This window comes from Hordeum vulgare, chromosome 1H, assembly GCF_904849725.1.
Source record: "Hordeum vulgare subsp. vulgare chromosome 1H, MorexV3_pseudomolecules_assembly, whole genome shotgun sequence".
Lineage (NCBI taxonomy): Eukaryota > Viridiplantae > Streptophyta > Magnoliopsida > Poales > Poaceae > Hordeum > Hordeum vulgare.
This window is the reverse complement of record NC_058518.1, coordinates 320134712-320206800: the sequence shown is the minus strand read 5'-3', so window position 1 is coordinate 320206800 and position 72089 is coordinate 320134712. Positions and strand designations below refer to the sequence as shown.

The window sequence follows — 72089 nt, the reverse complement described above, 5'->3', positions numbered from 1 at the left end:
GAAACTACACCGGTCAACTCAGATGACGAATCATCCATGGGCGATTCAGATTCAATCCGGTCTCTTCATGGGGATTATCTTGGGGGCTTGTCACTGGCCATGGACCCTGAAGTCCTTGACCGAACCCGCCACCAGATCGCCATCTACATGGTAGGAGCGACTCAGCCCACACAAAACCCTACTGGAGGCGATGGAACCGGCGAGACGTCTAGGAGCCCAGCCGTAGTCCTGGTGGACTTGGCAGCGGAGATCACAAGGCTAATGGCAACTCCCCTCACACCAGAAACCAGGAGGAGATAAACACCAAACTGGCAAAACTCAGAGAGGCAGTGGCAAAGGCTCATCGGGACGCTGAGATAGAGTCCGCCAGGATCGAGACTCGGCAAGCTCAAATTACGGCCGAAAGGATGCGTTTAAACACCGACAACTGGCGGCTCGAGAGACAACAGCGCGCGTCCGACGCCGTGCATCAGCGGAGACACCAGGGTCGCCTACCCCATGATCTCAATCCGACCCGCCTGTTCGATACTCCACGAACCCCCGGGGCAGGAGCCGCCCCGGAGGGAGGATCGGGCCGCCCGCCTAACCCGCCGGCTCAGCTAGTGGAAGATCACATTCCCCGATTCCGGACGCCTCAAGGTCAATTTTCCAACCCGGTGGATAACGTGCTTGCCGCGACTCGCCATCTAGAATATCTTCCGATTCACGGCAACACCCCAGCCGAGATAGAAGCAAGGAACGCCATCGAGATGTTGAAGACGGCGGTGGTCCAAAACGCCCAGTTCTCACACAACCTCGAGAGGTTTCATTCCACCCCTCAGGCAAGTTATACCAGGAGCAGGCCAGAGGACCAGCCCGCTGTAAACAGCGGGCCGCGACACGTCCCACATGACAACCCGCCTGAACGGAACCCGCCGGGCCGGGATCTCCCGAACATCCAAGACGCCCCGGCCCCCCTCGTCGGGGGCGGAGGGCGAGTTGGGGTACCATGCTTGTCCCCGGCCCTTCGGAACAAAAAGTTGCCCAAAGACTTCAAGGGACCAAGGAAAGTGCCTAATTATACACCGGACCTCGAGACGGCGTCGTGGATCGAGAGTTATGAAATCGCCATGGACATGCTCGACGTAAACTAGGCGGTTTGCGCCAGATACTTCACGATGATGCTCGAGGGGTCAGCACGCACTTGGTTAAAAAACTTGCCTCCCAATTTCATCCAGTCTTGGGACGAGTTAAAAGAGCGTTTCATCAAAAACTTCCGAGGAACTTGCAAACGTCCGATGACGATCGTCGATCTACAACACTGTGTTCAGTGCCCAGATGAGTCGGCCCACCATTGGTCACGGCGGGTTGCAGAAGTTATTCATTCGTCAGATGGTATTACGGTGGCTCAAGCTGTGCTCATTCTCGAGCACAATTGCCATTACGAACCCTTGGTGCAAAAATTGGGGCGACTCAAATGAAAGGTCCAAGACATGGGCGAACTGATGGACACCCTCACTAGATATGCTGAGGCCGATGATACCAAAGATCCTGGCGAGGATGGTAAGGCCAATTCGCCTAAGAAGGGCGAGTCATCCAAAAATCACACCCGGTTCCAGGGGCGTAACCGTCACAATCAAGGGACCAATGGCAAGCGGAGACCGCAGGAGGAGCCCTCGGACTTAGTCACCAACACCAATGCCAACAACGGTAAAAAGAAGAATCGGGGGTTCAGCGGGAAGAGGCCGCGTAACTATGAAGAGCTACTCAAAGGCGCTTGCCCGCACCACGCCACGGCAGACGGCCCGGCGACTCACTCTTGGGAAAACTGCGTCGTGATGCGAGAGTTTCGGGCGGAGGCGATCAAGAAGAGTCAAAACGATGACCCGGAGCAGCGCCAGGAGCAATTTGCCGCGCCCAACAAAAGACAGAACCCCTTCGGTGGCTTTCTCGAACAGGGGGCTCAGGGAGGTCCGTAGCCAGGCGGCGGCCAGTACCCGGTGCACCACCAGCGGCGGTACAACCCGCCAGGAGCTTTCCAGCAGCCACCCCCACAGGGGGCTCCATAGGGTCAGGACGATATTGGGGGCTTCCGCAGCAACCCCAAACAGTTAAGTAATGGGCAGTATCACGTTTTCACCACTAATGCTTGCAGGCGTGATAAGAAGGTGAGTCACCGGGCATACAGTGTATCTAAACCGGCGATTCCCAGATACCTCCATTGGTCTGAACAGAACATAACGTGGAGCAGGGAGGATCACCCGCCGAGAGTGGATAACCCGGGCGATCTGGCGTTGGTCGTGGCTCCCCAAGTTGGGGGTTACACCCTATCAAAAGTGCTAATGGATGGGGGCAGCAGCATCAATATCCTATACTTCGACACCTTCCAAAGGATGAATCTATTGGAAAAAGACCTGATTCCTTCAACCACGGTTTTCCACGGAATTGTCCCAGGCAAGTCGGCTTATCCCATAGGCCGGGTCAGGCTCACAGTGGCGTTTGGAACTGCACAGAATTATAGGTCGGAGTCTCTACTCTTCGAGGTGGTCAAATTAAAAAGCCCCTACCATGCGCTGTTTGGGCGACCGGCTTACGCCCGCTTCATGGCTCGCCCGTGCTACGTCTACCTCAAACTCAAAATGCCTGGTCCCAAAGGACCCATCATGGTTGATGGAGATAGAAGGATCGCAAAGGAATGTGAAGAAGGGGACGCGGCTTATGCGGAAGTCGCGTGTGCTGCGGAAGAGCTCAAACACCATCGGGCCAATGTTGACCCAGCGGATATGTCACCCCTGAAGAAGCCAACTATAGACTCTGTGTCGCCCCTCAAGTTCGAACCAACGGATGATACTAAGACAATCAATTTCGTGCCTAGCGATTCATCCAAGCAGTTCACCATCGGGATGGGTCTGGACCCCAAATAGGAAAGCGCGCTCATCGAATTCATCCGTGAGAAGCGGGACATCTTTGCATGGAAACCTTCTGACATGCATGGTGTGCCGAGAGAATGACCTGAGCACCATCTTAATGTTGACACAAAGTGCAAACCCGTCCAGCAGTACCTTCGCAGATTTAACGAGGAGCGACGCAAGGCGATTGGGGAAGAAGTCTCCCGTCTTTGAGCCGCCGGGTTCATCGTGGAAGTTTTTCACCCCAAATGGCTGGCTAACCCGGTCTTGGTACTCAAGAAGAATGGTACTTTTCGTATGTGTATTGACTACACGAACCTTAACATAGCTTGTCCAAAAGATCCCTTCGCTCTTCCCCGCATCGACCAAATCATCGACTCGGTGGCGGGATGCGAATGATTGTGCTTTCTGGACGCCTATTCAGGATATCACCAAATCAAGATGGCCGTGGAGGATCTAGAGAAAACGGCCTTCATAACCCCCTTCGGGGCCTTTTGTTATGTGTCCATGCCCTTTGGACTCAAGAGTGCGGGGGCGACTTATCAGCGCTGCATCCAGAATTGTCTTCGTAACCAAATTGGTTGCAACGTCCATGCTTATGTTGACGATATTGTGATCAAGACCCGCCAGGGGGAAACGCTACTGGAGGACCTCAAGGAAACGTTTGATAATTTACGGGTATATTAGATGAAGCTAAATCCCACCAAGTGTGTTTTTGGTGTGCCTGCAGGGAAATTGCTGGGTTTCCTGGTATCGGAGCGCGGAATTGAAGCTAATCCGGACAAGATCGAAGCGGTTACATCCCTTGGAAAGCCGGCGAACGTTAATCAAGTTCAACGACAGGCGGGTCGCATTGCGGCCCTAAGTCGTTTTGTGAGTCGCCTGGGGGAGAATGCGATCCCTCTTTATCAGTTATTGAGAAAATCCGATCGATTTGTTTGGACAAATGAGGCAGACGAGGCGCTCGAAGCCCTGAAACGTCAATTGGTTAACCCGCCAGTCCTGGCCGCCCCGACTGAAAAAGAGCCCATGCTTCTGTATATCGCGGCGAATTCCAAAGCAGTAAGTGTGGCAGTGGTCGTTGAGAGAAAGGAGGAAGGGAAGGAATACCCAGTGCAACGCCCGGTATATTTTATCAGCGAGGTGCTAACTCTTTCCAAGCAGCGGTACCCGCACTGGCAGAAATTGGTATATGGGGTGTTTATGGCGAGCCAAAAACTTAAGCATTATTTCCAAGAACACCCTATCACAGTGGTTAGCTCTGCCCCCCTTGAGGACATCATCCAGAATTGAGAGGCAACAGAGCGAATCGCCAAGTGGGCGATAGAACTTGGGTCCCATCACATACATTATACTCCCCGCACAGCCATCAAGTCCCAGGCATTAGTTGATTTCGTCAATGACTGGACGGAGTTACAGGCTCCACAAGACCGGCCTGATCTCACTTACTGGACTATTTATTTTGATGGGTCTAGGCAGCTGGAAGGCTCGGGGGATGGTGTGGTGTTGGTATCCCCTCAAGGAGATAAGTTATGTTACGTTCTCCGACTCATGTTTCCGTGCACCAACAATGCAGCGGAATACGAAGCTTTACTTCATGGCTTGCGACTCGCCAAGGACATGAATCTAACACGGGTCAGATGTTTTGGCGACTCTGCTTTGGTGGCACGGCAAGTCTCGGGTACCTGGGATTCTCGGGACCCTACGATGGCGGCCTAAAGGCGGGCTGTGTCTGATGTGGCGGGTCATTTTCATGGCTATCAGGTGGACCATATTGATCGGCGCCTCAACGAGGCGGCTGACGCCCTCTCACGACTTGGCTGCCAGAGAAAGCCGGTTCCTCCTAATGTTTTTCTGGATATCTTACATAAACCATCCGTGATTTTACCATCAGAGGAGGAATTGGCGATACCAGATCCCGAGTCTCAGCTCGTGGCAGCTCTCCATGTCACTCCGGATTGGGTTCTCCCTTATCTGGCTTATCTCGCTCGGGGCGAATTACCGGCCGACGAAGTTTTGGCTCACCAAATCGTTTGGCTCAGCAAATCCGTGGTCATCATCAATGGCGAATTATATAAACGGAGCGCCTCTGGAGTTTTTCAACGATGTGTTTCCTCCGAAGAAGGATGCATAATCTTAAATGGCATTCATTCCGGAGACTGTGGGCATCACGCTGGGTCACGTTCTTTGGTATCAAAGGCTTTCCGTCATGGTTTCTTTTGGCTGACGGCTCATGCAGATGCAGAAGATATAGTTTGTCGGTGTGAAGGGTGCCAGCGTTATGGGAGGCAGGCTCATGTGCCGGCTCAAGAATTAAGAATGATTCCCATTACTTGGCCTTTTGCAGTCTGGGGGCTGGACATGATTGGCCCCTTTAAAATGTCCTCTAACAAGAAGACCCACCTGTTGGTGGTGGTTGATAAGTTCACCAACTGGGTTGAGGCGGAACCTGTTGGAGCTTGCGATGCGGAAACAGCGGTCAATTTTTTGAAGAAGCTGATTTTCCGGTTTGGATATCCGCATAGTATCATTACTGATAATGGTACTAACTTGTCCCAAGGGGCGATGCAGGAGTTTTGTCGTCGAGAACATATCCAACTTGATGTTTCTGTAGTCGCTCACCCACAATCTAATGGGCAGGCAGAGCGGGCGAATCAGGAGGTTTTGCGAGGGATTAAGCCCCGACTTATGGTTCCCCTAGAAAAAACCCTAGGGTGTTGGGTTGAAGAATTACCTTCCGTGTTGTGGAGTATTCGGACCACCCCGAACCGATCCACGGGTTTCACCCCTTTCTTTTTGGTCTATGGAGCTGAGGCTGTTCTCCCTACTGACATAAGGCATGACTCTCTTAGAGTCGCCGCATATGTGGAACAAGACAATGACCTGGCGCGTGAAAACTCTTTGGACGCCTTAGAGGAGGCGCGTGAGCTGGCTACGGCCCGTTCGGCTATCTACCAGCAGGATCTGCGGCGTTATCATAGTCGTCGGCTTAAGAGTCGGACCTTTCAGGAAGGCGACTTGGTTCTTCGGTTGATATAAGATCGAGCAGGCATGCACAAGCTGTCACCACCTTGGGAAGGGACGTTCGTCGTCAGCAAGAACCTCCGCAATGGCTCTTATTATTTGGTGGATCTCCGGCCTAATCGGCCAACCACGGAGGCTGAGTCAACTCGCCCCTGGAATATTGCGCATCTACGGCCTTATTACACTTGAGCTCTCAAGCTCTACACTTTGTAAGTTTTTCAGTTTTATTATGAAGTAATAAAGTTACAAATACTCCCTGGCTTGGGGGCTTCTTCATTAAAAAGCAATTGTGTCATCCTGTTGCGACTTTATGAGCCGACAGAATCATGCATTTAGGGTGTGCGCACGAGCTTTCTGACTCGCCACATCCTGTCGCGACCTTATGAGCCAACGAAACCTGTGTGTGCTCGAGCTTGCTGACTCGCCTCATCCTGTTGCGACCTTATGAGCCGACGAAACCTGCATTTAGGGTGTGTGCTCGAGCTTTCTGACTTGCCTTATCCTGTCGCGACCTTATGAGCCGACAAAACCTGCATTTAGGGTGTGTGCTCGAGCTTTCTGACTCGCCTCATCCTGTCGCGACCTTATGAGCCGACAAAACCTGCATTTAGGGTGTGTGCACGAGCTTTCTCACTCGCCTCATCCTGTCGCGATCTTATGAGCCGACAAAACCTGCATTTAGGGTGTGTGCTCGAGCTTTCTGACTCGCCTCATCCTGTCGTGACCTTATAAGCCGACAAAACCTGCATTTAGGGTGTGTGCTCGAGCTTTCTGACTCGCCTCATCCTGTCACGACCTTATGAGCCGACAAAACCTGCATTTAGGGTGTGTGCACGAGCTTTCTGACTTGCCTCATCCTGTCGCGACCTTATGAGCCGACAAAACCTGCATGTAGGGTGTGTGCTCGAGCTTTCTGACTCGCCTCATCCTGTCGCGACCTTATGAGCCGAGCAAACCTGCATTTAGGGTGTGTGCACGAGCTTTCTGACTCGCCTCATCCTGTCGTGACCTTATGAGCCGACAAAACCTGCATTTAGGGTGTGTGCTCGAGCTTTCTGACTCGCCTCATCCTGTCGCGACCTTATGAGCAGACGAAACCTGCATTTAGGGTGTGTGCACGAGTTTTCTGACTCGCCTCATCCTGTCGCGACCTTATGAGCCGATGAAACCTGCATTTAGGGTGTGTGCTCGAGCTTTCTGACTTGCCTCATCCTGTCGCGACCTTATAAGCCGACGAAACCTGCATTTATGGGTGCGGGCTCGAGTTTTCTGACTCACCTCATCATGTCGCGACCTTATGAGCCGACGAAATTGCTGCTTTTATTTAAAGGCATAGCCTTGAGGGTTTTATACCTTTCTTTCTGATCCCTCTGGGAAATATTTGTTATCACTTATTTGGTTTCATATATGCTGTTCTCAAAGCCCAAATCAGGTTAATGATCAGAACTACTTCATCCATGGCGAGTTAAGCATGTTGAAGGAGTCTCAAATATTTCAAAATCGCCTTACGGGCGACATAAAGATTCTTGCAAAGGGTATCACCAGTCAAAGCTGCGAAGTCATCTACATCAGTCAGGATTGATGCCAGGTCTGCTTCCAAGTCAAAAGGGTTCTTGGGTCGCCGAGGAGTTAGACTAGTCGTCACAAAGGCTGGCGGGTTGACCTTCTTGTTTTTGCTATCATAAGCCGCAGATACTTTGATAAATTAAGACTTGCTGTAAGTTGGGTTGCTGCCAGCCGAGAGTCCTTGACGACACGTTGATAGTCCTCTTCAACGAATTCTGAGCCATCGTCTTTAAGCTGACGAAAGCCTGCTGCTACCTCTTCCGGGTTGATCTCTGGAGCATACGCCAAGCAGCGACTCAGGGCAGTCAGAACACCCTTTCGGGCGGCTGACCGAGTTAGCTCGCCAATTTGAGGGTGAAGTGTGGATAAGCAACCAAGCACCTTCTTTATAGAAGTGATAGGCTCTTTGGCACCCATCACAGCTTTAACGGTCAACACACTGCCGGTGTACAGTTGCTCTGTCAGCGTGTAAATCGCCTTCAGCATCAGCACGTAGTCTTCTTGAAGGTTGGCGGCTCTCGGACCTGAGCAAGGAGTCATGATGATCAGCGACTTACGATAAGAATTATTTATAAAAAGAGAGAGAAGAGGAGATCAAAAGTTTGAGTAAGCTTACCGAAGACGGCTTGCGTCATATTGGAAATATGACGTTTCAAGCAGGACAATTCCTGTTGCACAGTGGCCAGCCTGGCCTCAGCCTTTTCTGCTCTTTTTATGGTGGCATCTTGGTCAGCTTGAGCTTTTATTAACCCGGCTTTGAGTTTTTCCAGCTAGGCCAAGGCCAATTGATATTTTTCCTCCGACTTAGCTCGGTTGTCTTGCTGACCAGATAAGTTTTTCTTTAAATCGTCAAGCGCCGATTCAGTCTGAGCAAGAGTTTCCTGTTGAAAGTACAAAACAAGGGCAAGTCTGAGAACTATTGCAAGCAATATCCCTGACACTTGGGGGCTAATGTATAATTTTTTCTTTCTAGATGAAATTATACAATATCAAGACCCGGCTCATCTTTTTACTGATCACCCCGCCCTTGGGGGTTAGTGGTCGCAAAGTTTTTTCTTTTTTTTTCAAAGACCCGGCTCATCTTTTTACTGATGACCCGGCCCTTGGGGGTTACTGGTCACAAAGTTTTTTCTAAATTTTTTTTCAAAGACCTGGCTCATCTTTTTACTGATGACCCGGCCCTTGGGGGTTACTGGTCGCAAAGTTTTTTCTAAATTTTCTCAAGACCCGGCTCATCTTTTTATTGATGACCCGGCCCTTGGGGGTTAATGGGAGTAATACAATATAACAAATTTACCTCATGTTTGTTTTTTAACATCCGCCGCAGGCTTTTTTCCATCTCATAGCTTGCCTTGAGGCGACTTGAAAAACGAGAGCAAAGTTCCTTGAACTCCAGGTTTTCATACTCAGAAAGCTTGGCCTTGGAGCGTCCCGATTCAGGAATGGCTTGAGAGGAGGATGCCACATGCTTTGACAAAACCGTTGCCGTTGGCTTAGAGAAGCCAGTACCAGTAATAACCACAACATTTGGGTCTTCTGTTGTCATCAATGGACTTGGCGGCTTAGGGGTATCCATTGCTCCCTTCGTCGACTCAGGAAGATCCATTGGATTTTCAGGCTCGCCTTGATCCGGGTTGTCCTGAATCGGTGCTGATTCTTTGATGGGTTCTGAAGTTGGGACAGGAGTTGACCCGTTGGTTTTCCTTTTCTTGGCCTGTGCCCTAAAAAGAAGGGAGAAGCGCATTAAGGAACTTAAAGGTTCATTGCTCTCAGGATTCAAAGCAAGATTATCAAAAGACTTACCCTGGAACTCGAATCATTGGTGGAAGTGTTGACATCACTGAGTCGCCAGATGTAGGAGGAGAGTTCTGCAAGAATTATACGTCAACAGTATAGGCGGGTTACAGGCGTGATTCAAGGAGAACATGAAGAATTGTCATTCACAAAATACCTCATTTGGTTTCCTCTTGTTCGTTGCTGGTAAGCCGGACACCAGATCACCGGAATGACTTCGCGTCTTCCGATTTGAAGTATGCTGTGCTTTCTTCAGTAGGAAATTTGGGTCCAAACAAGCATTTGGGTGTGAGAAGGGAACTTTCCCACAAACTCGCCTGGCCGGCTTAGGAGGAGAAGGAGATGAATCGGAGGAAACAGAAATTACCTCAACAGAGTCCTCCTGGCTTTCGTTGTCTTCGTTCTATTACAAGAAAAGGGAGAGACATAAATACAAAGATTAACAGTAGTGGATGGCGAGTGAAAATAAGACGAATTTTTACCTCCGAAAGTGCATCGCTCACTTGAGATTCATCGACTTCAGATGGCTCAGCCGCAGCAGCCTTGCCCTTACCCTTGGTTTTCTTTGAGGGCGGCTTACCATTTTTCATGGCTAGCCTTTTGGGTTTCCTGGACCAGAACTTATCGCCTTTCTGAAATAGCATATGTTACAAAAACACAATACAAATGAAGCATAAGGAGTAAAAACCAAAGGCGGGTTAGATTTGTTCACCTTGGGCGTCAGGTTAATTTTGCAGAAAGGTTTGAGGCCGATTTGGCCGCATTTTCCCGCAGGCTCGCCAGTCAGTTTCTTGATAATGGTAACAATGTCCTTTTCTGTTAATGCCGTATGGAAATAACATTGCGGATGATCTAGGGTGCCATCAAATTCGCACATCAGACCGTCCCGGCGATTCAGAGGGAGGATACGCCATTCGACCCAGCAGCGGATTAGGTCAACCCCAGTAAGGCCATTATTCGTCAAGGACCTTAATTCGAACAATATTGGGATGAATTCCGGTTCCTCTTCCTGGGTGAGGTTGTTTGGAAGCTTGAAGTTTGTTGGAAGGCGAGTTGGCCTGTAGCCCAGAAGTTTGTTTTCGCCTGCAGGAGAAGTCTCTTGACAGTAGAACCAAGACTCGCCCCAACCTTTGGGATGGCTGGGCATGGCGAGTGAGGGAAACGGGCTATCCCTGCGGCGTTGGACATTGACACCGCCGAGTTCCAGGCTAGGACCGTTGTGGAATTCCGTTTGGCGATTCAGATGGAAAAATGGCCAGAATAAAGGAACAGAGGGCTCAATCCGCAGATAAGCTTCACAGAAAACTTGGAACTGGCATAAGTTGCTTATGGAATTGGGTCCCAAATCCTGGAGGCGGACGTTCATGAAAGCCATGGCGTCTCTAAGAAACATCGATCCAAGCGGCTTAAAACCTCGCTCCAGGTGTTCAACAAAAACGACTATTTCCCCTTCTTTGGGGTTAGGAAGATCTTCTCCAAATCCGGTGCGCCACCCGGTAACATTATGGGGGTCCAGGTTGCCCGTTCTCACATAATCAGCTAGTATGGTATCGTCAACCTTGGTAGGAAGCCAGTCACTTTTGAAGACGGCGCCCATGCTACAAGGAAATAAGGTGTGAACTTATGTGCCTCGAACATCTACTGTAAGGGGTGAAATAAGTTCATTTAAATCTCCAAGTACTTTGTCCGCGAACTAAGGGAAGGACTTGGCCCGCCATATCAAAAGGTCGAGTTGGTTTACTATGGCGACTTACGGAGTGTGGCTATTCACAAGGGCTGCGCTCTAGAGATGATGGAGACGTTCGTTCGAAATATCAAAGTGTGAAGACGACAAACAACATTCCGCAAACAGTAGGTAAATGATGGATCTATGATGCAGATAAAAAACCCTGAGGAAAATGACTGGATACAGCAATTTATTACCAGGGCAAGATGGCGCCCCTCGCTTGATGGAACACTATTCTAAAAGATCCACAAGTAAAGACGGATAAATAAAGGTATTCAAAGAATTGGCTATCTCATCAATGTTCATGCTAATCGGTTCAGGGTAGGCGATGTCTGCTCGCAAGGAGTATCAAGAACATGGTAGTGGCTGGAGCTCCGAGCAGGGGTTCGTTCTTTTCCTAAAAATGGGCGGAGGCCTAACCTGATGCTTTCGAACGAAAGAGGCCGACGGCGACGAAGGTTGTTGGAGAAACACGGAGGTTCCGTCAAGCGACGAGGTCTTCGGCGGCGGCGGAGTTCGTGACGAACGGTGAGATGGTCGACGACGATGCGGTGATCAACGGCGGCGGACAGATCGGCCGCGGCGCGAAGCTGGACGATGGCGAAGGCCTGGGAGCGGCACCAAAGCTTCTCGCGTGATGGCGGAAAGCATGGTCGGCGGCGAAGTCCTCGGGAGGCGATGAGATTTTCTCACTGCAGTGATGGGGAGGAGATTGACGAGACTGGTAGGTGGGAAGCACCAGTCCTGTCCCCCCCATCTATTTATCAGAGTCGGCGCTAGAATCGAGGCGCCGTAAGCGGGAACCGTCGGGGAATAAAAAGATTCACTATAAATGTGCGCCGAAGACTTCGGGATAACGAAGCGCTAAGATCCGTTGGGGTTGTGCCAATCTTCGCGAAAATCGAGGGATAAGAAGAGGCCAACAAGAAATGGTTTGGCGACTTAAAGAATTTTCGGTACCCGATGGCGCGTTACAATTTCTGACATATGAAGGAAAATGGGGAATGAATCGCCTTCAACTGAGCGGATGTATTGGCATGAAAAGGAAGTTCAAGTCAATTTGGGGCCTAATGTTGGGGATATTACCTGTGAATGACCCGCCCTAGTTGGGCCGGGTTATTCATTAGGCGATTCACCCAAGCAATTATTTGGGCTTTGTCCTGGCCGGATCAAGGTCATATGACGGTTTATGATTCATGGAAGGACTCCAAGCTTCGGAAGATGGCGATTTAGAGACCACGGGGGTCATGATTTGTAGGAAGGAAAGTGTCCTTGTAAACCCTAGGGGTTCCGACCTATATATAAAGGCGAGTCCCAGGGGACGAGGGGCAGGTTAGAAATCATCGAGTGCTAGGTTTGGCGAGTTACGCCCTCCTTGTAATCGAAACCATATCAATACACACCAAAGCAGGACGTAGGCTGTTACCTCCTCACGAGGGGCCGAACCTGGGTAAATCGTCGTGTCTCTCCCGCTTAACCCCTTTGAGTCGCCACCAAGGTGCGATGGCTCCAGTATTAAGTCCTTTCACGAGGACATCTGCCGTGACAAAACCACGACATGCATTTCAATTTGGAGAACACAGGTATGAAATGTATGCTAAAGGAAGCAAAATAAAATAAATTAGAACAAGGATGATCATACGAAAATAGCCAAATCCTAATCAGATACAACTAACCTTTGTATACTTGCCCAGTGATGCTGCTGCAACTGGCTCTGGACTGATATCAGCAAATAGATCAGACATTCGAGAGCCCAGTTCAGACTCGATGGTCGTGATTGCATTATGAGTAGGAAATGGTGGTATTTGATCCGAATGAGATTGTTGTCAGCAAACACAGTGAAATGAAATCATCAATAGATAAAATAAAGAAGAATAAAATATAGTACACCATACAACAAGTTCTTAGCTTTCATATTCCGAATTTAGTGCTGTTAATTACAGAAAATGTCATTGGGCTGTTGTCATTTTAGGATCAAAACTTTTCAGTGGCCATATATTGATGCCTTGTTTCCAGAACTTTATCTCCATCTCTAATCTCTGACCTTGTAATTCCAGTGCAAAAAGATTATATTCTTAAACGCTTGGTTGTCAATCAAGTGAAACTATGTAATGCACGATGAGATGATACGTGCAGGTTTGAGAGCTCTTGACAATATGCAATGGGCAATATATCAGGGCGCGTGATCAATGCCTATCCAAGCTGCATGTTGTGGAAGGATAAGAAAAGGATTACATTATGAACCTTGGACATTATAAACCAACCCAGACCATTGCATGAAAGAAAGTTGGTTCTGATGGCATGAAGTACAGAATCATACAGACATATGAGTATGAGAAGACCACCTTGCTGATCATGGTGCTGCCAAAGACCCGGAGCTGCCACTTGAGAATGCTATGCTCATCTCCCGTGTCCTACACGCGTCGCTGGGGCACCATCTCCATAATTCACACCAAGAACCAAAGGTACTACACGTGTGCTGCACCGTGTACTGCCATCGTGCTCTAAAGTGACAGTCGCCGCCTCCTACATCAACTTCAGTCTCTATTTATGGAATTTAAGCAGACAATTAATGTGCATCGTGATATTTCTAATTCATCGCATAAATTAATTTGGGTTTAATCTCCCAAACTAAAATAATGATTAGTTGTATGGAACAACATTCAGATAGAAACATTATATCTCAAACAAAACCAATGTTTAATCAGGGATGGCATTCTCCTTTGTCCTTTGGATGTTCAGAATATCTATTACTCCTTATATTAGATAACAAAAAAGAACAAAAAGAGAAATAATCAACAGCAATGGTGAAGAGCAGGATTAGGAGCATAGGGATGTTTAGAAGCAGTTACCCTCGGGGAAGGTAGTACACGAGCATCGACCAATGCAAGTAGGTTCATGACTTTCATGCCAAATTCTTTTGAATAGTCATCATTGCCATAATTATTCCTATTAAGAATTTGAGAAAGATAAAAAGATGGGGTCAGTCATATATCCTCAAATCAAATGAATACAAAAATGTTGATATAAGAGCAATACAAAACAAATAACTGTACACTTATGCTCTGCTACAAATATGTAGTACACAGTAATGGGAATTAAGGGCTCAAGTTCACCTCTAGAACACTGCTCTCTCCCGTTGAGCTGGTCTTTCACATGCCATCTTTAGTATGTTTGAAACTTGGCATTCATTCAACTTCTGAGAATATCTTTGTCCTGCGGTTATGCTGCAAACCTGAAGAACTCATCTGTACACAATAATAATTTAACTACCAAAACAAAAGACAAACTTAACAAGTTACAAAATAAGATCAGTCATAAGCACCTCCATAGGCAAATATATCGGTCTGCTATCACTACCAGCTTCAAGGCAAGGCCAATTGATATATTTCAGAGAGTAATTGTATTGCTTCTTAAAGTACTGGACAACTGATACGCCCACACCATCTTGATCAAACCTGCAAAATCAAATAATCACTCGGCTACATACACGATAAACAAACACAACTAATTTATTATTTGACATTTTCATAAGTATACATGACAAATGTAAAGAAAGTGCATCAAGGAAACATGGCATAAAAGTGAGCATATACATTAATTCCGTCAGAGGAGCAGAGGATATGCTAGTGATCTTATAGCGTATGGTTTTATCCTTCCGATGAGTGGCATCAACCCGGACACCTGTAAGGGCTTTCTTCAACTATAATGCAAAAAATAAAAAATAATGCAACAATTAGTTTCGCAGGGAGAAAAATAATAGAATAGTTAAAGAGAACAATATACTGTCATCTTTCATACCTTAATACGATCCCGATCAATCAAGGGCCTTGAAGCATCACGGATATTCAGATATTCGAAAGCAAAATCCATCACTTCTTGGGCCTTATAAAATGCCGTTGTAGAAATATCTGAGAACATAAAATCGAATGACAAAAGAACTGAACATAATTTGATCAATATGTGCTTTCCCACTAAAAATAATTTGAACCGCAAAGGGATATGTTTAAAATAATCTAAGTACATATTGGTAGCTAGATTGTTTATATACAACACAGAGTGAAGTTTTTTGACCATGTATTGAAACCAGGAGGTCTTTAATTTCTTTACAGAGTCGTATGTCTTACTCCCACTGAAACCCCTATCAATCACCATGTCCATCTCTCCAAACCTAGGTGCCACCTGGAATACAAGAAGATAAAGTATGATGATGATGTCTCTCATGCTTCAACTTCACATTCTCGACAACTGCCTAAACAAGCAGCATAAGGATAACCGGGTTAACTAAAATAGTGGAAGCGATATATTCCAGTAGGGCTCTCTCCTACTATTCTTTGCTTGATGCAATAAATGCAAGGTAATTAGATATAGAACTCGCCTCGATTTCTAAGTCTAGTTGCAAAATTCTTCAAAATGAAGCTGTCTACAATCACCGAGTCTTTCGACATGAGTGCTTGCGATTCTTCCTATATGATATGATATGCAATCACGGCATCAAGCCATAGCTATAATTCACGAATCACCATACAGAACAGGAATAACCAGCCAAGTTTAACATGGCACGAGCGATGCCAAATAGCAGAGCAAGTCAAAAAAGTTCCAGTGTCACAACGATTGCGTGTATAATTTGGGGAGATTATCCGTACTAATCATAAAGATATTTAGCAAAACTGAAAAAACATCGAATGGAAATGACATACCCATGATGGCACATCGCAACACGATTTATAAACTACTGATCTAATCTAACTATGAACTATGACATGCTCAAAGCCTGAAGAATTTCCTCCTACAACACAAATTGTACTGATAATTCTTCATGACTGCAAATCAAAAACACACTTGGTATGAAAAATCTAAGAAAGACAGTACTACCTTTGAATCGAAATAAGATACATATGATTGCACTTTGCATCACGATTTAAACCAGTAATACAATCTAACTATGAATTGTGATGTGCCCAAACCTTGAAGCATTTACTCATCACAACCCCACTGATTAATAAGTCTGCATGAGCAAATAGGAACACATTTATGTGATACGAATCACTGAGGAAAGAAAGCACTACCTTTTGATCCGCCTGAGCTTCTCCAGACTGACCTCGGCCTCAGTATCGCCGAGCTGGATCCTCTTCCGGAGCACCTCGTTCCCCCAGCGGAGCCTGTCCATGGTCATGACCCCGCACCAGAGGATCCCCTTGGCGACGTTCTCGGTGCCGGACACGATGGCCCTGGCGACGGCGCTGCCGTACTCCTCGACGTTGGGTGCGACGGCGGTCCAGTACGCGGCGGCCTCGACCTCGCGGCGCACCCCGTCGGCCAGCCCCTCGCTGCCAGCGACGGAGTGGGCGGAGAACCTGGTGTAGGCACCGAGCAGGGCGTCGAGGCGCGGGTCAGGGACGGAGAGCGTGAGGCCGTAGTGGAGGGGGTCGGGGGCTGGGTCATCGGGGGAGGAGGGGACGGTGAAGGAGAAGGAGAAGTGGAGGGGGTCGAGCTTGACGGCCGCGACGTCGCGGGCCAGCGGCCACTGGACGGTGCCGAGGGCCCCGATGGCGGCCAGGGAGGTGTTTTCGGCACGGATTCGGTGGAGGGAGAGGTCGCCGGCGGCCAGCGGGTGGCTGCGCTGGGGGACTTGTAGCAGCACGTCCTCCAACGGCGCCGGCATGTCGGGGGTGGCCGGGGACCGCGGGATCTCGACCGGCGAGAGCAGCGTTGGCGATGAGGAACTGCTCGGCGTGGACAGGACGGATCTGGGGCGAGAGGTGGGGGAGACTGGGAGAGGGACGTATGACGTGGGAGGAGGAGGTCGACGAACTTTGTTTTCTTTCTTAGCGTTTCTTTACGTGGGCATGGGAAGAGGAGGTCGAAAGAAGGAAAGGTGGGATCGTACGATTGTTGGGAGGTCGAACCATCGCGGAGGTTGAACCATCACGACGACACATCCTGCTTTAATAGTAGAGATATGGGTGTTGGATTCGTTGAAATCACATGGTGATGTGAACTAGATTATTGACTCTAGTGCAAGTGGGAGACTATTGGAAATATGCCCTAGAGGCAATAATAAATTAGTTATTATTATATTTCTTTGTTCATGATAATTGTTTATTATCCTTGCTATAATTGTATTGATTGGAAACACAATACTTGTGTGGATACATAGACAAAACACTGTCCCTAGTAATCCTCTAGTTGACTAGCTCGTTGATCAAAGATGGTCAAGGTTTCCTGACCATAGGAAAGTGTTGTCACTTGATAACGGGATCACATCATTAGGAGAATCATGTGATGGACTAGACCCAAACCAATGAACGTAACATGTTGATCGTGACATTTTGTTGCTACTGTTTTTCTGCGTGTCAAGTATTTATTCCTATGACCATGAGATCATATAACTCACTGGCACCGGAGGAATGCCTTGTGTGTATCAAACGTCACAACGTAACTGGGTGACTATAAAGATGCTCTATAGGTATCTCCGAAGGTGTCTGTTGAGTTAGTATGGATCAAGACTGGGATTTATCATTCCATGTGACGGAGAGGTATCTCGGGGCCCACTCGGTAATACAACATCACACACAAGCCTTGCAAGCAATGTGACTTAGTGTATGTCATGGGATCTTGTATTACGGAACGAGTAAAGAGACTTGCCGGTAACGAGATTGAAATAAGTATGCGGATACCGACGATCAAATCTCGGGCAAGTAACATACCGAAGGACAAAGGGAATGACATACGGGATTATATGAATCCTTGGCACCGAGGTTCAACCGATAATATCTTCGGAGAATATGTAGGATCCAATATGGGCATCCAGGTCCCGCTATTGGATATTGAACGAGGAGTCTCTCGGGTCATCTCTACATAGTTCTCGAACCCGCAGGGTCTGCACTCTTAAGGTTCGACGATGTCTTATGCGTAGTTGAGTTATAGGTGTTGTTAACCGAAAGTTGTTCGGAGTCCCATATGAGATCTAGGACGTCACGAGGAGCTCCGGAATGGTCCGGAGGTAAAGATTGATATATAGGAAGTCCTGTTTTGGTCACCAGAAAAGTTTCGGGCTCATCGGTAGTGTACCGGGAGTGCCGGGAGGGGTGCCGGGGACCATCGGGAGGGGTGTCACGGCCCAAGGGGTCTCATGGGCTATGGGAAGAGATAAACCAGCCCCTAGTGGGATGGAATAAGTTCCTACTAAGGCCCATAAGGTTTGAGAAGGAAAAAACACAAGGTGGAAAGAGTTTCCAAGTGGGAAGGTGGAATCCTACTCCAAGTAGGATTGGAGTAGGACTCCTCCACCTCCAATTTCGGCCAAACCTTGACGGTTTGAAGCTGCCTCCTCCCCTCCCTCCCTCCTATATATACTAGAGGTATTGAGGCTTTTCGAGAGAAAAACTTTGCCATGTGCTGCTCGACCCTATACCACGTAGTTTTCCTCTAGATCGTATTTCTGTGGAGCTTAGGCGAAGCCCTGCCGGAGTAGATCATCACCACCACCGGCGCGTCATCATGCTGCCGGAGAACTCTTCTACCTCTCCGCCCCTCTTGCTAGATCAAGAAGGTGGATATCTTCATCGAGCTGTATGTGTGCTGAACGCGGAGGTGCCGTCAGTTTGTCACTAGATCGGAGCGGATTGTGGGACGGTTCGTGGGACGGTTCGCGGGGCGGATCGAGGGACGTGAGGACGTTCCACTACATCAACCGCGTTTCTTAATGGTTCCTGCTGTGCGATCTACAAGGTTACGTAGATCCAAATCTCCTCTCGTAGATGGACATCACCATGATAGGTCTTCGTGCGCATAGGAAATTTTTTGTTTCCCATGCGACGTTCCCCAACATTTTGGTCTAGAAAAATCATTATATATACTCTCGGCTGTTTTGACTATCACATCGCGATATTTTCCCGTGTTCTTGTGTCGGGCCGTTTTTATAACACATCAAGATCGCCATGACTTCAAGAATGTCATCAACCCCTACCTGTCAGAGGTGATGAGGCACCGTCAATCCATTGAGATGCATGAGGGGTGCTTCACATCCGGGATGTTCAAGGTCCCAAGGAGGAGGGAAGCGAGAGGGTCAGGCTTGTTTTGGTGGAACATGAGATCTTCAAGTGCCAAGGGATGTCTGAATGTGCCTTGAGTGCTAACCACTCCATGATCACGGACTTCATCCACGAGAACAAGATTCACATCCAGAAAGTGGGGGAGGTTCTTTCCAAACTTCAAGATCGGGTCGATCACCTCCAAGATCAAGTCTATGAACTCCAAAGCCGAAACTATGAGTATGCGTCTAGGTTTCACAAGATGTGCTTGGCTGCCAGTTTTAGGTCTCCCGAGACAAAATTATCTTATTATAATGTGGAATCTACACCTTGGAAGCAAGAGGACACCCCGGCTACACCACCACCATCATCTGAGAAGGATTCCTTGGTACTTGGGAATGGCTACCACCCTTGGCTTGTCCCAATCTTGGGGAGGTGCCTCGGTATCGTGTCACCATCACCCCCAGCATCATTACTATCTATTTTAGTTCGATCCTTAGTTGTTTCATGATTTAGAGAAATAAGTTTCAGGTTTGCTTTGCTTAGTATTTTTTGCTTTGAGTCCGATATACCCTTGTAATCCAGTATGCAGATTTATAATAAAGATTAGTTGAGTTTTTGTGGCTTACCGTGGGAACCCTTCATCATAGCATGTCCATGAAAAGAAAGAAATATATCATATGCTTATCCCATGAGGATTAATGACTTCACATAGTAAAGAGTATAAGTGATGAAGATTGTTGACAATAAATAAACATAGTATTAGTCATGGTTACAATCTAAGCAAGACTATGAACGAGGAGAGGATATTCTCATATAAATATACTATCTTGGACATCTTTTGTGATTGTAAGCCCTCATCAAATATTATATAATGATCAAGTGTTGATGTAGGACATGGAATACAACATAATGGTGATGGTATTTGACATTCATATAGAAGTTATATTGTCCTAGGTCCTTTAACATGTGATGGTTGCCTTATACCTTTTGATAGGCCAAAAACATCGCACTAAGTAGAGATACTACTTGTTCATCCATAACTCTGAAACGCAGTTTCCTTCCATGAGAGTACACCATACCTACCCATGAATTGTGTAAGATCCTTCAAGAAAGTTGTCATTGGTGCACCCAACAATATAAAGTTGCTTCTAAATTTGTATGATACTCTATTTCAAGGGAAAATAAGTTTTATACGATCTTGTGATGACAAAGAAATAAAAGCGGAAGACTACATAATAAAGTTCTGCTATCACAAGGGGAAATATAAAGTGACATTCCTTTGGATTAAGAGTTTGTACATTCAAAAACCTAAAAGCGCATGACAAGCTCTGCTTCCCTCTTCGAAGGACCTATGTTTTAGCTTTGAACTTATCTCTTGTGTGTGAGTCACTAAATTCATTCTTCTTTCTACCTATCAATTCTATAGTGGCAAGAATCATGTGTTGAAGAAAGATTCAGATTTATATATCCAAGTGAATGTATATTATCATGATTTAACACTTTTGACATTATCCTCGAGGTAAATGAGTTGGGTGGCGAATCATCAAAGCTCGTATCTTTCTATGTTTCCTATGAAAACATGAGCTCTAAAAATATGACTTTAGTATGAGCAATCATAGAAGAATAAATGATGGTTGAGTATGTGAACTTGCCAATAAGAAAGCTCTTACAGAGACTCTCCTGTGAAATATGTTTAATTATGATTGTCACAATGACCAAGAACATAGTTTGTTGTTTGTCAACAAATTTTATGCTTTATACTCCAATATTTGTGAATGGATCATTACTTCTTTATGAGAAGATATATGATAAAATAGTTCCTGATATACTAATATTCATCATGCTCTCATGTCCCTATTTTATTTTTATCAACTTCTCCCTTTCAAATCATGTAGCCATCATTCTCGAGCTCGGCTTTTGCTTGAGGAGAAGCAAGGTCTAAGCTTGGGGGAGCTGATACATCCATTTTGCATCATGAATCTTTATTGATATTTGTCTCATTGTTGTCCATTATTCCCCGCTGTTATGTAATTCTTATGTATTTTCCCTCTGAATATGAAACGTACAAAGAGGGAAGTATCTGTAAACAGGAATTCTAGACCGAGAAACCGAGAAAAGGGCAGAAAAATCAAGTTGCTCCAAATGAACTGAAACTTCACGGAGGTTTTTTCTAGAATATATAATAATTATTGGGACAAAAATACCTAGCAGAGTGGCAGCCACCTGGGCACAAGCCAACAGGTCCCTGTTGGACCTCCAACGCCCCTCTTCTCCTATATGGTGTGTTTTACCCTAGAAAAAAAATCAAGACATAACTTTGGGGACAAAGCACCGTCATCTCAAGGCTGAAACCTGGGCAGAGGCATTTTGCTCTCCGCACAGCGATTCTGATGGAGGAATTCCTCTCCGGGTTGGGGAAATCGAAGCCCCCGTCATCACCAATGCTTCCTCGTTCGTGGGAGGACCTATCTTCATCAACATCTTCACCAACACCATGTGATCTCCAACCCTAGTTCATCTCCGGTATTCAGTCTTTGTCTCAAAACCTCAGATTGGTACGTGTGAGTTGCTAGTTGTGTTAATTGAATCTTTTAGTTGATGCTAGTTGGATTACTTGGTGGAAGACATACTGTTCAGATCCTTAATAATATTGGTTACACCTTTGATGCTTAACATGTTGATGAGGTGTGAGTAGTTACTATTGTTCCTGAGGACATGTGAGAAGTCTGGTATTAAGTAATCATATAAAGTTGGCATTCGTTCGATACTTTGATGATATGTATGTTGTTACTTCCAATAGTGGTGTCATGTGAACATTGACTACATGAAACTTCACTATGCTATGGGCCCAAAGGAAGTCATTTTGGAGTAACAAGTATATGATGGGTTGCGAGAGTGAGAGAGGCTTAAATCCTAGCTTATGTATTGCTTCATAAGGGGCTGATTAGGATCCACACGTTTCATGTTGTGGTTAGGTTTATCTTAATTCTTATTTCATAGTTGCGGATGCTTGCGAGAGGGGTCATCATAAGTAGGTTGATAGTTCAAGTAAGAACAACACCTTAGGTCCAGTCCACCAACATATCAAATCATCAAACTAGCGAACGGGAATCAACTCAATATGATGAACATGACTGTACATATATTGCCATGTGTCCTACGGAGCACTTTCAATCTCGTCCTTTGCTATAAAAAGGATTGGGCTACCTTGCTGCACCTTTGCTACTATTGTTACTTGTCACTTGTTATGCATTATCTTGCTACAAAACTATCTATCACTCTTACTTATAGAACTTGCACACAATAACTTCCTGAGAACTGCTTATAATTTCCTTCCACTCATCGATGGCTTTGACACTCTTACTTATTGAAAGGACTATGATTGACCCCCTATACTTGTGGGTCATTAGTACCAAGTGGATATATGACAACAAGCAAGATGAAAATGGTGAGGCAGTGAGGAGTAAGGCTTGTCTTGTAGCACAAGTCTTCACATAGGTTGAGGGAATTGACTTTGATGAAACTTTTGCACCTTTTGCTAGAATTGAAGCTCTTCGTATATTAATTTCTTATGCTAACCATCACAATATCACCTTATATCAAATGCATGTGAAAAGCGCACCTCAATGGTAAGCTACAGAAAGAAGTATATGTTGCTCAACACCCGGGTTTTGAAGACCCAAAGCATCCTGACAAAGTCTTCAGTCTCAGCAAGGCTCTCTATGGTCTCAAGCAGGCCCCTCGGGCATGGTATGATACTCTGAAGGAATTCTTCATGAAGAAAGGCTTCAAACCTAGTTCAACTGATCCAACTCTTTTAACAAAATCTTATGACAATGAATTATTTATGTGTCAAATATATGTAGACGAAATCTTCTTTGGTTGTATTGACAAGCGTTACACTGACGAATTTGGCTTTATGATGAGTGAGGAATATCAAATGTCCATGATGGAGGAGTTGAAATTCTTCCTAGGTCTTCAAATTCGTCAACAACGCAATGGCATCTTTATCTCTATAGAGAAATACCTCAAGGATGTCCTTAAGAAATTCGGCATGCAAGATTCCAAAGGCGTCAAGATTCCAATGCCCACAAACGGCCACCTCTGCACTGACGAAAATGGTAAAGATTTCGATCAGAAGGTATCTCGCTCCATGACGGGCTCCTTATTGTACCTATGTGCATCTAGTACAAATATTAAGCTTAGAGTTTGCATATGTGCCTATTTCCATGCAACACCAAAGGAATCACACCATATTCTCCGATATCTAGCGCACACACCAACGCTTGGATTATGGTACCACAAGGGCTCAAATTTTTATCTCGTTTGATATTCTGACTCTGACTATGCTAGTCATCATGTGGACCACAAGTCTACATCAGACACATGCCATTTCCTTGGACGATCCTTAGTCTGTTGGTCCTCGAAGAAACAGAACTGCGTGTTACTTTCCACTACTGAAGCTAAGTATATTGTTGATGGTTCGTGCTGTGTTCAACTGCTATGGATGAAGAAAACTGATGACCCACAAGTATAGGGGATCAATCGTAGTCCTTTTGTAAGTAAGAGTGTCGAACCCAACGAGGAGCACAAGGCTCCGATAAACGTATTTCAGCAAGGTAATAACTGCAAGCACTAAAAGTAGCGGTAACAAGTGATTGTGTAGCGAGGTGAAACGTAGCAAGCAAAGAGTAACAAGTAACAAGTAGTAGCAATGGTGCAGCAAGTGGCCCAATCCCTTTTGTAGCAAGGGACAAGCCTGAACAAAGTCTTACAGGAGGGAAAACGCTCCCGAGGACACGCGGGAATTTCTGTCATGCTAGTTTCATCATGTTCATATGATTCGCGTTCGTTACGTTGATAGTTTGATATGTGGGTGGACCGGCGCTTGGGTACTGCCCTTACTTGGACAAGCATCCCACTTATGATTAACCTCTCTCGCAAGCATCTGCAACTACAAAAGAAGAATTAAGACAAAGTCTAACCATAGCATTAAACTAGTGGATCCAAATCAGCCCCTCACGAGGCAACACATAGACTAGGGTTTAAGCTTCTGTCACTACAGCAACCCATCATCTACTTACTACTTCCCAATGCCTTCCTCTAGGCCGAAATATGGTGAAGTGTTATGTAGTCGACGTTCACATAACACCACTAGAGGAAAAACAACATACAACATATCAAAATACCGAACGAATATCAAATTCTCATGACTATTATCAGCATGACTTATCCCATGTCCTCAGGAACAAAAGTAACTACTCACAAGACATAATCACAATCATGACCAGAGGTGTAATGAATAGCAACAAGGATCTGAACATAAACTCTTCCACCAAATAATCCAACTAGCATCAACTACAAAGAGTAATCAACACTACTAGCAACCTTACAAGTACCAATCGGAGTTGCCAGACGAAGATTGGTTACAAGAGATGAACTAGGGATTGGAGAGGAGATGGTGTTAATGAAGATGTTGATGAAGATGCCTCCCCTCCGACGAGAGGAGTGTTGGTGATGACGATGGCGACGATTTCCCCCTCCGTGAGGGAAGTTTTCCCGGCAGGATCGTTCTGCCGGAGCTCTAGATTGGATCTGCTCAAGTTCCTCCTTGTGGCGGCGACAAAACCACGAAAAAGCTCCCGTATGGTTTTTTCCAGGTCAGGACGCTTCATATAGCAAAAGAGGGGTGCTAGTGGGCCTTCAGGCAGCCCACAAGCCTGCCCTGCGCCACCAGGGGGGTGGTGGCGTTAGGGAAGCTTGTGGGGCCCTGGTGGCCCCCATCCGGTAGTTCTTTCGCCGAGTATTTTTAATATATTCCAGAAAAAATCCACGTAAAATTTCAAGGCATTCGGAGATGTGCAGAATAGTGGACTAGGATTTGCTCCTTTTCCAGTCGAGAATTCCAGCTGCCTGAATTCTCCCTCTTCTAATAAACCTTCCAAAATAATAGAGAAAACGCATAAATATGGTACCACAAGTAATATAAAATCCCAAAAAGTAATAAATATCAACATGAAAGCATGATACAAAATGGACGTATCAACTCCCCCAAGCTTAGACCTCGCTTGTCCTCAAGTGAAACCCAAGTTCCATAAACATGTCCACATGTTTGGTGACGAAGGTGTCGATCAAAGATAATACAGACATGAGGGCATCATGATCACACATAGGACAGCAATATATCATAAAGATTCTTATGGGAAAGTAACAATTCCTTCACAAAGCAAAGCATGAAGCAAAAACCTTACCGAGAAGTAACCAACAATAGTTCATAGTCATTGAAGCAATTGCAATTTATCACAACATTAGAAAGAGTCAAATAAGAGCTTGTAAGGCAAACCCACATACTCAATCATCTTTTTCATTTTCCACAATTGTTACACCTCACGTGGTACTCATGGTGTCAAAGTTTCAGCTGAATACAGAGGAAGATAGGGGCTTATGGTTTTGCCTCCCAACAGTTTACCTCAAGGGTAAAGTCAACAATAATAAAGCATAAGTACTCAACTCCAAGTTGATATATGAATATAGATCTTTCCCAAACATGTGACGGTAGCCAAGACAAAGGCAGAAAGGGAATTGGTGATGATCACCATGACTCTTACAAGGGTAAAAAGTAAAGGAACAAGATAGGCCCTTCGCAGTGGGAAGCAGAGGTTGTCATGCGCTTTTGAGGTTTGAATGCGTGTCCTCTTAGTGCAGAGGAACGTCACTTTATATTTCCTCCTATGATAAAGAACTTTATTATGCAGTCTGTCGCTTTTATGTCTTCCTCATCACAGGTTCGTACAAAGCTTATTTTCCACACACTAATAGATCATACATATTAGAGAGCACATTTTTATTGCTTGCACCGATGACAACTTACTTGAAGGATCTTATTCAATCCATAGGTAGGTATGGTGGACTCTCATGGCAAAACTGGTTTGGGGGTTTATGGATGCACAAGTAGTATCTCTACTTGGTGCGGGAGTTTTGGCCAATATGAGGTGGAAGAAATCGTCACATGCTAAGGGATCTCTAATCATATAACATTGTTTGGAACCAAGCAAAAACAATTCATTATATTGTCTTCCTTGTCCAACATATACTCCTAGGCATGTAATAGTTTGGTGAGTGTTCACAATTGTAAAAGGTGTCTAAGATGATATATTTATATGTGAACCTCTCTTTCCTTATTACTTCTTATTAATTGCAACAACGACTGAGGTCTATGTTGATTTATTCTCTACAAGTTTCAATCATCATAAGTGTCATAAGTGAAGTTATCACTTTCCATAAGATTGTCTCGTGATCTTTCATGTTATCGTTCTTTTCATACTTTTGATCATGGCACAAAGCAAAGCCCTTGACTAAGACACTCTTTATTATATAGCTCGTAACCTCGAATACATCAGGGGTGAAACAAAACCAAAAGACTCAAACTAAAAACTAAAGACTTATTCTTCTAAAACAAGAAATAAAAACTTAAAAGGAAAGAACTAAAACAAACGTAAAAGCAAAAGATATAAAGGTGATACGATACGAGGGCAACTCCCCCAAACTTGGCAGAAGCCAAGGGGACAGCCCATACCAATGCTTAGTCGTCTTCCTTTGGTGGTGATGTTGTCGCCTTTGATTCCAAGAGAGCTATCAATATTTGACTTATACCTTTGAGATCTGTGCAAGAACAAGCTCAAAACGAAAACATAGGAAAACTGCATGATACGGAGATCAAAACCTTCGGTCGACTAAATATTGATTTTTTCTGGGCCAGAAGGAGTCCTCCGCAAGAAAACGGAGTCCCGGAGGCACACGAGGTGCCCACAAGCTTTCCCACCGCCACCAGGGGGTGGTGGCGGAGTGGGCCCTTGTGGCCTCCTCGTTTACTCTCCGGACTGCTTTTTATTTTTCTAATTTTCCAAAAATTTCAAAACGAGGAAATTTCCTATTGGAAAAGTATCGGAGTCCAATTTCTTGCCGAAACAGATACATCTTCGTTTTCAAGGTCTGAAACAGGCTGATAAACATCCCTTATGTACTCCTCTGGAGTTATGACATTGATGATATTGGTCTCAACATTTATGGGAGTACGAGAGATGTAATGCTTGATTCTTTTCCCATTTACCACTCTAGGAAAATTTCCTTCCGTGTTATTGATTTTGATAGCACCGGAATGATATACTTCCTCTACAACCTAGGGACCTTCCCATTTAGAGAGAAGCTTGCCTGCAAAGAATCTCAAACGAGAATTGTATAGCAAGACATAATCACCTACATTGAACTCTCGTTTCTGTATTTGTTTGTCGTGCCATCTCTTAGCCTTTTCCTTGAACAACCTAGCATTCTCATATGCCTGGGCTCTCCATTCATCTAACGAGCTGATATTAAACAACTGCTTCTCACCGGCAAGTTTGAAATCAAAGTTGAGCTTTTTGATTGCCCAATAAGCTTTGTGTTCCAGCTCAAGAGGTAAATGACAGGCCTTACCGTAAACCATTTTATACGGTGACATGCCCATGGGATTCTTATAAGCAGTCCTATAAGCCCATAGTGCATCGTCAAGTTTGCTTGACCAGTTCTTTCGAGATCTATTGACGGTCTTTTGTAAGATCAACTTGATCTCCCTATAACTCAACTCAACTTGACCATTGGACTGAGGATGATAAGGAGATGCAACTATATGGTTGACATCATACTTAGCTAGCATCTTGCAGAAAACCATGAATGAAGTGTGAACCGCCATCAGTCATCAAGTATCTAGGGACTCCCAATCTTGGGAATATGACTTCTTTAAGCATCTTAATAGAGGTGTGGTGATCAGCATTTTTAGTGGGGATAGCTTCTACCCACTTAGTAACATAATCCACAACAACTAAGATGTGAGTGTACCAATTGGAACTCGGGAAGGGTCCCATATAATCAAAGCCCCAGACATCAAATGGTTCAATGACAAGTGAATAGTTCATAGGCATCTCTTGACGCTTACTGATGTTCCCTGTCCTTTGGCATTCGTCACAAGACAAGACAAACTTACGGGCATCCTTGAAGAGAGTGGGCCAATATAAACCTAATTGCAATACCTTATGCGCAGTTCTATCTCCAGCATGGTGTCCTCTGTAGGCTTCGGAATGACACTTCTGCAGGATCTGTCCCTGTTCATGTTCAGGCACACAACATCTAATAACACCATCTACTCCTTCCTTATAAAGGTGAGGATCATGCCAGAAGTAGTGTCTCAAATCAACGAAGAATTTCCTCTTTTGTTCATAGGTGAAACTGGGTGGTATGTATTTGGCTACGATATAGTTTGCATAATCGGAATACCACGGTACACAGAGTGAAGTGCGGATGACATTTAATTGCTCACCAGGAAAGTTGTCATCAATTGGTAGTGGGTCATCAAGGACATTCTCTAGCCCAGACAAGTTATCTGCTACAGGGTTATCAGCACCCTTTCGGTCAATGACGTGCAAATCAAATTCCTGTAGCAGGAGAACCCATCTGATCAGCCTAAGCTTAGCATCCTTCTTCTTCATAAGGTACTTAATAGAAGCATGATCAGAGTGAATAGTGACTTTGGAGTCAACTATGTAAGATCTGATTTTCACATGCAAACACGACTGCTAAAAATTCCTTCTCCGTAGTCGCATAGTTTCTTTGGGCACTGTCTAGAGTTTTACTAGCGTAGTGAATAACATTCAACTTATTGTCAACTCATTGTCCTAGAACAGCACCAAAAGCATAATCACTAGCGTCGCACATGATTTCAAAGGGCAAGTTCCAGTCAGGTGGTTGAACAATAGGTGCAGTTATCAAAGCCTTCTTAAGTATTTAAAAGGCTTCCTCACAATCCTCATCAAAAACAAAAGGAACATCCTTCTGCAAGAGGTTGGTAAGAGCCCTAGAAGTCTTAGAGAAGTCTTTAATGAACCTTCTATAGAAACCAACATGACCTAGGAAACTTCGTATTCCTCTGATATCTGTGGGGCAAGGCATGTTCTCAATTGCATCAACCTTAGCCTTATCAACTTCAATGCTTCTTTAAGAAATTTTGTGTCCTAAGACAATACCTTCATTAACCATAAAGTGGCACTTCTCCCAATTCAAGATGAGGTTGGTTTCTTTGCATCTCTGTAAGACTCGATCAAGGTTGCTGAGGCAATCATCAAAGGAAGACCCGTAAACAGAGAAGTCATCCATGAAAACCTCGACAATCTTTTCACAAAAGTCAGAGAATATAGCCATCATACATCTTTGGAAGGTGGCAAGTGCATTACATAAGCCAAAAGGCATACGTCTATAGGCGAAGGTACCGAAAGGGAAGTTGAAAGTGGTTTTCTCTTGATCAGATTGTGCAACAGGTATTTGCGAGAAACCTGAATAACCGTCTAGAAAGCAGAAGTGTGTGTGCTTTGATAGCCTTTCTAGCATTTGGTCGATGAACGACAAAGGATAATGATCTTTCCTGGTTGCCTTGTTCAGTTTCCGGAAGTCTATCACCATTCTATAGCCGGTAATAATCCTTTGTGGGATTAGTTCATCCTTACCATTAGGAACAACGGTGATACCTCCCTTCTTGGGTACGCAATGTACTGGACTTACCCAATCACTATGAGCAACATGATAAATGATTCCTGCTTCCAGAAGCTTTAATATTTCCTTTCTAACGACCTCTTTCATCCTAGGATTTAATCTCCTTTGATGATCAGCAACTGGTTTAAAGTCAGGATCGGTTTTAAGCTTGTGCTGACATAGAGTAGGACTAATACCATTAAGATCATCAAGAGTATATCCAATAGCAGCGCGGTGCTTCCTCAGAGTTTTTAGTAACTTGTTCTCTTCACGCTTTGAGAGGAGAGCACTAATAATGACAGGATATATCTCCTTCTCATCAAGATAGGCATACTTGAGAGTATCAGGCAACTATTTAAGCTCGAACACATGATCTTCCTTTGGTGGCGGAGGATACCCAAGCAGTTCAACATGCAGATTATTCTTGAGAATGGGATGTTGTTCTAAGAAAATTCTATCTATCTCATCTCTCTCCTCCATATGCATATCATTTTCATTCTCAAGCAGATATTGCTCTAAAGGATCCGTAGGAGGTACGACAATAGAGGCAAGAGCAATGATTTCATCTCTACCAGACGACTCTGTTTCATGGGGTTGTCTTCCAAACTTGGAGAAGTTAAATTCATGAGACACACCCTCGAAACTTACTATGTCAGTCTGCTTAATGCAATCAATGTGAGCATTGACAATGTGGAGAAAGGGTCTACCAAATATGATGGGACAAAAGCTATCTTGTGCAGTACCAAGGACGAGGAAATCAGTAGGATACTTCGTCTTACCACACAGGACTTCTACGTCTCTCACAATTCCCAGGGGGCAGATAGTGTCTCTATTAGCTATCGTAATGGTGACATCAAAGGGTTCTATCTCAGCAGGTGCAATCTCATCTTTGATTTCATCATAGATAGAACGGGGTATTGCACTAACACTAGCTCCCATATCACATAAACCATGGTAACAGTGATCTCCGATCTTAACAGAAACAACGGGCAGGCCAACTACAGATCTGTGCTTGTCTTTCACATGAGGTTTAACAATTCTAGCATGCCCATCTATGTCTTCGGTTAAGAGATCTCTGATAATAGCAACACTAGGTTCAACTCTAATCTCCTCAGGGGTGCAAGTGGTCTAATGTAACCCCTACGTATCACAGTTGGAGCTTTAGAATAATCCTTTATCCTAGCAGGGTATGGTGGTTTCTCAGTGTAAGCACAAGGAACAACAGGATCACTAAAAGCTATGATTTTCTCCTCAACTAGATTGGTTTTGGCTATGTTGCTTTCTACAGGAGGATGATATTTAAACCACTTCTCTTTGGGAAGATCAACATGAGCAGCAAAAGATTCACATAGAGAAGCTACTATCTCAGAGTCAAGTCCATACTTAGCGCTAAAATCTCTAGAAGTGTTTGTCTCAACAAAAGATTTAACGCAATCAAATTGGAAATTTATACCTGAGACCTTACCTTCCTCCAGCTCCCAATCTTCAGAGTTGCGTTTGATTTTCTCCAATAAATTCCACTTTTGATCAATATCCTTCTTCATAAAAGAACCGGCACAAGAAGTGTCAAGCATGGTACGATCTTCTTGAGAAAGCCGAGCATCAAAGTTTTGAGTGATGATTTCTCTCGAGAGCTCATAATTAGGGCATGAATATACCATTGATTTAAGCCTCCCCCAAGCTTGAGCTATGCTTTCCCTGTCACGAGGGCAAAATTTACAAATAAATTTCCGATCACAATGTACTAAATGCATAGGATAGAAATTTTGATGAAATTCCAATTTCAACCGATTGTAGCCCCATGATCCAGCATCATCACATAGCCTATACCATGTCAATGCCTTATCCTTCAAATACAAAGGAAATACTTTCTTCTTTACCACATCCTTGGGCAAACCTGCAAGCTTAAATAAACCACAAACTTCATCTACATAGATTAGATGAAAGTATGAAAGTGAAGATCCATCTCCTGTGAAAGATTAGGCAGCAGTTTCTCAAGCATACCCAAAGGAATTTCATAAAAGATATTTTCAGTAGGTACCTCAGGTTGAAGATCAACTCCTCGTTCTTCCGTTCATGGTTAAGATACCCCGAACAAACTCCTCAAAGGAAGAGTTTCCATAGTGACAAGTGACAATAAATTTCAGCACAGTACAAAAGTGTTTCCTTACCAATTTCCACTTACCAAAGGCGCTTCACTCCCCGGCAACGGCGCCAGAAAGAGTCTTGATGACCCACAAGTATAGGGGATCAATCGTAGTCCTTTCAATAAGTAAGAGTGTCGAACCCAACGAGGAGCAGAAGGCTCTGATAAATGGATTTCAGCAAGGTAATAACTGCAAGCACTGAAAGTAGGGTAACAAGTGATTGTTTAGCGAGGTGAAACGTAGCAAGCAAAGAGTAACAAGTAACAAGTAGTAGAAACCATGCAGCAAGTGGCCCAATCCCTTTTGTAGCAAGGGACATGCCTGAACAAAGTCTTACAGGAGGGAAAACGCTCCCGAGGACACACGGGAATTTCTGTCATGCTAGTTTCATCATGTTCGTATGATTCGCGTTCGTTACTTTGATAGTTTGATATGTGGGTGGACCGGCGCTTGGGTACTGCCCTTACTTGGACAAGAATCCCACTTATGATTAACCTGTCTTGCAAGCATCCGCAACTACAAAAGAAGAATTAAGACAAAGTCTAACCATAGCATTAAACTAGTGGATCCAAATCAGCCCCTCACGAAGCAACGCATAGACTGGGGTTTAAGCTTCTGTCACTCCAGCAACCCATCATCTACTTACTACTACCCAATGCCTTCCTCTAGGCCCAAATATGGTGAAGTCTAATGTAGTCGACGTTCACATAACACCACTAGAGGAAAAACAACATAGAACATATCAAAATACCGAACGAATATCAAATTCACATGACTATTATCAGCATGACTTATCCCATGTCCTCATGAACAAAAGTAACTACTCACAAGACAAAATAATAATCATGACCAGAGGTGTTATGAATAGCATCAAGGATCTGAACATAAACTCTTCCACCAAATAATCCAACTAGCATCAACTACAAAGAGTAATCAACACTACTAGCAACCTTACAAGTACCAATCGGAGTTGCCAGACGAAGATTGGTTACAAGCGATGAACTAGGGATTGGAGAGGAGATGGTGCTGATGAAGATGTTGATGAATATGCCTGTCCTCCGACGAGAGAAGTGTTGGTGATGACGATGGCGATGATTTTCCCCTCCGGGAGGGAAGTTTCCCCAGCAGGATCGTCCTCCCGGAGCTCTAGATTGGATCTGCTCCAGTTCCGCCTCGTGGCGGCGGTGAAACCACGAAAAAGCTCCCGTATGATTTTTTCCAGGTAAGGACGCTTCATATAGAAAAAGAGGGGGGGCTAGTGGGCCTTCAGGGAGCCCACAAGCCTGCCTTGCGCCACCAAGGGGGGTGGTGTCGGTGGGCAAGCTTGTGGGGCCCTAGTGGCCCCCCTCCGGTAGTTCTTTCGCCCAGTATTTTTAATATATTCCAGAAAAAATCCACGTAAATTTTTAGGGCAATTGGATATGTGCAGAATAGTGGACTAGGATTTGCTCCTTCTCTAGTCCAGAGTTCCAGCTGCCTGAATTCTCCCTCTTCAAATAAACCTTGCAAAGAGAGAAAAGGCATAAATATGGTACCACAAGTAATATAACATCCAAAAAAGCAATAAATATCAACATGAAAGCATGATGCAAAATGGACGTATCACAAACCCTCAAGGACTACACCATCAAAGTGAAGAATGTGCCACTCTACTACGACATTGAGAGTGCAATCAAGATTGCTCACAACCCAGTTCAACACTCAAAGACCATCTAGATTCGTCATCATTTCCTTCGTCATCATGTACTCACGGGTGGCATCTTCATCGAACACGTGAAGACTAAAGATCAACTAGCTAATATCATCACTAAGACCTTGGACGAAAAGAGATTTTGCAAGTTGTGGTGTGAGCTAAATATCTTCGAATCTTCAATTTTTGCAAAAATGATGTCTTGGATGTGAAAGGGCACATATCCTAACACTTATGCAAAATTGATGTCTTGGATGTGCAACACACAAAGTAACGTTTTCTTCAACAAATGAAGACTAACACTCTGTCTGTTAAGAAATTAATGAATTATTTGATTCTGAGAATCCTACGACAATTGTACGCGGTGCCTAAAATCATCATTCTTATACTGTGGGCACATCACGAACCAATGTTGAAATTCTTCAAAATTGAATATTTTGCATATTTTTCAAAATTATTAAACTCCACAGGTTTGCAAATTTCTCAATATGTTCAAACACTTCAAACTTTTTCAACATGTGTTCTTCATTTGACTATATACATACACACACACACAAATATATATATATATATATATATATATATGTATATATATATATATATTTGTTCGTTTGGGGCACCTAGGTGCCGAGACTCCTTGCCTTTCCACCACTAGATTGCATTTAGACGTGTGCTATCATAACGGGTATATTTTTTTACGGATTATCCATTAAAAACTGTCCATAATAATAATTATGACCTAATCACTAATTGAATGCCATAAATATGGCCCCAAACATTGTGCATGGGAACGTTCCATGTGTGGAGATATGATAGGAGAGAGAAAATACAATGTGTCATGATTAATTGTCTCATATTTCTTATCATGTTTGATCTGTCATGTAAGGTACGTGATACACATTAGGAAGAGAAAAATACATATTTGTAATTCGAAGGGTATGCACATGTATTTTAATCGATTACACACACACATGAGTATCTTGAGTATGCGTATGTTTTTATTAATTATAATACCGAAACTATGTGTATATTTTGATTAGGTATAACAATAACAGCTAAATATTTTTATTATATATAATACCCAAAATATTTATGAATATGTGACATTTAAAGTTCTCAATATATTTTCATATATGTCCATACTCGTCGTATTTCTCACAATTACATACGCACAACCTGTATGAGTACATAGCAAAAGAAAATGTAGGTATGCGACATTTATGAGTATCTACACATAAATTATGTATCTAGGTATATACGTACACACAAATATACTGAGCATGCACTTATATACTGGATGCTCTTTAGTTTCAAATATTCATATCTTAAGTATTCACATACCAAAATTCTGATGGGTATATTCATACAAAGGTATGAAAAGAAGACGTGCTAAATTAGAAAGTTTAAAATGGTTGGATATTCTTGCATGCTAGTAAATTAGGAAACAACCAATGATGATGCATGCCACTTAAGACCAAAAGTCTTAATGGGTTAGACCCGATGAAGGTGCCCAGGCACGTAGGTGCCCCAAACATCTTACACACACACATACACACATACACACACACACACACACACACACACACATATATATATATATATATATATATATATATAAGATTTCAAAGTCCTCAACAACATTCAGTTATTGCTAATTCTACAAAGTGATTTTTTTCTAAGTGAATGCGATCGTACCCTTTCCACCTCTATGCTAAGCTCAACCAAGTCTATTCACAAACTCTTCATATGCATTCTAGTTGAAACCTGTTGAAATACTTCACTTGGTCCTTCTTACTTGAAGAATTTGTGAATGAAACCTTAAAATATCTTATCAAAAATTTCGTTCGTTGCCGCTCAAACCGATCCCACTTCCATGACTAGATAACCTACGATCCCCACGATCTCCACCTCTCTATAGATGGGTGGCACATGTCGTGTATATAGGAAGCGTCAGGGGTAATGTGGTTCAAAATCTTTGAGCCGAACGGTTTTTACCTCAGCTATAAATACCCCCTTCACCCCTTCTCTATCTCAGTTACTCTACCTCTACTCACACTCAAGCTCAGACCCAGCACCGTCGCTGATCTTCATCATCACAGTAGAGGACGAGCTTAGCTGCCTCAACCTCCTCATCATCATACTCATGCCGACCATGGAAATCTTCACTCCACCGCCGCTGGAGTTGTCTTTTGCCACCGAGTTAGGGCACAATAGATTTGAAAAGATGGGGTTCTTCCTTTCTCACTCTGAGTATGTCGTGTTCTTTGGCCGGGGTAAATAAAAGCTAATTTTATTATGCTATTCGATCTTTATGATTTAACAAGTTCTTCAACTTGTGTTTATATCACCACAATCCATCCAGTAAACACCCGAATCAACTTCATTTCCCTTGAACTATTTCACGAAGTCATGAATTTCTTCAAAGATTCCTTAATTGTGTAAATTTTTGAATCTGCACAACTCTGAAACCTACAGGGAGAACACTTAGCAAAGTTCTTCAAGACACTTATCGTCAATTTCCTCAACTTGATATTCTCTTGCAAATTTTCTAAGAACGAATATGACCTCTTCGAATTCTTTGCATCTATACTCTGTTGGAATGTTGCTTGAAGAATCTGCTGATGAATCTTTAGGTTCTCATCAACTTAACTCATTTGGAGTGTTGCTTGAAGAAAACTTGGCCACTTCCTCAGAATCTTCAAAAGTACAAATTCCTCAAGTGAAGAAATGGCTGAAGGAAAAAGGCCTGAGAAAGGAGGAAAGAAGGCAGAGACCAACACTGCTTTTGATATCCTAGAGGGTATCTATGATGAATACTGCACCCCAGATGAGGAAATCTTTGTCAAGGTAACCAAAGAGAAGCGCAAAATACACATCCAAAAGATTGAGATGAGATGGATGAAGGAATGGAGGGAGTACAAATATGTTACTCCTAAATACATGACGAACTTCGCTGTAAATCCTCCATGTCCAAGACCTCTAATGGCCGAAGGCCAAGTTGCTTATCTCACCAGCATCATTAGTTGCGAAGAATTTCCCAAGGAGTGGGCCAAGTTTCAAGCTAAGCTGCGGAAGATTTCAGCAGAGGTAGTGAGGAAATTCAACCTTGAGATTACTGCTGCTGCTGCTGCCACCTCCTTTGTTCTTGCAGCATCTGCCACCGCAATAGCTCCAAAGCGAGCTCTAGTGAAGAAATCTGCTGTGAAGACAAAGTCTTCAAGTTAAAAATCCTCATAGCAGTTTCCTCAACCACCTCCAATTCTGGCTGCAACGTCCTCCACAACTGCCATAAAGTCCTCAACGCTAGTGCACCTTGCAACGTGTCAACGTAATGTTGAGTCAGTAAAACCTACTTCTTTCTATCGTGAAAAGAGAAGACACTTTATTTTGACAAAGATGCATGCATTTATATTGTTTCATTGAGAGTTGTCATATTACACCTTTGTTAATTTTTACTTTGTGTTAGCATTTTCACTTCTTCGCTGATAACATGTTCTTTCAAAAAGCTTCAATTGATCCAATCAAAATATAAGAGGAAGAACAGAGGTTAAAATTCGCCATGGTTTGACCAAGGACATGTTTGCCATGGTTCTTGTAGTTCTTTGACCAAGGACATGTTTGCCATGGTTTGATGAGTTTTCTTAGCTCTACTTTTGATTGTAATTGATATTGCTCTTTCATAAGGGCCTTATGAGTTGAGATTGCTGTTGAGGACGGTTGAGTTTAGTAGAGAAATTATGATGCTTCTTGTTTGTATTCTTATTTGTCGACACTTCACTCTCTAAACTTGTGGACATGTTCACCTAGCTTAAAATTCGCTTGGGACAAGCCATGTCTAAGATTGGGGGAGTTGATACGTACAAAATGCATCTCCTTTTTGTATCATAATTTGTCTCTATTCATTGATATATATTTCACATTATGATGATGTACTTAGAGTGTTTTGGCTTATTTTACACAGTTTACAACTTTGCGGTGCCGAAACAGCAGACGCAGGATTCAGCGGAGAAAATAGCAAGAAGAGTTGCAATATCAGAACATCTCCAACTGCGCTGAAAATTTGAGGGAAGAAGTTTCCGAACAAATCCCATAGACAGGCCAAAGAAGGGCTGGAGGGGGGCCACAGGTCACCCACGCGACCTGCTGGCGTTCCCCCCCCCTAGACCGCGCCAGGAGGCCGCCTGGGTGGTGTGTCCTATCTATATGTTCCTCTTGACCTAAAAGTTACGAGGACAGAAGAGTTTTCGTAGTTTCGCCGACGCTCCGCGGTGGAAACCTACATAGATGAAAAGACTTTTCCGGCGGGCATATTCCGCCGGGGAGAATTCCTCCCGGAAGGGGAGATCGTCCTCATCATCATAACCATCATCACAGGCATCACCGAGATCATCATCACCATCATCACCAACACCATCACCATCTCCACCTTCATCCCATCAACTTCACCATTGCAATCGGAGTTGTACCTTGCACTATTCATCCCCTCTACTCTAACGGTGTTGATTACACTTTTGTGGTGAATGCTATTGAGTTTTGTTGGAGAATTATTGTTATGATCAGATTGTTAATCATATTTTCATCACCTCTGATCATGATCTCTTTTATGTCTTGTGAGTAGTTCCGATAGTTCTTGAGGACATGGGAAAAGTCTAGATGCTAGTAGTCATATGATGTTGAAGTAATATGTGTTGATTGATATTTAAGTTATGGTGTTATTCTTCTAGTGGTGTTTTGTGAACGTCGACTACATAACAATTCTCCTTTTTAAGGACCTAGGGGAATGCATCGTGTATAAATAATGCTGATGGTGGGTTGCCGGAGTGACAGAAAGCTGAACCCCAGTTTGCATACCTTTGCATGAGGGAGTATTGGATCCTAAAGCTTATTGCTATGGTTAGGCTTTTCCTTAATTTCTCTCTTGTATTTGCGGATGCTTGCAAGAGGGATTAATCATAAGAGTGTACTTGTCTTATCCTAGATGGTGCACTAGTTAAGATCCATCCACATAACACTTGTCAATACAAAACATAGTACTAGACAGAGTATGACGAAAGCACTTGACTATCACTCCCGTGGGTCCTCAAGAACGCCTTAGTCTTTATAAGTTTAGTCCCTCGGCTTATCCTTTGTGTTCAAAAGGATTGGGCAAATTGCTGCACCTCCACACCTTTTACTTTACTTGCATTTATTTCTTTGTTGCTTATACTAGAAAACCCATAAAAAGTTACTTTTCAGTACTTGCAGTTATTCCTTGCTCAAGATCACTTGTCAATACCTTCTGCTCCTCGTTGGGTTCGACACTCTTACTTATAGAAAAGGCTACGATAGACCCCCTACACTAGTGGGTCATCAATTACCGATCGTGAGTTTCTTCTAAGTCTTCATCAGAAGGTCGATCGCAATCACAAGTGGGTAACGCGTCAGTTTGGTACAATTCTTCGTGACATGACTATCATGAATAATTCTATGAGGAAGAATCACTATTATCTGCATGAATCTTTTATCATACATGGGACATTCTGTCTCACCTCAAGAATCCTGAAGAACTTAAAGAGATGGAATTTTAGCATGACTTTCACTGGTCTTTTCCGTCCAAGAAGAAATTCAAGAATGTTCAAGTTCCTCTTCTAGTGACCAGCTCATTTTCTTCATCGCTCTCGGGGGATGAAGCTGAGGATCTTGACAACAGTGCTGCAGGCCCTTCATCGACAAATGACCCTAACAACGCTGGCGCTCCTCCACCACCAACAAGATGAAATTCTTCAGGGGTATTAGAGCTTAAATTCTTCCCTTTTCGTCACTTCATGACAAATGGGGAGAAACTTGAGTTAGTGTTCAAGCGGGTCTACCTATATGGGCTATTATTTTGTTCTTCTGAAGTGTTTAGTTGTATGAGTTGTAAACTTAAGTCTCCTGGTGGTCTGACACTTTTGAACTTCTTTTCTTGCATGCTTATTCTTCATGTTGGTTAATGCATGCCTTCTGGATTTCGTCGGACACCACTTTCCATCATGCATTTTCCTCATGATATATGTTAACTGGATGTACAGATTACAAGATATAGGGGAGATCTCCATGGTATTAACCTACAATGTGCGTTTGAAGTCCAAAGAAAATTCCTAAAATATGCACATCTTCAAGGGGAGTTTCTCTATATCTTGCAATCAAATTCCTCAAATTCTATAGTTACACTTCATATATTTACCCCCGTTGAAAACTTAACCTATTTGTCAGCAATCACGAAAAAGGGGGATATTTTAAGTGCATCTAGTGCCCCCTAGTGATTTTGGTTTATTGAAGACTTATAGGTTAAGAGACTAATATATTTGTGACGGTACACATGCCTTATAATTCACCGAGGAGTTTGAGATATTCGAAGTATATCGACCCCATAAAATGAATGTCTTCAACTGAAGACTTTGATAATGAGGAAATTGGTGTGTCCTTGAAGATATTGGTGCGAGGACTTTGAAGTGTGAAGAATTTTGTTTTCATAGTTTTATTTCCTTACTTTTGAGTCATAGGAACACCGTACTAATAAAGGTGGTCGAGGTAATAATTATGAAAAATTTCCAAGGGATGCTCATCTCAAAGTCTACACATAACCAATCCATTGAGTGATGCCCTTGGAAATCTCTTGCCGTTCAATTTATTTCTTGAGTAACACAGATGAAGTTCTTTTGGTCTATGAGGAAATTTTTTCGAGTGAGTAGTTAGGATTTCGCTAGTGCGAATTGCCTACAAGTGAGGAACATGACAGGGCTCAGGATTTTCATAGTTCAAAAATTCCGCCCGTTGTTGTTCTATGTGCCAGCTGTCCCCAAAACCTTATCCACATAATGGTCATATCATTAGGGGGCATTTATGTCATATCATTTTGGGATTGCTCCCTGGCTCTAAATAGTCGCCCCCTACAACCACTAGCTGGTTGGGTGCTCCGAGAAAGAACTTGATACTTGTCATTTGAGAGCATTCCATCCTTTAAGGACTTCAAGAGAAAATCATCAGTGATAAAAAACCCAAACTAAAACCGAAGACCAAAGTAATTGAGCATCACTGAAGATATTGTTTGTGTGTGGAACCGACGCTTTTTACCTTTGAAGAGCATGTATCTTACATACAGTTAGGTGTCAATGCTCTAGAGAATCCATCAATACATTGTGGAATCCCGGGTGACCGAGTTTGTGAGGATTTGGAACTGGGCCTTGAAGACATACCATGAGTATTGAGCCAGGTCTGTGTGACCTTATTTCGAGGAGAATACGATAAGGACTGTGTGGCATGTGGTATAAATACCAAGTCGCTCCAAATGAGACGTATGACTGCCACAGTAGTTGGAACTTGGTCATCGAATCACTGCCTTCATCGAGCTCCTAGTTCTATTTCCTCAACTCATTCATTTCTTCAAGTAATTGTCAATTAAATTAATAGTTACTCTCTGAAGACTTTGATTGAAGACTTTCTCAATTTCCTCATCTCAAATTCTTCAGTCACCTTGTTCTTTGCCTGCTCGTCCTTTTTACATGCTATCTGTGGTCTGTGTATGTTTCATTTCATCATGATGAATATGATGCTGCTGTGTTTTGCATGCTCTTGAGTACTTACTCCGCTGCTCGTATTTCATCGCTTAGAAATTTCCTCAACGAGTAATTCCTGAGTGACAAATTTATAAAAATCGCCTATTCAACCCCCCTCTAGTCGATATAACGTACTTTCAGTGTTAGGTACTACTGACAGGGAACTCTTCGGCGTTACCAATTTCACACAGAGCCCTGAGATCATTTTCGGTTCTACCTACAATATTTTTTTTTGACCGGCTACTGTAGGGAAAACCCCCCACAGCCATTTTTCTGTATTCCCAACTATGAAAGCTGTATGTACAAAAGGAGTTGTAGAATGTACAAAGGGGGCAGGACCAAAGGAATACAAACCTCAAGGAGGCCAAAAGGAAATCCATTTAAGGAGATCATCCCTGAAACTAGCCTTAATTCTATGAGCTAACAGAGAAATATCATGAAGAAATGCAGATCTCCATTTCCTGAACTTTGGCTGCTCCTGGTTGAAGACCTTTGCATTTCTGGTAGTCCAGATATTCCAACAGGCAGTGAAAACTACCTCAGCAAAGAAAGGGTTAGGGAAGTCCTTTCTAGCCGCAACAGTAGCACTCCACATAGATGACCCCTGCCAAGTGATCTGCAGGTAATTCCAGACCCTGGTGCTGAATAGGCAGTTGAAGAATAAATGATCTCTGTCTTCCTTGACTCGAGCATGGCATAAAACACAAAGGTTAGAATCAGAGACCTTCCAGTGACGCCTTTCCGGCATATCATGAGTGTTCAGCCTGTCCATGATAAGCATCCAGGCAAACATCTTAATCTTCATAGTACAACAGCTTTTCCAGATCCAGTTGAGTAAAGGATTAGATACAATACTGCTATAAACATGAGCATAGTATGCCTTGGCTATGTAGACCTTAGCATCCTTACCCCATACCCATCTGTCAGAGGCCTGATGATCAGGGTCCAGGTCCAGAAGCAAAGATTGGACCGAAGTCAGTTCCTGATAAGCTTGGGCAGACAGCGGGAGGTGAAACATGGAAAGCATACTGTCATCAGAAAAAGAAGCAAAGACCTCTTGAGCTGTGCGGAAAGGGTCAGCCACAAAGGAGAATAATCTTTGGTATCTGGCTACCAATGGCATAATGGAGTTTCCAATTAACCAGGAGTCAGACCAAAACAGGTAGGAGTCACCCTTGTTAGGCAGAACATAGGTAACTGATCTGAATTTGTCAAGACGTTTGCAGATATCCTTCCACCAAAAGGAACCACAAAGTGCAGTGCCCTGAGGTACAATGTTATGATAGTAAGTGTTCCAAATCAGATGAACCCAAGGGATATTAGCATGATTGAGGAATTTATCAGCATGTTTGAGCAAAAGTGCTTCATTCTGAACTGCTAAATTCATAATCCCTAATCCCCCTCTATTTGTAGGCCTGCACACCAGAGGCCAAGCAGCAAGAGAGGGTGCATGATCATTCCCATTTCTTCTCCATAGACATTGCCTTTGAATCCTCTCCAATTGTTTCAGTATACCTGGTGGTATATCCAGGCTGCATAGAAAGAAAATGGGAACAGCAGACAGTGTTGAGTTTACATATTGCAGTCTTCCCCCCTGAGCAAGAAAAGAGGAACTAGCACTGAGTCTTATTTCCATGTTATCCACCAGAGGCATGAGATCAATGATTCCAGGTTTAGTTGTCCCAACAGGCAGTCCCAGATATGTGAAGGGTCGAGATCCCACTTTGCAACCAATGGAGTCTGCCAGGTCCTGCAGATGCTGAGGAGAAGTGTTGACAGGTAGGAGTGCAGATTTGTGATAATTCACCTGTAATCCACTGGACTGGGAGAAAAGCAAGAGCATTTTCTTAAACTGTAGCAACTCTCATTTATCAGCTAGTAGGATGATAAGAGTATCATCAACATATTGCACTATAGGCTAATCCTTATCATGACAAGGTATAGGCAGCTGTATCAGTCCCTCCACCAGCAGTTGATTAACCAGAGTTTGTAGAAAATCAGCAGCAATAGCAAAAAGCAATGGGGACATAGGATCTCCCTGCCTGACACCTTTCCTACACATGAACTTCCTTCCAGGCACACCATTGATCAGTACTGAAGAAGATCCAGAGGTTAGTAGCTGCCTAACCCAAAGGATCCATCTATCATTGAAGCCCTTGTGCTTAAGAATCTGGAAGATGAATTCATGCTCCACAGAATCAAATGCCTTTTCAAAATCCAGCTTAAGAATAACTATAGGCTTCTTGGATTGATGACATTGGTGCAGATACTCAAGAGTCCAGCCCACACAATCTTGAATGGTCCTAGATTTGATAAAACCGTATTGATTCTTGTGAAGACATTTCACAATCTGCAACTGTAGCCTATTAGCAAGCATTTTTGACAGAAATTTGAGACTCATTCCAGTAAGGGATATTGGTCTATAATCTCCCACATGTTCAGGTGATCTCTTATTTGGAATGAGTGTAATATAGGAAGAGTTCATGTTTACCAGTTGGGCCTGTCCAGCATGAAATTCAGCAGCAAGCTGGTAAAACTCAGGGGAGATAATGTGCCAGCATTTCTTGAAAAATAGCCCATTTAAACCATCAGGCCCTGAAGCTTTATCAATAGGCATATCCTGCACAGTCTTATCCATTTCACACTTTGAAAAAGGTTCGGTGAGAATGTCTAGGCCCTCCACCTCATTCAGCAGGGATTGTAAGTCAAATGCCATATTAATTCCAAGAGAAGTTCCCATTCTATCCTTGAAAGATGCCCAGAAGCATGCAACAATTTGATCATGATCAGAGATGATAGAACCATCATTTAAGTTGGGAGAGGCAATGGAATTCTTCCTATATCTCTCAGTGGCCATAGCATGAAAGAACTTAGTGTTTTCCTCACCAACCTTAACAAATCTGATAGTGGCCCTCTTCTTCCAGTATAGGCACTGAAGGTGTAGAAGATGTTCCAAATGTAGTTTGAAAATTTTCCTGAAGTTAGCTTTTAGTCTGAAGAGGGACCTCAACTCTTCAAGCTCATCCAAGCATAGCACCACTTGATTACATCTAGAAATAAAAAAAATTAACTGAGACAGAGACGTCTGCCATTTCTTCAGAGCCTGCCGAAGATGCTTCATCTTATCCATGATAACAACAGAGATGTGTGTCTTTCTTGAAGGAATGAGCCAGGATTGTTGTACACATTCTGTGAAGCCCTCCATTTCAACCCAGTAATTTTCAAAGCGAAATAAGTTGCATTTGGGGATGGAGGTGTTAACAGTGACTACACAGGGCACATGATCAGATGCAGTCCTTGCCAGAGGAAGTACTTGGGTAAGAGGATAGGAGGAGATCCAGTTGGTTGATGTAAAGAACCAGTCCAGTTGCTCCAGAAGAGGGGTGTCCTGCATATTGGACCAAGTGTAAGATCTTCCTTTGATGGGAAGCTCCAACAATCCCAGATGCCCAATAATTTCATTGAAGATGAACATGTCATTCACATCAGTCCCAGGGAGGTTTCTGTTCTCAGGAGATCTAATGAAATTAAAGTCCCCAAGAAGCAACCAATTGGCCCCAGTGGGGATATCAAGATTGTAAAGCCATCTCACAAAAAGATCGCAGGCCTCCCCTTGACATGGCCCATAGACATTAACTAAGGTCCATGATTCACCCGTGTGATTTGAGGTAAAGGAGATGATTAAGCCGTATGGGGTGCATTCTACTAAATGACCAGTGAGAATGGATGAGTTCCAAAGGGTGATGAGCCCTCCTGATGCACCCCTGGAAGGGGAGTAAGAAAATTGATCAAAGCGTTTGGGGCAGAAACCTTTAACTGCGCGAAACTCAATAGACTGCATTTTTGTTTCCTGCAAACAGACCACCGCAGCAAGGCTCTCATCAATCTTGTTACGGACTGCCCGTTGCCTATGATCCGAATTTAGGCCACACACATTCTAGCACAACACTCGCCAACTTCTCGTGGAATGACTATCCATTGCAGATCATAGATATGGCAAAAGCAAGGCTATGTAATAGCCACTGCAACCAAAGTTCCAACCACCAAAAGACAGTGCAAGCAGAAGTTCGATAGTACATAGAACCAGTACAGTAACAGCTAAACATGGATGGATTAAACATCAGAAGACGATGGCGCAGAGTCAGCAGGATCTTCCGTAAGTCGATCCACTGTAAGCTTCTCAAGGACTATGCCAAGTGACTGCCCTACCTCCTGAATCACTGGGATAGGAGTGGCAGGATGTACTTGAGCATCTTAAGTCTCTTGGGACGTAGAGGACATAGGCTTGACCTTGGGCTTCCTCTTCTTGGGGACATGTGCAGGTAGCTCTTGCAGGATTGGCTTGAATCCATCACGCTTGATGGAGCCATGAGTACACCGTCTCACCGAGGAGTCCACCACCGGGGTGGCCTTCTTGCGGGTCCCCTTCTTGGATGGAGCAGGAGAGCGAAAAGATAAGTCTTCTGATGAAGAAGTAGGACTGAGTGGGATTACCTCCTGCAGTGAGAGCGAGGCAGAAGCAGGTTCCGACAGAGAAGGTCCCGAAGCTTCAGCATCGAAAGCCACATCCCAGGATCGCTTGGGGATCAAAATGGGCTCAAAGATTGGCACCTGTAATTGACGAGGTACATGCATAGCAGCAGCAGGGCCCATCAGAGCATCAAAAGTGTGTGCCCAGGACATCATAGGCGGCAGAGGAGGCCCATATAAAACCCTAGCGGCCCCAACAAATAGGTTGCCAGACTGAGTGGGTGGAGGGGGTTTGTAGAGAACCATTGCCAGAGGGTTTTCATCATGCACCTCCTCCAGCATGGGCGCTTCCTCCTCCGGCTCAGCAGCATTGTCCGAGGAAGCATCAGGAAAACATTAGCATCATCCTCCAGCTCAGTAGCATTGTCCGGGGCAACATCAGGAACATCAACATCAGCATCAGCAGCGTCAGGATTATGTATCGGTGGTTCTTGAGCAGCCGATTCCGCCTCCATATCACCCTGCGGCAGATCAAGGTCCACCAACTCGTGAACCGAGTCCGAGGAAGAGGGACTCGGCTGATCAATCACCATAGATTCTTGGTCTTGAACCGGATCAGCAGCAGGTGCAGCTGGTGCCGCATCAGGTTGCCAACCTCCTCCAGCAGCAGGCGGCTGACCCCAGCCTCCATCATCAGCATCAGCAGGCGGCTGCCCCCAGCCTCCGTCGTCAGCAGCAGCAGCAGCAGGCCCAGGATCTCCAGGTGCGAGCGGAACCGCATTCCAACCCAGTGCAGGATATGGGGGCAAAGCAAACTGCAGATTGTTGTGAACAAGCTGTCGAGGGAGCGGATGAGGGTTGCCATTGAGGGGCATCGGGTCCTCATCATTAGGAATAATCTCTGAAGCCGCCGTACCCAGAATGTACATAGGAGCAGACTAGGAAACCTTTGCGCCACCCCAAGCAGAATATTTAGAAAAACTGATACTGCGAGGTACCAGTCGGTCATCTGGGAAAGGCAGCAAACACAATAGAACGATCCAAATATGGGTCATGACTGACCCAATGGTGAAACTCCCCGAAGGTGTTAACAGCCGCCCTGAGATCTTCAGTATTGCGGAAGTCCAACGGGACCCCCAAAAGCATGAGGCAGCCCTGACGAAAACCCTCTTGGCCGCGGAACCCAAGGCCCTGATCATGACGCATGAAACGCACAACAAAGTTTTGAGCAACTGGCTGCGGAACCATGTGGACCGTGGCATAACTCTCAGCAGCATCCCGGAGCTCAAACAAACCAACTCCCTCAATCCAAGGTTGAGCAGACCAGACATGTAACCCTTGATGCAAGAGAAGAGCAACAACTTCTTGCCGTACCTGAATCACCTCGTCAGCCGGCAGCACTGGATGGACGGCAGCGATGACGAAGCGCTCGTGACGTCTGGTGATGGGTACTGCCGGCGTGGTGTAAGTCCGAGGCAGCCGGTCGACCCCTCCATCAATGATATTGTGACCAGGCGGGAGGAAGAACTCGGGATCAAGCTCAAAGTTCGCCATTGTTGGAGGCGGTGGCGGAGTGACCGGTGGTGTCTCTAAGGGAGTTCGAGGAGGCGACGGCGATGAGACAGGACGAAACTGTGCCGCAGGGGTTGCTGTTTCGCCAAGAGTATCAGCAGTTCCCGAGATATCAGCGACAGGGGAAGTGGTGGGTCTCTTACAGTTCCAAGTAAGACAATTATTACGCATAAAAGAGGTTCCTCTAGATCGTGTGTGGCCCACTGTGTTGTCAGAGCATCCAGGCGAAGCCGTACAGTTTGCAGCTAGATGGCCCCGAGCGTTGCAAATAGAGCAAGAAAAGATATCCTCAACCATACTATTAATGAGTTCGTCGAAGGCCAGATGGGCCTCCTGAGAGGAAGGAATATCCATCGTGCAATTAGGTTCGGGCCCAGGGGAAGAAAAAACCTCAGCAGGCTCATTAATGAGAGAGGAAATTTGCCCAGAATCCAAACTTGCCACCGAAAATTGATTCCCATCATTCAAAGTACCATGAATCTCGGCTGGATCAGTTGTGGCTTCTTGCTGCACGTGGGAACTTCCGAAAATTTTGGCAGTTTGAAAATCCTCGCCGGAAGAACCGGGAGATGAAACTTGGCAAGAAACTGTACCAAACGTAATATGCGGTGTTGCTGCCGTCCACCAGAGTTCCGCCGGCGGTGGTGCAGAAATGATGACACGTTCGGGGGAAGGCACCGAATAACCAGCCTGCTCAAGAGTGACTAGCTCATAATGGGAAACAGGATACCTATAGCCCTTGCAAACCTCATATTGCTGAAGGGATGCAAAAGATAGCTTCTTACGAACAGAAGATCCAGATTTGAGAGAAGACTTCAGTGGTCTGGAATGCATGGCCATCAGACCTAAAGAGGCTCTCCTCTTAGAGGGGCTCACAATAATCCACTCCACATCACATTGCTTCTTCCACAATGCAAATTCCCGACGCCAATTAGGACCTCCATGTCCCCAAAGATGGAAGAAACACTTCAAACTTGAGCACTTGAAAGAACGCAATTCCAGAATGTGAAAACCAACTTGCATGCAGGAGACCTTGAAGGAGAAAACCGAATCTGTGATTTGAGAAACCCGAAACTCGATAGCCGATCCTCCAATCACCGATTCTAGAGCTGCAGCGGCTGTGTCAGGCGAGAGCCGGAACACATGACGACCAAAGGAAATCACCATAATGAAAGGGCGACGATGCTTCATAGGGTGCACCGTAAAACCCGAGTGGCGATAAACCTCATGAGAGAAATCCAAGTCGTGCGAAAAATCCAGATCCAACGTAGAACCACCCATGCAGGCCATGCACGACCACGAGAAGTTCACCGGAGCAGAGGGGTGGCGAGGATAGAGGATGTGCCGGCTAGAGTTCCAGATCGCCATTGGGTCGCCGCCCTGGGAGGTGGGACGGAGACGCCATCTATCGCCTATCTGAGCATCGATGACAACTTACTTTACCTACAATATTTTCCTTGTAGTCTGTGACTTTGGATATTACTTGACTCCTTTCCCATACTCCTGATATTTTTTGACAAAGTTCTCAGTGACCCTAACTCTCAAGGAACCCTTAGCATCTGACCCTTTTTGGAAATTAATGCCAACGAGGTAGAAATATAACAGCTTATGCTTACCCAGTGGGGTAGAAATATCAAGATCAAGCAAAGGTGGAGAAACACTACATCATTAAAGGAGAGAGAAAGTGTGATTTAGATTTGATTGGCTATTTTTATTAGATTTTTCATACCCTACCTACTCCCAATATGTACAAGCTAAGATTCAGGGAGAGAGGAAGACTTACAAATCAATACTTAGGGGAGAAGTTTGAAATGCTCTTCGAGACATATCGAACTTAAGAAATGCTATTTTCAATATTCTTCCATGTCTTGGTACTATGGAAACTCTTTGCATCTTTATGATAGAAATATTCTTATGTTATCTAACTTTGTTTCGCAAGTGTGTTTCTACTGTTAAAACCCTCATGAACTTCAAGGTAATGATATGCATGATATCCTTGGTCAAGATGATCTCTTGCTACTTTACATATTGTTTGCAAAAGTGAATATTGAACATGGAGACACCATTTCACATACGTTTGATGGATACCGCAAAGGTACACATGATTCATCATGTCCTCTTGATGACCCACAAGTATAGGGGTTCAACAATAGTCCTTTTGATAGGTAAGAGTGTCGAACACAACGAGGAGGGGAAGGAAATGATAAGCAGTTTTCAGCAAGGTGTTCTCTGTAAGTGGTGTGAGTAACAATTGTAGATATTTTTGTAGAAAGATAATTCATAACAATTTATAAATGACAATAGTAACAAAGGTTCAGCAAGGTATCCCAATCCTTTTTATAGCGATGGACAGGCCTGAAAGTATTCTTATATGAAGCAAGCACTCCCGAGGACACATGGGGATTTTTGTCTAGTTATATTCATCATGTTCAGTTGATTCACTTTCACTACTTTGATAATTTAATATGTGGGCGGACCGATGCTAAGGTGTTGTTATTACTTGAACAAACAATATACTTATGACTACCCCTCTCGCAAGCATTCCCAACTATGAATGAAGAATTAAGATAAATCTGACCATAGCATGAAATGTGTTGATCCAAATCAGCCCCTTATGAAGCAACACATAAACTGGGGTTTAAGCTTCTGTCACTCTAGCAAACCATCATCTACTTATTACTCCACAATGACTTCCCTTAGGCCCATAACATGGTGAAGTGTCATGTAATCAACATTCACATGACACCACTAAGAGAAGTAACAACATACATATCATCAAAATATCGAACGAATACCAACTTCGCAAGATTACTTATAACAAGACTTCTCCCATGTCCTTAGGAACAAATAGTAACTACTCACACCTCATTGATACGTCTCCAACGTATCTATAATTTTTGATTGTTCCATGCTGATATATTATCTTTCTGGTATTTATTTACCAATATATATTATTTTTTAGCACTAGCCTGTTGATCCGGTGCCTAATTCGAGTTGTTGTTTTCTGCATGTTTTTCACTTTTCATGGTTTAATACCAAACGAATTCCAATTGACGTGAAACTTTTTGGTCCAAAAGCCAATGAGTATCGGAAGAAGTCTCGTGGCCACCCGAGGCCCCACAAGCCAACACTGCGTGACCTGGGGGAGCCACCTGATGGCTTGTGGGCCACTCGAGGCTCTCCCTACTCCATTCTCTGGCATATAAATTCCCAAATATCCCCAAAACCCTACACGCAGTCCCAAAACACTTTTTACAACGCCACAAGTCTCTGTTCTGACAGGAGGCCATATGGTCCGCCATTATGGTAGCATGCCGGAGGGGGCGTCTTTCATGGAGGGCCTCTTCATCAACCTTACTGCCCTCATGGTGATGTGTGAGTAGTTCACCACAAACCAATGGGTCCATGGCTAGTACCTAGATGGAAATCTCTCTCTCTTGATCTTCAATAGAATGATCATCGCGTATGGATCAAAGCGAAGACTATGCCCCCCGGGTCTATTCACCATATATTTATAAAACCTTCAATACCTTGCTGCCATTTACATGTTTTCATTTTATTGTGCAACTTTCAATTATCTACACATCTTACTTGCTTGCAAATAACGACACCAAGGGGGATGGCAACCCTCTTGCCCGCGTTTGATGCAGGTTGTTTGTTCTTTTATGTGCATCTACTGAAGACAGTTGTTGTTGATATTCCTATTGGTTCCATAAACCTTGGTTTCATAACTGAGGTAAATACTTACCCATATTGTGTTGCGATCCTCGCTCCTCTTCCTGGGAACCCCAACATAGATCACAAGTATCAGGAAGGATTTACGGCGCCGTTGACGGGGAATATGCTCACCAACTACCAAGTAACTTCACACAAATTTTCATTCACTTGTTCCTATTCTTATTTGCTGGTATATTTTATTTGTCTCATAAAAAATAAAAAATAAAAAATATTTATATTTGCTTGTCACTAGTCTACTTCTTTGCTTGCTTTACTCTCTAGTTTACTTGTCTTGCTTGTTACTTTGCTTGCTCGATCACCATGTCTCAAGATACTACTAAGTTGAGTGACTACTCAAATACTAATAACTATGATTGTATTAGTACTCCTATACCACCCCCCACTAGTGCACAGGCTTTTGATATTAATGCTACATTGCTAAATCTTGTCATGAAAGATCAATTTTCTAGAAGTCCTAATGAGGATCCCGCTTCACATGTTAATTCCTTTGTAGATATTTGTGATATGAAAAAGGAAAAGGATATGTATAATGATATTGTGAAAATAAAATTATTTCCTTTTTTAATAAGATATCAAGCTAAGAGGACTGCTAAGTTTGGTTTTATTGTGAAAAGCTTGGATTTCATCTTTACCACGTAAAAGTATTGGAACATGGGATAAGTGTAAACATGATTTTATTGCCAAGTATTTCCCCCTGCTAAGATCATCTCCCTTAGAAATCAAATAATGAATTGTAAACATGATCAAGAACATGTTGCACAAGCTTGGGAGAGAATGAAATTGATTATAAGGAATTGCCCACTCATGGTTTAAACTTGTGGCTAATTATCCAAAACTTCTATGTTGGACTAGACTTCGTATCTAGAAATCTGCTAGATTCTGCTACACGTGGTACTTTTATGGATATGACCTTAGTAGAGTCCACAAAAATTCTAGACAACATCATGAATAATTACTCTCAATGGCATACTGAGAGAGCTACAACTTGAAAGAAGGTAATTTTGTTGAGGAAAATGCTACTTTGACTGAAAAAGTGGATGCTCTTATGAATTTGGTTGCTAATAGAAATACCGATGTTGATCCCCATGATATGTCCTTTTCTACTTGGATTGAGCGAAATAATGATGCTATTGATGTGAACTTTGTCTCGGGAAATAATTTCAAATGCTTATAGAGGTAATTTAAATTCTAGGCCGTATCCGAGTAATTCCTCTAACAAGTGTGGAAATTCTTGTGGTAATTCTTATGGAAAGTCTTTGATAACCCACAGGTATAGGGGATCGCAACAGCTTTCGAGGGTAGAGTATTCAACCCAAATTTGTTGATTCGACACAAGGGGAAGCAAAAGAATATTCTCAAGTATTAGCAGTTGAGTTGTCAATTCAACCACACCTGAAAGACTTAGTATCTGCAGCAAAGTAGTGTGATAGCAATAGTACCAACGGTAACACTGACGGCAGTGACAATAGTAGCAACAAAGTAACATAGAAAGGACCAGTAGGAAAAACTCGTAGGCATTGGATCGGTGATGGATAATTATGCCGGATGACATTCATCGTCTAACAGTTATAACATGGGGATATATGTAACTAGCTCCAGTTCGTCAATGTAATGTAGGCATGCATTCCGTATATAGTCATACGTGCTTAGGGAAAAGAACTTGCATGACATCTATTATCCATCCCTCCCGTGGCAGCGGGGTCCTAATGGAAACTACGGGATATTAAGGTTCCCCTTTTAATAGAGAACCGGAACAAAGCTTTAGCAGTTAGTGAATACATGAACTCCTCATACTATGGTCATCTCCGGGAGTGGTTCCGGCTATTGTCACTCCAGGGTTGCCGGGTCATAACACATTGTAGGTGACTACAACTTGCAAGAGAGGATCAAGAACACACGTATATTGATGACAACATAATAGGTTCAGATCTGAAATCATGGCACTCTCGCCCTAGTGACAAGCATTAAGCATGGCAAAGTAGTAGCAACATGAATCTCAGAACATAGTGGATACGAGGGATCAATCCCCATCAAAATTAACTAGATTACATGATAGATCTCATCCAACCCATCACTGTCCAGCAAGCCTACGATGAGATTACTCACGAACGGTGAAGAGCATCATGGAATTGGTGATGATGGAAGGTTGGTGATGACGGTGGCGACGATCTCCCCTCTCCGGAGCCCAAAACGGACTCTAGATCTACCCTCTAGAGGAAGAACACGTGGTGGCGGCGCCTCCGTATCGTAAAAAATGATGAACTCCTCTCCTTGATTTTTTTCCGGACGAAAGGGACTAAATAGAGCTGGAGTTGGAGGCGGCGGATCCCTGAGGGCCCCACAAGCCTGCTAGGCGCGGCCAGGGGGGCCCACGCCTTTTGGGCTTATGGGCTCCTCGCTCCACGCCTCCAATTGATTCTTGCGCGAGTATTCTTTATATATTCCACACAAAATCCTCATAAATTTCCAGGTCATTCCGAGAACTTTTATTTCTGTGCAAAAACAACACCATGGTAATTCTACTGAAAACAACGTTAGTCTGGGTTAGTTCCATTCAAATCATGCAAATTAGAGTCCAAAACAAGGGCAAAAGAGTTTGGAAAAGTAGATACGATGGAGACGTATAAAATCCCCCAAGCTTAAAGCCTTTCTTGTCCTCAAGCAATTTAGTTGACAAACTGAAAGAGACAAAAGAAAAAAAATTATGAACTATGTTTGATCTTGTTGTTGTAATTACGTCTAACTCATATTCCGATTTTCAGCAAGATCATAAGCTAACCACATAAGCAATGACATTTAGGTCTCATGAAGAACTCATACCAATGGCATAACTAACTAGCGAGCAATAATAATAAGTTTCAAACGTCAACACTTCAATCAAAACAACCATGAAGCAATATGAAGAGATGGTATCCTTTTGTTTCCTGCATTTTTGTCTGAGGTGATGGCAGAAACCTTTAACTGCGCGAAACTCAATGGACTACATTTTTGTTTCCTGCAAACAGACCACCGCAGCAAGGCTCTCATCAATCTTGGTACGGACTGCCCGTTGCCTATGATCCGAATTTAGGCCACGCACATTCCAGCACAACACTCGCCAACTTCTCGTGGAATGACTATCCATTGCAGATCATAGATATGGCAAAAGCAAGGCTATGTAATAGCCACTGCAACCAAAGTTCCAACCACCAAAAGACAGTGCAAGCAGAAGTTCGACAGTACATAGAACCAGTACAGTAACAGCTAAACATGGATGGATTAAACATCAGAAGACGATGGCGCAGAGTCAGCAGGATCTTCCATAAGTCGATTTACCATAAGCTTCTCAGGGGCTATGCCAAGTGACTGCCCTACCTCCTGAATCACTGGGATATGAGTGGCAGGAGGTACTTGAGCATCTTCAGTCTCTTGGGACGTAGAGGACATAGGCTTGGCCTTGGGCTTCCTCTTCTTGGGGACATGTGCAGGTAGCTCTTGCAGGATTGGCTTGAAGACATCACGCTTGATGGAGCCATGAGTACACCGTCTCACCCAGGAGTCCACCACCGGGGTGGCCTTCTTGCGGGTCCCCTTCTTGGATGGAGCAGGAGAGCGAAAAGATAAGTCTTCTGATGAAGAAGTAGGACTGAGTGGGATTACCTCCTGCAGTGAGAGCGAGGTAGAAGCAGGTTCCGACAGAGAAGGTCCTGAAGCTTCAGCATCGAAAGCCACATCCCAGGATCGCTTGGGGATCAGAATGGGCTCAAAGATTGGCACCTGTAATTGACGAGGTACATGCATAGCAGCAGCAGGGCCCATCAGAGCATCAAAAGTGCGTGCCCAGGACATCACAGGCGGCAGAGGAGGCCCATATAAAACCCTAGCGGCCCCAACAAAGAGGTTGCCAGACTGAGTGGGTGGAGGGGGTTTGTAGAGAACCATTGCCAGAGGGTTTTCATCATGCACCTCCTCCAGCATGGGCGCTTCCTCCTCTGGCTCAGCAGCATTGTCCGAGGAAGCATCAGGAAAACATTAGCATCATCCTCCAGCTCAGCAGCATTGTCCGGGGCAACATCAGGAACATCAACATCAGCATCAGCAGCATCAGGATTATGTATCGGTGGTTCTTGAGCAGCCGATTCCGCCTCCATATCACCCTGCGGCAGATCAAGGTCCACCAACTCGTGAACCGAGTCCGAGGAAGAGGGACTCGGCTGATCAATCACCATAGATTCTTGGTCTTGAACCGGATCAGCAGCAGGTGCAGCTGGTGCCGCATCAGGTTCCCAACCTCCTCCAGCAGCAGGCGGCTGACCCCAGCCTCCATCATCAGCATCAGCAGGCGGCTGCCCCCAGCCTCCGTCGTCAGCAGCAGCAGCAGAAGGCCTAGGATCTCCAGGTGCGAGCGGAACCGCATTCCAGCTCAGTGCAGGATATGGGGGCAAAGCAAACTGCAGATTGTTGTGAACAAGCTATCGAGGGAGCGGATGAGGGTTGCCATTGAGGGGCATCGGGTCCTCATCATTAGGAAGAATCCCTGAAGCCGCCGTACCCAGAATGTACATAGGAGCAGACTAGGAAACCTTTGCGCCACCCCAAGCAGAATATTCAAAAAAACTGATACTGCGAGGTGCCAGTTGGTCATCTGGGAAGGCAGCAAACACAATAGAACTAACCAAATATGGGTCATCACTGACCCAATGGTGAAACTCCCCGAAGGTGTTAACAGCCGCCCTGAGATCTTCAGTATTGCGGAAGTCCAACGGGACCCCCAAAAGCATGAGGCAGTCCTGACGAAAACCCTCTTGGCCGCGGAACCCAAGGCCCTGATCATGACGCATGAAACGCACAACAAAGTTTTGAGCAACTGGCTGCGGAACCATGTGGACCGCGGCATAACTCTCAGCAGCACCCCGGAGCTCAAACAAACCAACTCCCTCAATCCAAGGTTGAGCAGACCGGACATGTAACCCTTGATGCAAGAGAAGAGCAACAACTTCTTACCGTACCTGAATCACCTCGTCAACCGGCGGCGCTGGATGGACGACAACGATGACGAAGTGCTCGTGACGTCTGGTGATGGGTACTGCCGGCTTGGTGTAAGTCCGAGGCAGCCGGTCGACCCCTCCATCAATGATATTGTGACCAGGCGGGAGGAAGAACTCGGGATCAAGCTCAAAGTTCGCCATTGTTGGAGGCGGTGGCGGAGTGACCGGTGGTGTCTCTAAGGGAGTTCGAGGAGGCGACGGCGATGAGACAGGACGGAACTGTTTCGCCAAGAGTATCAGCAGTTCCCGAGATATCAGCGACAGGGGAGGTGGTGGGTCTCTTACAGTTCCAAGTAAGACAATTATTACTCATAAAAGAGGCTCCTCTAGATCGTGCGTGGCCCCACCGTGTTGTCAGAGCATCCAGGCGAAGCCGTACAGTTTGCAGCTAGATGGCCCCGAGCGTTGCAAATAGAGCAAGAAAAGATATCCTCAACCATACTATTAATGAGTTGGTCAAAGGCCAGATGGGCCTCCTGAGAGGAAGGAATATCCATCGTGCAATTAGGTTCGGGCCCAGGGGAAGAAAAAACCTCAGCAGGCTCATTAATGAGAGAGGAAATTTGCCTAGAATCCAAACTTGCCACCGAAAATTGATTCCCATCATTCAAAGTACCATGAATCTCGGCTGGATCAGTTGTGGCTTGTTGCTGCACGTGGGAACTTCCAAAAATTTTGGCAGTTTGAAAATCCTCGCCAAAAGAACCGGGAGATGAAACTTGGCAAGAAACTGTATCAAACGTAATATGCAGCGTTGCTGCCGTCCACCGGAGTTCCGCCGGCGGTGGTGCAAAAATGGTGACACGTTCGGGGGAAGGCACCGAATAACCAGCCTGCTCAAGAGTGACTAGCTCATCATGGGAAACAGGATACCTATAGCCCTTGCAAACTTCATATTGCTGAAGGGATGCAAAAGATAGCTTAATACGAACAGAAGATCCAGATTTGAGAGAAGATTTAAGTGGTCTGGAATTCATGGCCATCAGACCTAAAGAGGCTCTACTCTTAGAGGGGCTCACAATTAGGACCTCCATGTCCCCAAAGATGGAAGAAACACATAAAACTTGAGCACTTGAAAGAACGCAATTCCAGAATGTGAAAACCAACTTGCATGCAGGAGACCTTGAAGGAGAAAACCGAATCTGTGATATGAGAAACCCGAAACTCAATAGCCGATCCTCCAATCACCGATTCTAGAGCTGCAGCGACTGTGTCAGGCGAGAGCCGGAACACGTGACGACCAAAGGAAATCACCATAATGAAAGGGCGACGATGCTTCAGAGGGTGCACCGTAAAACCCGAGTGGCGATAAACCTCATGAGAGAAAGCCAAGCCGTGCGAGAAATCCAGATCCAACGTAGAACCACCCATGCAGGCCATGCACGACCACGAGAGAAGGGTCGGGGAGGTTCACCGGAGCAGAGGGGTGGCGAGGATGGAGGATGTGCCGGCTAGAGTTCCAGATCGCCCTTGGGTCTCCACCCTGGGAGGTGGGAGGGAGACGCCATCTATCGCCTATCTGAGCATCGATGACAACTTACTTTACCTACAATATTTTCCTTGTAGTCTGTGACTTTGGATATTACTTGAGTCCTTTCCCATACTCCTGATATTTTTTGACAAAGTTCTCAGTGACCCTAACTCTCAAGGAACCCTTAGCATCTGACCCTTTTTGGAAATTAATGCCAACGAGGTAGAAATATAACAGCTTATGCTTACCCAATGGGGTAGAAATATCAAGATCAAGCAAAGGTGGAGAAACACTACATCATTAAAGGAGAGAGAAAGTGTGATTTAGATTTGATTGGCTATTTTTATTAGATTTTTCTTACCCTACCTACTCCCAATATGTACAAGCTAAGATTCAGGGAGAGAGGAAGACTTACAAATCAATACTTAGGGGAGAAGTTTGAAATGCTCTTCGAGACATATCGAACTTAAGAAATGCTATTTTCAATATTCTTCCATGTCTTGGTACTATGGAAACTCTTTGCATCTTTATGATAGAAATATTCTTCTGTTATCTAACTTTGTTTCGCAAGTGTGTTTCTACTGTTAAAACCCTCATGAACTTCAGGGTAATGATATGCATCATATCCTTGGTCAAGATGATCTCTTGCTACTTTACATATTGTTTGCAAAAGTGAATATTGAACATGGAGACACCATTTCACATACGTTTGATGGATACCGCAAAGGTACACATGATTCATCATGTCCTCTTGATGACCCACAAGTATAGGGGTTCAACAATAGTCCTTTTGATAGGTAAGAGTGTCGAACACAACGAGGAGGGGAAGGAAATGATAAGCAGTTTTCAGCAAGGTGTTCTCTGTAAGTGTTGTGAGTAACAATAGTAGATATTTTTGTAGAAAGATAATTCATAACAATTTATAAATGACAATAGTAACAAAGGTTCAGCAAGGTATCCCAATCCTTTTTATAGCGATGGACAGGCCTGAAAGTATTCTTATATGAAGCAAGCACTCCCGAGGACACATGGGGATTTTTGTCTAGTTATGTTCATCATGTTTAGTTGATTCACTTTCACTACTTTGATAATTTAATATGTGGGCGGACCGATGCTAAGGTGTTGTTATTACTTGAACAAACAATATACTTATGACTACCCCTCTCGCAAGCATTCCCAACTATGAATGAAGAATTAAGCTAAATCTGACCATAGCATGAAATGTGTTGATCCAAATCAGCCCCTTATGAAGCAACACATAAGCTGGGGTTTAAGCTTCTGTCACTCTAGCAAACCATCATCTACTTATTACTCCACAATGACTTCCCTTAGGCCCATAACATGGTGAAGTGTCATGTAATCAACATTCACATGACACCACTAAGAGAAGTAACAACATACATATCATCAAAATATCGAACGAATACCAACTTCGCAAGATTACTTATAACAAGACTTCTCCCATGTCCTTAGGAACAAATAGTAACTACTCACACCTCATTGATACGTCTCCAACGTATCTATAATTTTTGATTGTTCCATGCTGATATATTATCTTTCTGGTATTTATTTACCAATATATATTATTTTTTAGCACTAGCCTGTTGATCCGGTGCCTAATTCGAGTTGTTGTTTTCTGCATGTTTTTCACTTTTCATGGTTTAATACCAAACGAATTCCAATTGACGTGAAACTTTTTGGACCAAAAGCCAATGAGTATCGGAAGAAGTCTCGTGGCCACCCGAGGCCCCACAAGCCAACACTGCGTGACCTGGGGGAGCCACCTGATGGCTTGTGGGCCACTCGAGGCTCTCCCTACTCCATTCTCTGGCATATAAATTCCAAAATATCCCCAAAACCCTACACGCAGTCCCAAAACACTTTTTACAACGCCACAAGTCTCTGTTCTGACAGGAGGCCATATGGTCCGCCATTATGGTAGCATGCCGGAGGGGGCGTCTTTCATGGAGGGCCTCTTCATCAACCTTACTGCCCTCATGGTGATGTGTGAGTAGTTCACCACAAACCAATGGGTCCATGGCTAGTACCTAGATGGAAATCTCTCTCTCTTGATCTTCAATAGAATGATCATCGCGTATGGATCAAAGCGAAGACTATTCCCCCCGGGTCTATTCACCATATATTTATAAAACCTTCAATACCTTGCTGCCATTTACATGTTTTCATTTTATTGTGCAACTTTCAATTATCTACACATCTTACTTGCTTGCAAATAACGACACCAAGGGGGATGGCAACCCTCTTGCCCGCGTTTGATGCAGGTTGTTTGTTCTTTTATGTGCATCTACTGAAGACAGTTGTTGTTGATATTCCTATTGGTTCGATAAACCTTGGTTTCATAACTGAGGTAAATACTTACCCATATTGTGCTGCAATCCTCGCTCCTCTTCCTGGGAACCCCAACATAGATCACAAGTATCAGGAAGGATTTACGGCGCCGTTGACGGGGAATATGCTCACCAACTACCAAGTAACTTCACACAAATTTTCATTCACTTGTTCCTATTCTTATTTGCTGGTATATTTTATTTGTCTCATAAAAAATAAAAAATAAAAAATATTTATATTTGCTTGTCACTAGTCTACTTCTTTGCTTGCTTTACTCTCTAGTTTACTTGTCTTGCTTGTTACTTTGCTTGCTCGATCACCATGTCTCAAGATACTACTAAGTTGAGTGACTTCTCAAATACTAATAACTATGATTGTATTAGTACTCCTATACCACCCCCACTAGTGCACAGGCTTTTGATATTAATGCTACATTGCTAAATCTTGTCATGAAAGATCAATTTTCTAGAAGTCCTAATGAGGATCCCGCTTCACATGTTAATTCCTTTGTAGATATTTGTGATATGAAAAAGGAAAAGGATATGTATAATGATATTGTGAAAATAAAATTGTTTCCTTTTTTAATAAGATATCAAGCTAAGAGGACTGCTAAGTTTGGTTTTATTGTGAAAAGCTTGGATTTCATCTTTACCACGTAAAAGTATTGGAACATGGGATAAGTGTAAACATGATTTTATAGCCAAGTATTTCCCCTGCTAAGATCATCTCCCTTAGAAATCAAATAATGAATTGTAAACATGATCAAGAACATGTTGCACAAGCTTGGGAGAGAATGAAATTGATTATAAGGAATTGCCCACTCATGGTTTAAACTTGTGGCTAATTATCCAAAACATCTATGTTGGACTAGACTTCGTATCTAGAAATCTGCTAGATTCTGCTACACGTGGTACTTTTATGGATATGACCTTAGTAGAGTCCACAAAAATTCTAGACAACATCATGAATAATTACTCTCAATGGCATACCGAGAGAGCTCCAACTTGAAAGAAGGTAATTTTGTTGAGGAAAATGCTACTTTGAGTGAAAAAGTGGATGCTCTTATGAATTTGGTTGCTAATACAAATACCGATGTTGATCCCCATGATATGTCCTTTTCTACTTGGATTGAGCGAAATAATGATGCTATTGATGTGAACTTTGTGTCGGGAAATAATTTCAAATGCTTATAGAGGTAATTTAAATTCTAGGCCGTATCCGAGTAATTCCTCTAACAAGTGTGGAAATTCTTATGGTAATTCTTATGGAAAGTCTTTGATAACCCACAATTATAGGGGATCACAATAGTTTTCGAGGGTAGAGTATTCAACCCAAATTTGTTGATTCGACACAAGGGGAAGCAAAAGAATATTCTCAAGTATTAGCAGTTGAGTTGTCAATTCAACCACACCTGAAAGACTTAGTATCTGCAGCAAAGTAGTGTGATAGCAATAGTACCAACGGTAACACTGACGGCAGTGACAATAGTAACAACAAAGTAACATAGCAAGGACTAGTAGGAAAAACTCGTAGGCATTGGATCGGTGATGGATAATTATGCCGGATGACATTCATCGTCTAACAGTTATAACATGGGGATATATGTAACTAGCTCCAGTTCGTCAATGTAATGTAGGCATGCATTCCGTATATAGTCATACGTGCTTAGGGAAAAGAACTTGCATGACATCTATTATCCATCCCTCCCGTGGCAGTGGGGTCCTAATGGAAACTACGGGATATTAAGGTTCCCCTTTTAATAGAGAACCGGAACAAAGCTTTAGCAGTTAGTGAATACATGAACTCCTCATACTATGGTCATCTCCGGGAGTGGTTCCGGCTATTGTCACTCCAGGGTTGCCGGGTCATAACACATTGTAGGTGACTACAACTTGCAAGAGAGGATCAAGAACACACGTATATTGATGACAACATAATAGGTTCAGATCTGAAATCATGGCACTCTCGCCCTAGTGACAAGCATTAAGCATGGCAAAGTAGTAGCAACATGAATCTCGGAACATAGTGGATACTAGGGATCAATCCCCATCAAAACTAACTAGATTACATGATAGATCTCATCCAACCCATCACTGTCCAGCAAGCCTACGATGAGATTACTCACGAACGGTGAAAAGCATCATGGAATTGGTGATGATGGAAGGTTGGTGATGACGGTGGCGACGATCTCCCCTCTCCGGAGCCCAAAACGGACTCTAGATCTACCCTCTAGAGGAAGAACAGGTGGTGGCGGCGCCTCCGTATCGTAAAAAATGATGAACTCCTCTCCTTGATTTTTTTCCGGACGAAAGGGACTAAATAGAGCTGGAGTTGGAGGCGGCGGATCCCTGAGGGCCCCACAAGCCTGCTAGGCGCGGCCAGGGGGGCCCACGCCTTTTGGGCTTATGGGCTCCTCGCTCCACGCCTCCAATTGATTCTTGCGCGAGTATTCTTTATATATTCCACACAAAATCCTCATAAATTTCCAGGTCATTTCGAGAACTTTTATTTCTGTGCAAAAACAACACCATGGTAATTCTACTGAAAACAACGTTAGTCCGGGTTAGTTCCATTCAAATCATGCAAATTAGAGTCCAAAACAAGGGCAAAAGAGTTTGGAAAAGTAGATACGATGGAGACGTATAAAATCCCCCAAGCTTAAAGCCTTTCTTGTCCTCAAGCAATTCAGTTGACAAACTGAAAGAGACAAAATAAAAAAAATTATGAATTCTGTTTGATCTTGTCGTTGTAATTACGTCTAACTCATATTCCGATTTTCAGCAAGATCATAAGCTAACCACATAAGCAATGACATTTAGGTCTCATGAAGAACTCATCCCAATGGCATAACTAACTAGCGAGCAATAATAATAAGTTTCAAACGTCAACACTTCAATCAAAACAACCATGAAGCAATATTAAGATATGGTATCTTGCTAGCTCTTTCTGAGACCGCAAAACATAAATGCACAACACTTTCAATGACCAAGGGTTGACTGAACATTGTAATTCATGGCAAAGAAGATCCAGTCACGGTCATACTCAATATGAATTAAAAGCAAAGCATAAAAATGACGGAGGTGCTCTCTAATTGGTGCTCTTTGAAAGAAGAGGATAACTCAAGAGAAACATAAAGAGATAGGCCCTTCGCAGAGGGAAGCATTGATTTGCAGAGGTGCCAGAGCTCAAGATTTGAAGACAGAGATAAATAATTTTGGGTGGCATGCTTTCATTGTCAACATGATGACCAAGAGTTTTCACCATCTTCCATGCTACACATGCTATAGGCGGTTCCCAAATAGAAAAGTAAAGTTTTGACTCCCTCACCACCGATCAATCACACTCCACGACTAGCCGAATACTCGGGTACCGTCCATACCAACATCAATCCAGGGGGAGTTTTATTTGCAATTATCTTTTCGATTTGAGCATGGAACTGGGCATTCCAATTACCATCCCCTTCCTCGTGAGTGATAGTGAATAAACACATATCGAGGAAAACACGTCTAGCATGGAAGATACGGATCACCCCTTGTCACCACATGAGCGGTTCGGTCATGCAAAGCAGATTATTTCTTGAAGGTTTAGAGAGTGGCACATGCAAATCTACTTGGAACGGCAGGTAGATACCGCATAAAGGTAGGTATGGTGGACTCATATGGAACAACTTTGGGTTTATCGAAGTGGATGCACAAGCAGTATTCCTGCTTAGTACAGGTGAAGGCTAGCAAAAGACTGGGAAGCGACAACAGTCATCAACATGCATTGGAATTAACGAACATTGAGTGCAAACATGAGTAGGACATAAACCACCATATACATGAATATCATAGAGGCTATATTGATTTTGTTTCAACTACATGCGTGAACATGTGTCAAGTCAAGCCACTTAAATCATTCAAAGGATGATACCATCATATCATACTACATCATAATCATCTTGAAATTCATGTTGGCATCCAAGACAAACCATTATAAGCTCCTAGCTAATTAAGCATGGCATCAGAAACTATGATCTCTCACAACAAAGCTGAACTAGAAATGATGAGCTAGTCATATTTACAAAAACAAAATAGATCGAGTTCATACCAGCATTTCCAGGCTCAGTCACTTCATCATATATCGTCATTATTGCCTTTCACTTGCACGACCGAATGATGTGAACAATAATAAGAGTGTTCGTGCATTGGAATACCCTGGAATCGGCAAGCAAACACAAAGGAGAAGACAAAGTAATATGGCTCTTTGACAGATAAACAGATATGCATGCGAGAGCCACTAACGTTGTAACCATGGTCTTCTACCTTGACCCAAAGAACAAGAAAACTATTTACACGGGAAAGATCCCAACAAGCAAAAGAAGAACGAGAAATATTTTTGGGTTTTCTCAAACTAGACAAACACACGAGAAGAAAGCGAGAAAAAGAAATAAACTAGCATGGATGATAAAGTGGCAAGGTGTGAACACCAACTATCAAAGTGAAAGCGTGAGCAAGAATATAAAGTCGGTGAGAAACACATACTCCCCCAAGTTTAGGCTTTTGGCCTAAGTTGGTCTACTCCCATGGTTGGTCCGGGCGATATCCAAAATCATAATGGGGGTTGTACAGGAGCGCGGCAGCTACCGCCTGAATAGCTGCCTCACGGAGGCGAGCAGCCTTTGCCTCCCTCTCATACTCCTCTGCCTCTCCTCTGGTTGTATAATATCTCTGTTTTACCTGAAAGTCAAAGAAGGCAGGAGCATGAAGGGTAATATGGAAAACACGTTGTCGGTTAAATATTGACCGGTATAGGAGGGATTCATTATCCCTCTCAAGGAACTGATAACGTGTCATAGCGGCACGATCAAGGACAACTGTATGGAGTGGGGGATCTCCTTCCCGGATGGGTACTCCAAGAAAATTTGCTATGCGAGTGGCATAGATCCCACCAAAAAAATCCCCTTCATTAGCATTATGATTTAGCCTCCTCACGATTATAGCTCCCATGTTGAAACTTCTATCACCCGTTACTGCGCTCTTAAGGATACTAAGGTCGAGTGCGCAGAGGTGACAATGCTCAATCTTGCCGTTAATGCATCTACCTATTAAGGGGGCAAAGTAATGCAAGGCAGGAAAATGAATGCTCCCCATGGTAGCCTGCGTAATATCTCTAGTTTCTCCAACAGTTATACTAGAGATAAAATCTCTAAACAAAGACTTAGGAGGATCATTGAGACTACCCCAATCGGGTATCTTGCAAATTCTATTGAAATCCTCTAAATCCATGGTATACGATTTGTCATACAGATCAAACAGTATGGATGTATCACGGCCAGTTGAAAATCTGAATCTATGAATAAAAGAGGCAGTCAGAGAAGTATACTCTTCACATTTATTGGAGATGAATTCTGCAAGTCCGACGTTGTGAACAAGTGTATCAAACTCGTCTTTGAAACCTGCATCAATCATGAATTAATCAGAAGGCCATTCACATGAGTGTACTTGTGCATTCCTTGGTTGGTAAGGATCGGGCTCCCGAATCGCGAGATGGGGACCCTTCTTGCTTGAGGAACCACCATGATAGTTTCTCCTAAACATCTTCCTTTTCTGAAATTTTTAGTGACTCAAAGGAAAAGTGAACAAGGCTCAATGAAACTCATAGCAACTACTCCTACAAGTGCCTAGAGACCATATCATGCATCAAAACTACTTGGGACCAACTAAAATTAGCATGCAAAGCTCAAGAACAGGGTCACCAAGGCAGCAGAAATTCGCAACGAATAAGGCACAAGAGCAAAAACTAATTGGGCCAATGGAGGAGTCACATACCAAGGAACAATTCCCCCAAAACAGTTTGGTGAATGGGGCTTTGCACAAGGAGATCGAAAATCGCAGCAAGAAGAGCAAGAACACGGGTTTGAGCTGTAGAATGATTTTTTCTAGATGTAGGAGAAGGAGATGGGAGCTGGAATAAGTGGAGGGGGCCACGTGGGCCCCACAAGCCTAGTAGGAGCGGCCAGGGGGGTGCCCGCGCCTCCTGGGCTTGTGGCCCACTGGTGCATCCCCCTGACTACCTCTCCGTCTTAGAATTTTTCAAAAATTCCAGAAAAAATCATACTTGATTTTCAGGGCATTTGAAGAACTTTATTTTCGGGGCACTTTTCTACGGGACGCAAGAAGCAAAAAACAAGAAAAACTAGGGCTAAATCTTCATTTTTCTTCTAAGCAACAGAAAATAAAGTTTAGAACATAGGGTTGTGACTCTCAGATTCATCCATATCATGGTCATCAAAATAAATCCGTCAATGAGGTTGATCAAGTCTCCTTGACAAACTTTTTTCGAATCACATACAATTGGAGAATTTTCGAATAGTCACTAGGTTACCTCAATGGGGATGTGCATATCCCCAACAAGCAAATCATACTTCATCTTAACAAGCAAAGCTCCCAATAAGTTTGATGAAGTTTTTTCAATAGCATTGATGCAATGTACTCGATATTGTTTCTTCAGAAAGTGCACCGTATGCTCATTACCATTGACATGGAAAGTGACATTGCCTTTGTTGCAATCAATAACAACCCCTATAGTGTTTAAAAAGGGTCTTCCAAGGATGATCGCCATGGCATCATCCTCGGGAATATCCAGAATAACAAAGTTCGTTAAGATAGTAACGTTAGCGACCACAACAGGCACATCCTCACAAATGCCGACAGGAAAAGCACTTGATTTGTCGGACATTTGCAAGGAGATTTCAGTGGGTGTCAACTTCTCCAATTCAAGTCTACGATAAAGAAAGAGAGGCATAACACTAACACCAGGGCCAAGATTGCATAAAGCGGTTCTAACATAATTTCCTTTAATGGAGCAAGGTATAGTGGGCACTCCGGGATCACCTAGTTTCTTAGGAGTTCCACCCTTTAAGGTGTAATTGGCAAGCATGGTGGAAATCTCAACCTCAGGTATCCTCCTCTTATTAGTCACAATATCTTTCATGTACTTAGCATACGGAGACATTTTGAGCATATCTGTCAAACGCATTTGCAGAAAGACAGGTCTAATCATTTCAACAAATCTCTCAAAATCCTCATCATCCTTTTTCTTTGATGGTTTGGGAGGAAAGGGCATGGGTTTCTAATCCCATGGTTTCCTTTCTTTACCATGTTTCCTAGCAATGAAGTCGTTCTTATCGTATCTCCTATTCTTAGGTTGTGGGTTATCAAGATCAACATGATCAATCTCCACATCCTTATCATTGCTAGGTTGAGCATCATCATGAACACCACTATCGATATTATCACTAGGCTCATGTTCATCACTAGGTTGTGTTTCGGCATCAGAAACAGAGACATCGTTTGGATTCTCGGGTGTAACACCAACAGGGTTGCTAGCATGCAAGTTCCTATCATCTTTCTTTTTCTTCCTTGGATGACTAGGTGCATCAGTGCTAACTCCTTGAGAATCTTGTTCAATTCTCATAGGATGACCCTCAGGATGCAAAGGTTCCTGGGTCATTCTACCGCCTCTAGTGACGACTCTAACAGAATTGTCATTCAACTCATTGAGCAAGTCATTCTGAGCCTTAAGTACTTGTTCTACCTGAGTAGTAATCATAGAGGCATGTTTACTCAAAATCTTAAGATCATTGACGTTTCTATCCACACAAGCACTTAAATGACTAAGCATGCGAGCATTCTGTTCGAAGTGTCTGCTCACATAATCATTGAAACTTTGTTGTTTGGAAACAAAGTTATCAAATTCATCTAAGCATAAGCTAGCAGGTTTATTAAAAGGAATATCACTTTCATTGAATCTATGAAGAGAATTTACCTCTACTACCTGTGTTGTGTTATCAAGACCATGGATGTCTTCGATAGGTGGTAGATTTTTGACATCTTCAGGTTTAATGCATTTCTCTTTCATAGATATCTTAGCTTCTTGTATATCTTCAGGACTGAGGAATAGGATACCTCTTTTCTTTGGAGTTGGCTTCGGAGGTGGTTCGAGAATAGTCCAAGCATTCTCATTGCACAAGATATTATTCAATAGAATCTCAGCTTGTTCCATAGTTCGTTCCCTGAAAACACAACCGGCACAACTATCTAGGTGGTTCCTAGAAGCATCGGTTAGTCCATTATAGAAGATATCAAGTATTTCATTCTTCTCAAGAGGGTGATCACCCAAAGCATTCAGTAGCTAGACAAGCCTCCCCCAAGCTTGTGGGAGAGTCTCTTCTTCAACTTGCACAAAGTTATATATTTCCTGCAAGGCAGCTTGTTTCTTATGAGCAGGAAAATATTTCTCAGAGAAGTAGTAGATCATATCCTGGAGACTACGCACACAACCAGGAGCAAGAGAAGTGAACCAAGTCTTAGCGTCATCCTTTAGCGAGAAAAGAAACAGCTTCAGGATATAGTAGTGGCGGATCTTTTCCACGCTCTTGAATAGGGTGGCTATATCGTGCAGTTTGGTAAGATGTGCTACAACCGTTTCAGACTCATAACCATGAAAAGGATCAGATTCGACCAGAGTGATTAACTCAGGATCGATAGAGAACTCATAATCCTTATCGGTCACAAAGATAGGCGAAGTAGCAAACTTAGGGTCGTATTTCATCCTAGCGTTCAGGGACTTCTCTTTCCACTTGCGCAGTAATTTCTCAAGATCATAGCTATCCATACAAGAAAGAAAGTTCTCACCTATCTCTCCCTCCATAACATAACCCTCGGGTATATCAGGCAATTCATATCTAGGAGAGCTAGTCCTAACATGTGAAATAGCAGTTTCTACTTCAATAATCTCAGGAGTTTCAGAAGTATCATCACATTCAGCAGCAACTCTAGCAATTTGTGCACCAAGGAATGCACCTAGTGGCAAAGCAGTATCAAGGAAAGCATTATCACAAGCATCATGGATAGCAAAAGTAGCATCGTCAAGCACAGGCGACACATCAAAATTTCTAGCAGGAGACGGTGTCGCAAACTTACTCATAACTGAAGGTGAATCTAGTGCAGAGCTAGATTGCAGTTCCTTACGTGTCCTCGTAGTTGAGGGCAAGACTTTAGTTTTTGGATCCCTCGGATTCCTCATAGTGATCAACAGACGTAAATCCCAAGTGCCTCAGAGAATAGTGCTAGGCCTCCCCGGCAACGGCGCCAGAAAATAGTCTTGATAACCCACAAGTATAGGGGATCGCAACAGTTTTTGAGGGTAGAGTATTCAACCCAAATTTGTTGATTCGACACAAGGGGAAGTGCTACTTCTCAAACAACAGCGCCAGAAATTGACACGTTGACGGAGATTGGGCTTGCGTTGGTTTTTCCCTTGAAGAGGAAAGGGTGATGCAGCACAGGAGCAGTAAGTATTTCCCTCAGTTTGAGAACCAAGGTATCGATCCAGAAGGAGGGTCTCGTCAAGTCCAGAGTACCTGCGCAAACACAAACAAACTTGCACTCAACGCTTCAAAGGGGTTGTCAATCCCTTCAAGATTGTTTGCAAAATTGAGATCTGAAGGCGGAAAGTGCAACGAAGTAAAAAGTGTAAGGCTGAAAATATGGTGTGTAGTAGACCCGGGGGCCATAGGCTTCTCTCAAAATAGCAAGTATTACGGTGGGTGAACAAATTATTGTCGAGCAATTGATATAACCGCGCAAAGTCATGACGATATCTAAGGCAATGATCTAGCATATAGGCATCACGTCCGAGACAAGTAGGCGGATACTTTCTGCATCTACTACTATTACTCTACACATCGACTGCTATCCAGCATGCATCTAGTGTATTGAGTTCATGACGAACAAAGTAACGCTTTAAGCAAGATGACATGATGTAGAGGGATAATCTCAAACCAATGATGAAAACCCCATCTTTTTACCCTTGATGGCAACAACACGATACGTGCCTCACTACCCCTTCTGTCATTGGGTGAGGTCACCACACGGTATGAACCCAAAACCAAGCACTTATCCTATTGCAAGAATCATAGATCTTGTTGGCCAGACAAGACCCACAACTCGAAGAGAATTACAAGGATATGAAATAAGATTCATGGATAATCTGATCATAAATCCACAATTCATCAGATCACGACAAACACACCGCAAAAGAATATTACATTGGATAGATCTCCATGAAGATCATGGAGAACTTTGTATTGAAGATCCAAGAGAGAAAAGAAGCCATCTAGTTACTAGCTATGGACCCGTAGGTCTATGGTGAACTACTCACGCATCATTGGAGAGGTCATGGTGTTGATGGAGAATCCTTCTGTGTTCGAATCCCCCCTCCGGCAATGCCCCAGGACGTGCCCTAGATGGGATCTTGCGGAGACACAAGCTTGCGGCGGCGGAAAAGTAATTACGATGCTCCCCTGATTTTTTTGGGAATATTTGGGAATATATAGGCGCAAGATCAAGGTCACGGGACCTCCAGGGGGCCCACAAGCCTGCATGGCGCGGCCCCCTGGCCGCGCGGTGGGGGCTTGTGGGGCCCGTGGGGCTCTTCAGGCTTGGCTCCCAAGTCCCCTGATCTTCTTCTATTCCAGAAAAAATATTTTCGGGGATTTTCTTCCGTTTGGACTCCGCTTCAAAATCTCCTCTGAAAGGGGTCAAAAACATGGAAAAACAGGAACTGGCACTTGGCACTGAATTAGTAAGTTAGTCCCAGAAAATAAATAAAAGGCATGCAAAACATCCAAAGTTTGACAAGATAATAGCATGAAACCATAAAAAATTATAGATACGTTGGATACCTATCAAGCATCCCCAAGCTTAACTCATGCTCGTCCTCGAGTAGGGAAGTGATAAAGAATGAATTTTTTATGTGGAATGCTACCTAGCATAGTTGTCCTTTGCAACTTGTTTCACGTGGCATGAACATTCAGAGCCGTAAGATTCAAAACAATAGTTTGCTATTGACATGAGAACAATAATACTTCAAGCAAACTAGCAAAGTAATCATGAACTTTCGAAATAACAAGGCCAAAGAAAGTTATCCCTACAAAATCATATAGTCTGGCTATGCTCCAGCATCCTCACACAACTAATGTAAATCATGCACAACCCTAGAATTGGCCAAGTAATTGTTTCCGCACTCTTACTTTCTCAAACTTTTTATAACTATCACGCAATACATGAGCGCGAGCCATGGATATAGCACTATAGGTGGAATAGAGAGTGGTGGTGGTTGTGAGACAGAAAAGGAGGAGATGGTCACATTGACTCAGCGTATCAATAGCCTATGGAGATGCCCATTAATAGATATCAATGTGAATGAGTAGGGATTGCCATACAAGAGATGCACTAGAGCTATAAGTATGTGAAAGCTCAAGAGGAAAACCAGTGGGTGTGCATCCAACCTGCTTGCTCACGAAGACCTAGGGCAATTTTGAGGAAGCCCATCATTGGAATATACAAGCCAAGTTATAAAACGAAGATTCCCACTAGCATATGGTAGTGACAAAGCAAGAAGCTCTCAATCATGAAGAACATGGTGCTAACATGAAGCACAAGTGTGGAAAAAGATAGTAGCATTGTCCCTTCTCTCTTTTCTATCATCTTTTTTATTTGGGCTCTTAGGCCTCTTTTTTTCTTTTCTTTTTTTTGTTTTTGGGATCTTTGGGCTATTTTTTTTATTAGCTCACATGGGACAATGCTCTAATAATGATGATCATCACACTTTTATTTACTCACATCTCAAAGATCACAATGATGATGACTCCAAAGGAAATGCCTCCGGCAGTGTACCGGGATGTGTAGCGATCTAGTATGATCATGCAATGGAAATATGAGAGTGACAGCACAAGTCATGAGACGGAACGGTGGGAGTAGCATGGCAATATATCTCGGAATGGCTATGAAAAGGCCATAGTAGGTATGTATGGTGGATGTTTTGAGAAGGAATTTGGTGGGTTTGTGCACCAGCGAGAATTGCGCGGCACTAGAGAGGATAGCAATGGTGGAAGGTGAAAGTGCATCTATACCATGGGCTCACATTAGTCATGAAGAACTCATATACTTATTGCGAAAGTTTTTATTAGTAATCGAAACAAAGTGCGAAACGCATACTCCGAGGGGAAGGGTTGGTATGTGTAAACCATCACGCGATCCCGACCTCAACACAAAGGATGACAATCAATAGATCAATTATGCTCTGAGTTCCTAACATAGTGGTTCACCATACGTGCATGTCACAGGAATCACTAACTTCAAGTCAAGTATCTCTAGATTCACAACACCCTACTAACATAGCTTTTAATATTACCGAATCCACGTCTCAAAACTAATTGAGAGGAATCAAAACTTCTCTTTCTATTCAATGCACATTAAGATGGAGGTTTTTGCATCTTTTTTGGGTACCTAGCACATTTGGGACTACTTTCATAGCATAAGCCAACTACCAAGTCATGCACCGTCGTGCTCTAAAGATATAAGTGAAGCGCAAGAGCAAAAGTATCTAGCTCAAAAGATATAAGTGA

At 43.7% G+C, this 72089-nt stretch overlaps 1 protein-coding gene across 1 annotated transcript; it reads right to left on the bottom strand.

Annotated features, from left to right (window-relative positions):
• Positions 1-16063: 16063 nt before the first annotated feature.
• On the bottom strand, positions 16064-43748 carry LOC123398889 (senescence/dehydration-associated protein At4g35985, chloroplastic-like). Its single transcript, XM_045093339.1, has 3 exons — positions 43500-43748; positions 42524-42540; positions 16064-16748 (listed from the first exon to the last, which is right to left on the bottom strand). The coding sequence occupies exons 1-3, from the start codon at positions 43746-43748 to the stop codon at positions 16064-16066; spliced, it is 951 nt and encodes a 316-aa protein (XP_044949274.1).
• Positions 43749-72089: the final 28341 nt, after the last annotated feature.

Excerpts from the sequence above, each read along its gene's own strand:
- LOC123398889 (XM_045093339.1), bottom strand. The coding sequence starts at position 43,748 with ATGGGAACTTCTCTTGGAATTAATATGGCATTTGACTTACAATCCCTG.